The 72,089-nt window shown below is 38.9% G+C and overlaps 1 protein-coding gene across 1 annotated transcript; it reads left to right on the top strand.

The window, feature by feature from the left end:
• Window positions 1-19,748: 19,748 nt before the first annotated feature.
• SUCLA2 (succinate-CoA ligase ADP-forming subunit beta) lies at window positions 19,749-65,165 on the top strand. Its single transcript, XM_024755611.1, has 11 exons — window positions 19,749-19,868; window positions 26,267-26,447; window positions 33,841-33,940; window positions 34,134-34,296; window positions 44,746-44,874; window positions 47,791-47,929; window positions 54,381-54,542; window positions 54,637-54,779; window positions 59,444-59,564; window positions 60,291-60,379; window positions 64,377-65,165. The coding sequence occupies exons 1-11, from the start codon at window positions 19,779-19,781 to the stop codon at window positions 64,449-64,451; spliced, it is 1,392 nt and encodes a 463-aa protein (XP_024611379.1). The 5' UTR covers window positions 19,749-19,778; the 3' UTR covers window positions 64,452-65,165.
• Window positions 65,166-72,089: the final 6,924 nt, after the last annotated feature.

Below are 72,089 nucleotides of genomic sequence, written 5' to 3'. Positions count from 1 at the left end.
GCTAGCCAGCATTGTCCAGCCGTTAGCTTCTTCAGGATCTCCCCCCTTCAGTGTTTGGCTGAGGTCACATTCTTCTCATGGTGTTCCTCAGCCAGTGACTGAGGTCACAGTTAGAGTCAGAGGTACAAGACATTTTTACCTCATGTAGAATTTATCTAACAGGGCATTTTTGCTCCAGAGTGCCCTATTGGGTTAGCAGTCTTGTGGTCAGGTTATTGCTTGATGGTTCTCCTGCCCAATATTTCTCCCTCACTTTTTCTTAAGAAGCATCACTCTCCAGTAAAGCTTTTGCATTCCTAACTCAATCTCTATATTTGCTTCCAGGGGAACCTAACAAGCACAACCTCCTTAGAGGGCCCTTCCCTGCTCGCTGGCAACTCTACATAAACTACAGCCCTTGCCTTAACCCCATCTCTTTCTCCCATCCTACAAATTTCTACTGTTGATACCTAATTACGTTGGTGTTCTTTATATCTCTTATCACAATTAAAAATAAATTCTTTGTGTATTATTTGTTGTTGCTTTCCCTCTAGCCGTGATACTGTAAGCTCTTAATGACAGAGGCTATTTACTTCTTGTTCAATACAGTGAAGGTAAACATAGTCAAGTGCCTGACATAAGCTAGGCTGGTCATTCATCAATATTTGTTACAAGCGTGTTGCGTGAATGAATGGCATGCATGACTTTTCAAGGTCCCTCTTCCACCCTAGAGAAGAAGTATAGCTTAGTAGAAAGAACAGGGGCTTTGGAGACAGACAGACTTGTACCCAAACTCCTTTCCTGTTCTCTCTTCCTGCGTTTTAGTTAGCTTTTGCTTCATAACAAACCACCCCCAAACTCGGTGACTTGAAACAACTATTTATTTAGCTAATGATTCTTAGGCTCGCTGGATGGCCATCTCAGCTGGTCTCTACTGGGCTGTCTCATGCATCTGTTGTCAGGTGGTGGTTTGTCTAGTGGCTAGATGATTTAGGATGGCCTCACTCACTTGTCTGGTCATTAGATTAGCAGGCTGTTAGTTGGGACAAGAGGAGCAATGAACCACATGTCGCTCATCTGGAAAGGTAGCCTGGACTTGTTCTCATGGCACATGATTCAAGAGCAGCAAAAGGACAAGCCCCAGCGTGCAAGCACTTTTCAAGCTTGTCACATGTATTAATGTCTCATTGGCCAAAGCCAGCCACATGGCCAGCCAATCTGATTTAAGAGTGGAGAAATAGTCTCCATTCCTTAATGGGAAGATCTGCCAAGTGACATTGCAAGGTGTTGATGCAGGGAGAAGATTGTGGCCATTTTTACAGTCTACCAGAGAGACCTTGGAAGAGTTAGCCAACTCCAGTTTTCTCTTAAATAAAATGAGAAAAATGAGTACCTATAATTCCTGAAAGTGTTACTGAAAGGCTTAAATGGGACACAGTAAGTAGTGGATCTAGTGTAGTATATGCCGCACAGCAGGCACTCTATGTAGCTCTGCACTGAGCTCCTAAGAATACAAATGATGCTTTTCATCTTCTCTGCATTTTTCCAGTTCTCGCCATCATAGTAATTGCTCAGTAAGGAAATACATTTTGTGAGAGATTGTATTATTATTCCCAGATATCCACTGATTCCTTCCTTGTAAAATGATTGTACACTTCTGCCTACTGCCATGTAGTGCATCCCTTGGAAGGAGTATAAGTCACTGCCTTATCACTAGGCTTAGCCATGTCTCTTTAACAACAACAACAGCAACACAACAAAACCCCACAAAAACCGAAAACAAACAAAAGGGAGATTACAATATGCCAGTTCTTAGCAGAAATGTTAAGAGCCATTGTTGTTTCCCACTAACTCACGTAATATTTTCCTCTGCCATGAGAATGTCAGCTCCAGATAAAGACCATTCCTTCAGCCCAGGTCTTAAAATGAGAAGAAAAATGGAGCAGAGCCACAGCTGACCTGCAGCCCCTCACGTGTAACATGAATGAGAAATAAACTTGTTGTAAGCCATTGAGATTTTGAGGGCTGTTTGTTACTGCAGCATGATCTAGCTAAATCAAATACATATTTCTAGTTCTTAGTTGTGTTGGAATAATGGATGTATCCTTATAGGTACTTCAAGTAAGGAAAAATTCTGTTTTAATTTAAAAATTTCTCATCTAGTTTCAAACTAGTATCACTCTGAGACTATTTATAATAATAGCTGTTTAGTTATTTTCCCTTGGGTAACTTGTCATGCAGATTTCCTAAAACGCGTGTCTTTCTCCCATTAAAAGTAGCAAGGTTTCTTGTGGCCTTGAATCTTCCTTCTTGTACGCTGTAGATCAATATCAATATTAACTCAGCTGGTGTTTTGCATGTTGTTTGCTTTCCTAACAACTTTCATTTTATTAAATTTACTATGTATTGATTCTTCACAATTACTGCACCACTGCTGAAATTACTAGAAATAATTCCTTTTGAAGCCTTATAATCCCTTTAGTTTGCAACTACTTTTGCCCTAAAAAAAGATATTCTGGGCTTGTAGAAATATATTTCTAGTTTTTTCTGAGAAAATCGAAGTCAGATATATACAATATAGAATACGCAGACATGAAGAAATGTACAAAGAGGAAAAACAAGTCTACCAGCCAGAGATAACTACTGTTAACATTTACGCTGTGTCTCTCTCCAGTCCCTCTCCTAAGATACTACTGGAAAATTAATAAGCATCTTATGTATCTACTGCTCCTTCTAACTTCATATAAAACATAGGATAAAATCAATATGGGCTTGAATTTCCATCTTTGAATTTAGATGAGTACTAGTTACACCCTCTTCTAATAGAGACAACTCTCTCTCTTTTTCTCTCTCCCCCATTTTAGTTACTGCTCAGCCTCTACTGTAGTACTTGAGAACTCATCTGGGGAGGAGGCACCCTCGGGTACAGTCCATTTCTGGAACAATGACTTTAGAAGTCAGGGGACAAAGGCACTTTGCAAAGCTTCTCTTGAGGGCATTGACTTTCAATCTCCTTTGTGCTCTATATCCACACCTTATTTCTAACTATGGAGGTTTAAAGAATTGCTGTTTTGCTCACCCATTTCCCTTCCAAACTACAACTTTAGTAATAGGAAGTTCATTCCTACTTCTAACTAATGTTATTTCCGGAACTTGCTCTCGGCTAGAGATAGTGCTGGGCCCTGGGGCGACAATGGTTAACAAGCCGCAGCTTGTCCATCCAGCTTTCAATCTAGAGATAAAACCTTAGAGTTTCCTCTTAAATGACTGAATGACTATTTGTTCTACTGCACCCTTGGCTAATCCATAATCAGCCTTTCTCTGCCATCCCTTCCATCTCCTTGCCTTCACTGAAATCTGACTCTTCCTTAGGTCGGCACTTTCTCAGCCAAGGTCACAGCCAGTCTGGAGGGTGCACTCGGCAAATCTGAAAGACATGCCTTTGGGCTGACACAGTCCACTGGGGCACAGCTTAGGGAATGATTCTTCTAATGTGTCCCTTTCACTAGATTGAATGTTGACTGTTGATGCCCTTATACCCACTGTCCTCAGGAACCAGCATTAGGTTTTGTGTCTGCCTTCTTTCCACTGCTTCTTCCAGACCATTACTCCCTCACTCTCCTGCAAAAAAAAATCTCCTTTCCTATGGGTCATGTGTTGTCCCATCTGTCTTCAGGTCCCTGTCATATGCCCACCTTGGGGTTACACTCTATCATTCAATGAAGACTTTTATGCTTAACTCAGCCTTCTCTACCAAGTGTACCATCACCCTGCATGGATGACCCTCCAAGATGCTGAATTCCTCATTTCCAATGGCCTTTCTCCACTTCAGCCACCCACTCCCACAGCCATACCCCAAATTTTGTAACCATTTGAAACTGTCCAGAATAACCAATTTAAGCATTGATAAATGTGTAATGACCTGTAATTGTGTCCTTCCCTCCTCACCAGCCTAGTCAGGCTCCAACACTGGGGAGACAAAACCTGGGAGTGGGTAGGGTGTGGGCTGAGGTCTGGGGCTTATGCTAATGGTTGATGGTGGAGCAAAAGTGATGCTAAAAAAGCACCACTCTTTTATCACTTTATTGATGGGTCGTGACTCTCACTGCCTTGCTTTCATGCTGCTTCCTCTAATATTTTTTCATCATGTCTTAATATCTGATATTGTTGAAGAGGTTCTATGTTTGGAGGATGTGTTCAGGGATAGCCCCCCCCCTCATCCTGCCGTCTTCCAGCTGTGCTCTTGTCCGTCCTTCCAGCCTACTGTTCAACCACCCTCACTACAGTTGTTCTTCCATCTCCTTGGCAACTCCAGTCCACTGACACCCCTTCCCTTTTTCCAATTAATCAGGCTTCTCCTCTTGAATTCTGTGGTCCTTTATTCTTACCAATTATCCTAAACTCCCTTGACCCACTGGCACTTCCTCATCTCAATTTGGCAAATCCCCAACCCTGAATGAAACCAACTGTATGCTTTCTCTGCGGTTTCTGGGGAAAATTACACAATAGGCAGACTGTTGTTAGTATATAGTCACCATCACCTATCTCAGATGGGTTCTTGTTAACACACCCCAACCATTCTGCTGCATTTCTCAGTTGACTTGCTTTCCTGCAGTCCATGATGAAAGCTTCAAACCCTCTCCAGACTCTTTCAGATGTCTGACTTTCTCCTCTTCTGCCTTATTTCCAGTAGACAACTTTGACTCCTCTCCCTCAGAGAAAATCCAAGCTTTTGGACAGGACCTCATTCAATTTTCTGGTACAAAACCTGCCACCCCCCTACTTCTGTATCCACTCTCTCAATGTTCCCTCTTGTGGCTTTAGAAGACGCCAGTCCCTCCCCGAGGGGTGTAAGATCCTCCTTATGCTCTCCAGAAGCGTGCTCTGTTATTTAATCCTTTTCTCTCCTGTATATTATTTAACCTCTTTCACTCACCTGAATTGTTCCCATCCAGTCTAAATATACTCAGATCTATTCCATCTAAAACCAAACAAACAAATACAAAATAAAAGACATAAATAGTCTAGATCATGGTCATTTTAAAAAAAAATTAATTTATTTATTTTTGGCTGCGTTGGGTCTTCGTTGCCATGTGTGGGCTTTTTCTAGTTGTGACGAGCGGTGTCTACTCTTCGTTGCGGTGCGCGGGCTTCTCATTGCGGTGGCTTCTCTTGTTGTGAAGCATGGACTCCAGGCGTCCGGGCTTCAGTAGTTGTGACGCATGGGCTTAGTTGCTCGCAGCATGTGGGATCTTCCCGGGCCAGGGCTCGAACCCGTGTCCGCAGCATTGGCGGGCAGATTCTTAACCACTGCGCCACCAGGGAAGTCCCAATCATGGTCCTTTTTAACTGCTCTCATTAAACTGTTCTCCTCATTTCAAAGCACACATTTTAAATTTCTTTACTTTTTGGCTGCGCGGTGCAGCATGCGGGATCTTACTTCCCTGACCAGGGATCAAACCCGTGACCCCTGCACTGGAAGCATGGAGTCTTAACCAGTGGACCGCCAGGGAAGTCCTAAAACATACATTTTAGTTTCAGTTATTTATTCGTTACTATGGGTATTTAGCTCATGCCTCCTCCTCCACGTGAGAGGTAATGCTGTGCTGATTTTTTGCTTGCCATTGTTTCCCCAGGTGCCCAGATCCACAGCTTCTAGAACAGACACATTCAATCAATAGATATTTTGTGTTGAACTCCTTCATCCATTCAACATGTACTTTTTGACCAGTTGCCAGGCACTGAATTAAGCACCAAAGATAAAAGTATAGGCCTTGCCTCAGAGAGCTCAAGTCCAGTGAGAAAAAAAGATCAAACACTTCATTGATTTCGATATAATGCTATATGTGCTATGAAAAGACATATACAATACAGGGGCTTCAGCCTCAGCCTGGGTAGGAGTGGGGAGTGAGAAAGGGCAGGCAGAGGCAGTTGGGAAAGTGTTCCAAGAAGCGTTGCCCATTGTAGAGTCCTAAAAGCCAACTAGGAGGCAGTTGCCCAGTGAGAGATGAGTAAGACAAGGAGAAGCATGTACACCGGCCCAGTGCCACGACCTTTAATTGCAATATACTTTTTTTTTTTTTTTTTTTTTGCGATACATGGGCCTCTCACTGTTGTGGCCTCTCCCGTTGCGGAGCACAGGCTCCGGATGCGCAGGCTCAGCGGCCGTGGCTCACGGGCCCAGCCGCTCCGCGGCATGTGGGGTCCTCCTGGACTGGGGCACGAATCCGTGTCCCCTGCATCGGCAGGCGGACTCTCAACCACTGCGCCACAAGGGAAACCCTTTTTTTGTTTATTTTAAATTGATCTTGCCCTTGAAGGGCTTGGTTTTTTGTTGTTATTGTTGTTTTTGTTTTGTGTTTTTGCTTTTTGGTTTTTTGGCTACGGGGCTTGAGGGATCTTAGTTCCCCGACGAGGGACTGAACCCGCACCCTCGGCAGTGAAAGTGCGTGGAGTCCTAACCACTGGACCGCCAGGGAATTCCCAAGTCTAGTTGATCTTTAACTGGTAACATTAGAATAGCTTCTCTCCAGGCCAGACAGTTAAATCTTCAGCTTGCCATCTTTCAACATTTATTAAAACCTCAAATGAGAGATAAATGATGTTCTAGGTCAAGAGATTAAAAGACCTACATTCAGTTCACCTCCTACTCCAGACTCCAAAATACATCCCTGCACTGGCCTGGGTATTTGGATTATCGTTGTATTATTCTCCCCACCTCCCCAACCTCTGTTTATTTTTGTTCTGTTTTTTTATTTTTTGTTTGTTTGTTTTAATATTTATTTATTATTTGGTTGCACCGGATCTTAGTTGCAGCAGGAGGGCTCCTTAGTTGCGGCATGCATGTGGGATCTAGTTCCCTGACCAGGGATCGAACCTGGGCCCCCTGCACTGGGAGTGTGGAGTCCTATCTGCTGTGCCACCAGGGAAGTCCCTACTTTTGTTCTGTTTTGTTTTTGTTTTTTAAGTTGAATTGACCTTTGAATTGAGGACTATAAGAAACAGCTCTGGGGCTTCCCTGGTGGCGCAGTGGTTGGGAGTCCGCCTGCCCGATGCAGGGGACACGGGTTCGTGCCCTGGTCCGGGAAGATCCCACATGCCGCGGAGCGGCTAGGCCCGTGAGCCATGGCCGCTGGGCCTGTGCGTCCGGAGCCTGTGCAGAGGCCACAGCAGTGAGAGGCCCACGTACTGCAAAAAAAAAAGCAATAACCAAAAACCCTCCACCAAATTCATAGAAAAAGAAATCAGATCTGTGATTATCAGAGGTGAGGACTGGGGTAGAATAGGGGTAGGGGGAATTGGAGGAAGGTAGTTGAACAGACTTCCAGTTAAAGATAAATAAATACTAAGGATGTAATATACAACATGATGACTATAGTTAACGCTGCTGTATGATGTATAGGAAAGACATTAAGAGAGTAGATCTTAAGAGTTCTCATCACAAGGAGAATTTTCTTTTTATTGTATCTATATGAGATGATGATGTTAGCTAGACCTATTGTGGTATCATTTCACAATATATATAAATCAAACCATCATGCTGTACACTTAAACTTATACAGTTCCTTCTAGGCAGAAGGAACGACAATTGTCAAAAGCTCAAGGCAGAAACATGCCTGATGTATTCCAAGAAGAGCACAGAGGCCAGTGTGCTTGGGGTGGAAAAAACAAGAGAGAGTAACAGGAGATACAGTCTTATTGGTTATCAGGTCTAGACCCATGGCTTTGCAGGACATTTTGAAGAACTTTGGCTTTTACCCTAAGATTCAGAGAAGTGGCACGATCTAACATGTTTTAAAGGACCATTTTGGCTGCTGGGAGCAAGGGTGTAGCTGGAATGCCAGTTAGGAAGCTGTTGCAATAATGCAAGTGAGAGTTAATAGTGGCTTGGACAGCAGTGTTATTAATGGAAGGATTGAGAAGTGGTTGGGTTCTAGATATATTTCGAAGGTGGAGGCAACAGAATTTGCTGATGGTTTGGATATGCAAGAAAGTATGGGATGTGAGCAACTGGAAAAGTATAATTGATATTAAGTTTCAAGAGGAGCAGGCTTGGGAAGGAAACTCAGGAGTTAAGTTTTGGACACGGTAAGTGTGAAATGTCTGTTGTACACAGAAGTGGAGATGCTGAATGGGTGCTGAATAGGTGCTGAATATATGAGTTTAGACTCTGGGGCAAGAAAGAGCTGGCTTGGAGAGGGAGATGTGGGCATCATGATCATATTGATTATATTTAAAACTAAGAGGCGGAATGAGATCACCAAGGGCATGAAGGCATTTGGAAAAAGGGAATGGTACAAAACCTGAGTTTTGGTAAGAGAGATATGGAGAAACCAACAAAGGAAACTAAGGAGATGCCAGAGAAATGGGAGGGAAACCAGTGGAACGTAGTATTCCAGAGACCTAGGGTACAGTGTTTCAAAGAGATTGATCAAATACTGCTGATAACCTGGTAAAGAGACTGAGAAGTGACCCTTTGATTTAGCGATGTGGAGGTCAGAGGTGATCGTGATAAATGCAGTTTCAATGAAATGTAGAGGTGTGGGGAGGATCACCTTTGTGGGTACTAAAATCATGAAGAATTATCATTGGATGAGAGTGGGGAGGGGAACAGTGAACCAGGAACTAAAATCTTGAAGAAATAAGAGTGCATTAATCAGGGTAAAACACGGCTGTTATAACGGTGAAGGGGCTTAAACAATAAAAAAGTTTGTTATTCTCATTTAATAGTCCCGATGTGAAACATCTAGGCTGGTGGGGTACCTCTGATGTCTGGGGGGTCATCTAGGGATACAGGTTGCTTACAAGCAGTTGCTCTGTCAGGTTCTAGAGCATCGTCATGGTCAAAGAGAAGAGCATTGAGTGGTCTGCTGAGATGTCTTCTGTTTACCATTTACCATCTTCATGGAGGCAATTTCTGTGATGTATCAATATTTTATTCCCTTTGGAGAAAATCTCCCAAACTTCAAGCCCACTCACGGGCCAGTTTCTGCAGTTCCTGATCCTGTCTAATTTGTGAAGATTCCTGTTAAATTCAGTACGAGGCGTGGACTGGGGATGTGGATCAACAGAGGACAGGCTACAGACATAGTAAGGAGGAAAAAGAGAAGCAGATCTTTGTTCCAGGGTAGAGCAGAGAGGAAATGTGGTATTGTGGGAAAAACTCTGCACTTGGAGTCAGAAAGTCTAGATCTGAATGCTAACTCCATCACTTACTAGCTAAGATGACAAGTTGTCATTTCTGTTAACTCAAAGGATGCTTCCCTATGTGTGTGAAAAACAATACCAGCTTCACCTAACACCTCAAGAGGGCCTTGTGAAGGTCAAATGAGGTAAGGCATGAGAAATTATGTTGTAAGTTCCTACATAAACACAAATTCTTATTTTGTCATTATCATTTATGGCTTGACTAGTTTATTTCCTTCTGCAGCCGTTAAGTCTAACAGATCCATGAGGCCAAAACTATTTTCGTAATAATACAAAGATTTGTTTGGTTTGTTTTTACCTTGTGCTGATATCTGCAGTGTTGACCAAAAGCTATGGTGGTTAAAACTTTTAGAACTTAGTAAGAATCAAGGTTTTGGCACAAAACCATAACGATAGTCATTAGTCTTTTAATTCTTCACCATGACACACATGTTATTATTAAAAAAAGAAAGCACAAGCCTTGAGAACATCCTTGATGAAGCAGTAAAAACTATTAATTTCATTAAAACTCAACCCACGAGTACATGTCTTTTTAATATTCTGTGTGATGAAATGGGATGTGTTCATGAAGTGCTTTTTGCTGCAGCGGGAGAATGATGGTTGTCTTGAGGAAAAGCAATTGTGGGAATGGGGCTGTGAGCTGAACTAGCAGCTTTTTTTTGTGGCTCATCAGTTTTACTTCAAGGAAGGAGTGATAGACAAACAGCGATTTTCAGATTTGGGTATTTAGTACATATTGTCTCAAAAATGAATGAAGTGAACCTGTCACTTCAAGGTAAACAACTGATACTCTTTTGTTGTTAAAATCCTACAATTCAAGCTTTCAAATTAGAATTTTGGAAAACTTCTTATCTGCCACCCTGAGCTGGACAGCTTCCCAATATTTAAAAGCTTTTCTGATGAAATAAGTGGTGATATTAACAAATGTCATTGTAAAAATATTTCATAATGAATACGTCAATATTTGCAAATGCTACATAGCTCAGTGAACAAATACTTTTTCAAATGATCAATACATACTGGTACAAAGTCATGCATGGGTAAAGATTCATTCAACATTTACAATAGATCAGTGGATTTCAAAATGACAGGCTGAAAAGTTTGTTGATATAGTTTCAGATTGTACGTTGCAGCACATCTTTGAGAAACTACCACTTGTTGAGTTTCAGTACAGTGTCAAAGACAAGTATCCATAATTATCTGAAAAGGCTAGTAAAATACTCCCCTCTTACCCAACTACATATCTGTACATATTTTCTTCATACACTTCAACCAAAACACATATTGCAGCAGACGGAATGCAGAAACAGATATGAGAATCTTGCTGTTTCATGTCTTCTATTAAGCCAGCCATTAAAGAGATTTGCAAAAAATGTAAATGCCACTCTTCTCACTAATGTTTTTTGTTTTGGAAATAGTTATTTTTCACAAAAAAGTACACTATTTATGTTAACATGCAATAGGTCATTATAGTTATTTTTAAAGTAAATCTAAATTTTCTCAGTTAAATTAAAATTAAGATGGTAAACATTGATAGATATAACCACATCAACAAAGACTCTTTGGGATCCTCAACAACTTTAAGGGTGTAAAAGCATTCTGAGACCAAAAAGTTTGAGAATTGCTGGTTTAGTCTGCTTTGCATAGCTAGCCTAGATTCTTATAATGATTGTAAACTTACCTCCTTTGGAATTCTTGATCCTTATCAGGACCGGAGCCAAGGAGTTATGACTCACACCAGCTGGCACTGTTACTATTCATAGAAGATGGAGTGGACATTGGAGGCTTTCCCTTCACTTCTGTATCCTTCACTTAGGGTGCAATGGGCCGAAGAGTACAACAGCCCTTGACCATGGCCAGTAGCCAAGGGGAAGCCATTCTTCATGTTAATGAGATGGATTTCACATTTTAAAACCAGCTGGAACTGTCTTATGGAGCGATTTTAGATAAGCTTTCCTAAACAAAGAAATAATTTCAAGGCTCATTTAGAATAGGATTTAGGTACAATTTTGATACCCCACACTCCAGTGAGAATTATTTCAAGGCTCATTTAGAATAGGATGTAGGTACAATTTTGATACCCCCACACTCCAGTGAGGATTAAGTAAGCCTCTTCTGTCCGTTTTTCAATGGGGTTGTTTGTCTTCTTTTTCCTTTTAGTGCACTAATTATACAAATGTGTTAGAGTTCTACAGGTCAATCTACAATAATTAAAATTAAATTTAAGGTCTGAATGAATTTATTTTCAAATGCCTGCTCACATCAACTGATGAGTATTATTTCATTTATCAGAGTTAGATACAACCTCAGAAAGGTAACACAGAAGATGCAACAATTAATTCAGGTATATACTAGCTTCTATAGATTTGTCATAGAAATGATACTTCTGTTTCATTTGATGCATAAATTCTATGAACAATTCCTGACCAATAGATAGGATGGCTGCAAACCATTTCTTAACAATTTTTCCCAGTGCTTGGATCACACTTTGAAACACTTTTGTTATAATGCACTTACCCAAGGCCTTGCAATGCCATGATGAAATGTTCTACTATTTATCAGAGTAAGCTTTATAAAATTCTTGCTCAGATAATAAAGAGACAAGAAATTAAAATGACAACTTTCCTTTACCAGTTAATTTCAAGATAAAATTCTTAAGCTCAAAATTGATATTTACATTCAAATCAACAATCTGAAAATTATCCATGTGCCTGGCTAACCTGCTGTCTAATTTTAGATTAATTTCATTAATTAGGTCATTGACTTATTCAGTGAACATTTATTGAGTGTCCAAAATATGTAATTGACTCATAAACATCCTATGGTAATGAAAAAGACAAAACCCTCCTGCTTATGTTCTATATTCTAAGCGTAATCATGTAATTCCTAAGTGGTTTATTTATTTGGAAACTTAGGACCTACAAATAAGAGTAATGATAACAGGGATTTCCCTGGTGGTCCAGTGGTTAAGACTCCGAGCTCCCACTGCAGGGGGCATGGGTTCGATCCCTGGTGAGGGAATTAAGATCCCGCACGCTGCACGGTGTGGCCAAAAATAATAATAATGACAACAATAATAAGTAATATATTTTGAGAGCTGTGTGCCAAGCACTGTTATAAATGCTAAATATTTATGAATTTATTTGGCCCTCATGACAATCCTCTGAAGTAGGTACTCAGCAGTCATCCTCAGCTTGTCAATGGGGACACTGAGGCACAGAGAAGTTAATGTCCAGCATCACATGGATTTTTTTTTTTTAACATCTTAATTGGCATCACATGGATTTTAATGGTAGAGCTGAAATTGTAGCCCAGACTACTGCAATTGTAGTCTGGCTTTGTAGTCCATGCTCTTCACTATGACATTGCTCTGCTTGGATGGGCACTAAATGAATGAATAAATGAATGAATGAGTATCTAGTTTAGCCCTGGTACATAGCCAAGAATTGCATACCTAAACCTGGCCGGCAATCTTGCAAATGCATACCTCAACTAATAAGGACCTCAGGCCTGTCATAGCGACTAGCATCACGGCCAGAGGATGGACAGTATGCTCTACTTTCAGTTGACACTGTCATGTTTGCAACAGGAAAGAGAGCTCATTTTCTATATTCAATACCTATCTCCACCTAGGTGTGCCATTCTCCTTGGACAATGTCAGGAGTGGGGCATTGTTTTCTCTGCCACATCACAGGGCAGGCTGGTCAGGAAAAAGAATGATCATTTGTAACATGTAATACTTTGGTGTAGCTTTTCCGAATTTGTTAAAGAAACAAAGGAGAGCTAGCAGGGGTTTGGAAAGCCTTGGATTTGAGGAAACAACTTTAGTTTGTCCTGTGTTGGTTGTTGGGGGAATAAGGGATAATTTATGGTGGTTTACAGAATGGGAGCACTAGTACCGGAAGGGAACCCAGAGGATACCTAGTCCATTCTCTCATGTTACACATAAGAATCTGAAGCGTGAGGTGGTTACTTGACTGCCCCAAGGTTACATTGCTAGGTAATGGGAAAATTCTGTTACCATTGCCAGATCCTCCCCTCCCCTGCATCTTAAAAAATTACTTTTTGCTCTTTGGAGTCCTAGGACAACTTAACAGAAGACAAAGATCACTATGGCAGATACTCCCTTGGAAGATTTTATTTTCCTACACTCAAAGAACCACAGGAGAAACAGCCATTCTAGTGAGCTAAGCTGGTTTCAAACGTGTACTTTTTTTTTTTTTTTTTTTTTGGTACGCGGGCCTCTCACTGTTGTGGCCTCTCCCGTTGCGGAGCACAGGTTCCGGACGCACAGGCTCAGCGGCCATGGCTCACGGGCCCAGCCGCTCCGCGGCATGTGGGATCTTCCCAGACCGGAGCACGAACCCGTGTCCCCTGCATCGGCAGGCGGACTCTCAACCACTGCGCCACCAGGGAAGCCCTCAAAAGTGTACATTTTTGACAGACATTCAGCTCACAAGGAAATTCTTCTCCCAAAACATCACTGCACACTGTTCTAGTTTCAGCCTCTTCCTAACATCACACCCTCATTGTATCAGGGTGGGGGATGGAGGAAAGACAAATACTCTTCTTGCTGTGACTTCTGCCATTTACCCTGTATGTATATGTGTGTGTGGGGGGGCAGGGGCTGGAGAGGAGGGAGACTGGATTCCGTTTTTATCTTCTTGGGCATTTTCATATTGTATGCCCTTTCCTACTAACTCACATTTCTGGTTTTACTAGTCATCTTGCTCCTTGGGTTTCTCTATTAGGTGAAACCTCAAGTTAACTTGCTCTTAATACTGCCTAGGGGAAGGGCAAAGAGCACTGAAGACAATGGGAGTAGAGTTATTTATAACAGGCGGCTCTACTTAATAACTAAACACAGAGAAACATAGCATTGTTTAATCTTGTAGTACCCTGGTACCACTCTTCTCCTATTTGGGGGGAGAAAATAAAATATAATCCATTTTTCATTAGAGACCATCCTACCAGAAATAGATCTGGATTCCAGAACTATTAACTTTGTATTTTTTTCATGTTCCTTCACAATTTGGGCTAACATTTGTTGAGCACTTACTCCAGCCACTATTTCAAGTACTTTTACCCAGTTTAACTCATTTCATTTACATGATGACTTTAGGGCTGGTATTGATGTACATTTATTTTTTTTCACTATTGTGTATGTGTGTGTGTGTGTGTGTGTGTGTGTGTGTATTTTTGGACACAAGGCATGTGGGATCTTAGTTCCCAGACCAGGGATTGAAACTGCACCCCCTGCATTGGAAATGTGGAGTCTTAACCACTGGACCGCCGGAGTAGTCCCTGTACATCTATTTTAAAGGTAGAGAAACTGAGGCATGAAAATTTGAAGAAACTTTCCCAAAGTCATAAAGTGGTAATGCCAGGATTTGTGTCCAGGCAGTCTAGCTCTATATTCCACACTATTATCCACATGCTAGATGCATGCATAATTGTGTCCTTTTCATTTTATCACATGTGTGTGATTAGTGCACTCACAAAAGGTGCATGTTCTGATGACAAATTGAAATTATCATGGAGTAATCACAGTTCAGGTAGACAAAAATGGAGTCGGGCGGCCATTGAGAATCTGGTCTCAGATACATCTCTGCATCACGGAAAACCTGAACTTTCTTTGAACTGTACCAGACCTAAGGACACCACCAGCTGTATTCAGAATAACACCTGCCAGCTGCAAACTTATGGTCTCGAGGTCTTCCCTTGTAACTATGCCACTATTTTGGACCCCAACCAATTGTTACTTAACAAGCACCCTTACTTCTTGCCATCTCCAATTATAACTGTTGATACACAATTCATGTAACTATCATTTATAGATTAAACTAGGATTTTGAGATGAGGAGATCATTCTGGATTATGGTTGGCCCTAAATGTACATGTATCCTGATAAGAGAAAAGCAGAAGGAGATTTGACACAGAAGAGAAGGAGGCAGAGGTTGAAGTAACGTGGCTACAGGCTAAGAAGTGCCAGTATCCACCAGAAGCTGGAAAAGTCAAGGAACAGATTTTCCCCTAAATCTTCCAGACGGAGCATGTCCCTGCTGACACCTTCAATTTGGCCCAATGATAAGGATTTTGGACTTCTGGTTTCAGAACTGAGGATAAATGTCTGTTGTTTTAAAGCCACCAAGTTTGTGGCAATTTGTTACAGCAGCTATTGGAAATGAATACACCCACGTTTACAAATGTAGAACCTGAAACTCAGAGAGAGTAAAAAACTTGTTTAAGACCATACTGCTAGCAGGTGGCCAAACTGGAATTCAAATCCAGGTCTATTGACTTTCAATCCAATGCTCATCCACGGCTGCCTCCTCCCTTACTGAGCTTCTTCCCTCGGTGAGACAGAGAGGATCATAGAAAGAGCAAGACAGAAGTGGTTGTCACCTTTGGGTGCTTATCAGAAACATTAGGGGAACTTTTACAAAATACCACTCTAGGACCCACCCTGGACAACTGAATTAGACTCTTTGGTGGTGGGGCCCAACTAAAGGTATTTTTAAAAGCTCTCCACGTGATGCTAGGGGCAGCCAAGGTTGAGAACCAGCGGTGCAGTGATTCCAAGTTCATTCCATATATTCATGTTTATGAAAATATTTGTATATTTTTCTACATTTGAATTTGAATTCTATTATTAACTGTTATTGCATCAAGTGCCAGAAACTTACCCTTTGTTAAATTAGGATCTCTCTCTCTCCCTCCTCTTCAGATCCAGGAGATACATGCAGGACAGATCAGCAGGGAACATCTAGTCCTTGGCATGTACTTAACTAAGCTGGCATACACTGATACACCCTCTTCTTGTATGCTCTGGGTCATTTCTCCTTACAGGTCTATCCTTTCTTGTTCTGGCCTGCTGGCTCTCCATGCTTGTCGACATAACTCTCAAGAGTTCAGAAAGCCCTTGTAGACTTTCGCAAATCCTAAGAATATTATTCAGCTCCATCTGCAGGGGTGCACCAGCCTGCCAGAGGTTTCCACCCCTGTGCCATCCCTGTACTCAAGGGATTTTGAATCTCCCTCCAGTGCTCCTTGTTTTAGATTCCTGAATCTCTTTGGGGGTGGAATTGCCTTTTGTCCTGGAGACAATGGCATTGGCAAGTACACAGCAAGGGGACCTTCCTCAAGGAACCACCAGACAGTGTCTTGCTTCCCTTCTACTCTCCTGCCCATTGTCTCGAGGGGCAAGGTAATTCCAATTCTATTTCTGAGGCATAAACCTTCCTTGAGTCCTACTGGACTTTGACTTAAAGTTCAGTCTCTTGTAATGCAAGGCTCTTGAACTTGCAATTCAAAACCTGTCCTCTGCTGGTCTGCACTATCATTTTTTTCTTTAGGTGATGAATACTTTTATCTAAATGGTGTGAAAGGTAAAGGATTAAAGAAGAAGATTTGAATCTCAGTTGTTATCTCAGATTCTCATCCTGCCACCCAGAATTGGGTTCAAATATTGTGCTGCGACAGCCAAGTAAAAGCTGTGACACTGTTTCGGAGCCTCAGTTTTCCTTTATGTAAAATGCAGGATTTGTTGTGAGGATTAATATGCAAATGTATGTTTCTCTCTCTGTTGCCACTGCCATTCAAGGGTGGGCTAGATGAGGTTTCTTCTACCATTTCTGAGGCTTCAAGAGAACTAAGAGAAATCTTGTGTAAACATCCAGCTGTCCCATGTTGTGTTACTGATCTGCCTTCACCCCCAAACTTTAGTTCAAGAGATTGTATATATCTGGTTAGTTTCTTTCTCTTGCAGAGGTTGGATGTGTTAAATGGAGTAAGATGAAAACCAGAGAATTCTGAAAATGTCTCACGGCAAAATAAAGGATGGGGAAAAAAAGAAAAAAGAAAGAAAATGGATGTAAGAATCTGGCACTAAAAACTAAGTGTTCAGTAGATGGCTATTATTCATCTTAGCCCTCAGAAGTTTGGGGTAAGCAGATATGTTGCAAGTTGTTTCTACAGCACTTTGTAATTGTATTAATTCTATAGTTAACAATAGGACGGTTTAGCTAAGGCTTTGCTCTGGGCATTGAAATGTAGAGGGTGTAAACCTTTAATGTTTTTAAAAAACTGTGAAAATTTTAATTTAAAAATTAAAATTAAATTTCCCTCAGGAAATTTCTTTTGCCTTTCTTCCTGCATACCATCCTACCATTAATCACCTAGTAAAAGGAAGAGACAGACAAAGTGGGAGACTGAAGGTTAAGGATAGGAATGCCATTGTACCCGAAGAACAAATCTTCCTCTCCCCTCTTCCTCAAGGATTCTCCCTCCTACCTCTCCCAACTTAAAAAAAAAAAAGCAAACCAAGACCTCAGCGTCTATTTTCCTTAATCACACTCTGCTATCCTTTACTGCTCATTACTGTTTTCTAAGATCCTTGTAGATAAGGACTGCACAAGTTTTTGCTGTGCAAAAAGTAGTTTCTTGATAAAGTGATTTCATTTTTTAAGGCTTGTTGTGTAGTGGTGAAGCACTTAGCAGGTATGACGCCCGTCATCATTTTACCTACCTATCTAGAGGTACAGAGCTCTGAGCACAGCCAAGAAGTTCTGTGGGATGAGTTTGTTCCCACCTCCTTGCCTACGCTTCCAAAGGAGCTGGGGCCCATGGGACCTGCATGTGCTCTCTCTCACTCCTGCTCCTATTCCCTACTTCTGCTGTTGCTGTTCTCGTTTTTGAGCTAGTATTGCAGAGGGCACGGCAGTGGAGATGTTTTCTTTAATGAATCACCTGTGACTGACTTGAAGCTTGTGAAGCCACGTTAACCCAGTCAGGATCCTAGCCGGGCTATAGCATTACATCTTATTTTAGTATGCTGACTTATTCTGGGTTTACCCACGTGCCCTTTAAATAGCTGGCCTTGGACTTGGATGGTTGGTGGTACTTGGTAGCTCAACTACTGTGTCTACTGTCAATTAAAAAGAGCTGGCTTGAAAATAAGTATAAGCTCTATTCGTATCTGATGGGATAGCTGTTCCTAACAGACACTGGTAGGTCTCAATGCTGGGTTTTGGGACATTATCCAGATTTTATTTGATTGGTTAGATTGGGCAGTAGAAAGGTGGAGCAAGAGACATATGAACTGCTAATGTCTGTTTCCCCTCTTCCTGTTTCAAACTGCACAAAATATCAATTAGCGATGAAAGGAGCCTTGAGGTCAGTCCCCGCATGAGTGTCAATGAAACAATAAAGTCTTTAAGAAAGTCCTACCTTTAAGAACTTAAGAGATTTGGGTGGGGGGGGAGGAAGGGGGGATGCAAAAAGCTCCTTTCCATTCCCTAATTCAATAGGCTGCTTGTTTTAGATTCACTTTTTCTTTGCACAGTGCTGTTCTGTAGATCGGGTCACTGTGCATCAGAGGTAGGTGCCAGAGCCTGGCTAATGCCTGTCAGCAACGCCCACTTACTCTTAGGTTAAGATCTTGTCCACAGAAATCGCTTTGACACATTTTAAAGCTCACTGTTCAGAGCAGAATAGGCACCCAGTCATTTGTCCAGTGGTCAACTCTTTGGTGGGGCACATGTCATCTCAGGGTTTTCCACGCACGATGTGTGTATGTGATTCACCTGCAGAACTCTAAGAAATACAGATGCCCTGACTCCATGCCTTAGATGGGTTCTGGTGAAAGTACTTTTTAAAAAAGCTTCCCAGGTGATTCTGATACATCCTCTGGGTTGGTAGTGTGGATAGCGAATGTTGCCCCCCATTCCACTTAAGGATCAAGCCATCCTCAGCCACCGGAGCCCCAGACACACACACCTCCTCTCCTGGGTGTGCCCCGAGGGGAATTCAGGATGGAGAAAAACAGGAAGACTTCTGTGCTCTGGATACTGGTCCTGGTTAGTTAAGATGCATTTCTGAGGAATAATTTCAACGAACCCAGATCCTTGCATCTTCCCATACCTAGAAAGGCACTAAAATCATTAACTTGAGATGTCTGCTCTTTGTGATTAGCAGTGATCCTTTTATGTTCGACTACATGTTTTTTTTTTTCCCCACCAAAAAACTCCTGTACAACCTGGCTCCTCCCTTACATTTTTGGAGCAGTTCCTCAGAGCTGAGAGGTGTCTCCCGGCAACAGTTCTCAGTAACCAGTGGCTGAGCATCTTCTCTTAGAGGGCAGAACCGCTCTGTTTTACTCACTGCTGTATCCCAAAGCTCAACTGCAGTGTTTGGCACAAAACCGACATGCAGTTCTTATTTTCTGAATCTTAAAGAGATGAGGCACCTGAGGCTCAGAGAACTTAAGATCACACAGGTGGTGGCGCTGGTCGTCTCCCTATTACATTTCGCTAGGAAAACTTCAGGTTGCTGAGCAATGGCCGAAGGTCGTTTATTGAGGCTGCGGTGAACAGTTACAAAGGTCAAAGTTTGCTCTACGCCCGCCAAGCCCAGCTCCTCAGGAGCAATACCTGCTTTGCCTGACTGGGGCGAGCCGCCGCAGCAGTCAACCCTAGACTCCGCCCCATGGGCGGGGCCAGGGGCGGTCCGCGTGTCGGGAGCCGCCGCGTCGACAGCCGCCTAGAGCTTCTGCGCCTGCGCGCGGCGCCCAGGAGCCTGGGTCGGACTCAGAAATGGCGGCCTCCATGTTCTACAGCCGGCTCTTGGCTGCCGCCACCCTTAGGAGCCACCGGTCCCGGACGGCGCTGCGGGCCGCTGCCCAGGTATTGCGGCCCAGCCCGCCCTCGCTTTGAGGGTCGGCAGGAGAAAGGGCGAGGTGGGGGACTGGCTCCTGTGGGCGAGGTGTGAGGGGATCCGGGGCCCGGCTCGGGGTCACTCCGCAGTCGGTGACATTGGGTATCAGGGGGTGCCCCGTCGGGCCGGCGGGCGGCTTGCCCGGGAGTGCTGCCCGCCAGGACTGTGAGCGGGCTCTTGTTTGCGCTTTCCTGTTCCAGGCTTAAGTTTGCGAGGAGCTCCAGCATTCTGGTGAGGGCTGCTCACCCAGTTACTGAGGGGGCGGCGGGGAGCCAGGGTGGGCTCCGTGTGGAGAGGTGGCGGCCGGACGCTTTCTCCTGCTGCTCCGGCGTCCGGCGCGGTGGGCCGAGGTTTCCGCGGCCCCTCTTTGGGGAGGGGGAAAATGCCCTTCAGATGTACTTTTGTGTCTCTTGGAAGCTGTCACACGTAGGAGTGGCTTCACGGAACCAGCCGTGCTTGCTGACTGGCCTTTTCTGGGACGAGGCCGGGAAGTTTCCCATCTCCGCCAAGTAGTGGTGTACTGTTCTGTTTAATAGCGGTAATGACATGATGTTTACCAGCTTACCAACTGGGGAAATAAGATAGTCTTTTGGATCACTTCATTTTTGCATGGAATATAGTGTAATAGACGCAGGGTTTGTGCGCGTGTGTGTGTATAATAGACGCAGGATATGTGTGTGTGTGTTTATGATAGACGCAGGGTGTGTGTGTGTGTAAGTGTGTAAGTAACGGAGCAAGGGCTTGTGTGCCCGTGGCACAGAAAACCAAACTGTCAGGGGTTGTTTGCAGCAAAGTAAGCGTTTATTTGCAGCGCGCCAAGCAAGGGAGTGTGAGACAAGACACAAATCCACTACAACTTGGTCTTTGAGTTAGGAGTTGTTTTTAAAGGGGAAGAACAAAGAAGCTGGGATTAATCATTGGCTTGTGTAACTTCTGTGACATTTCTTAATTCTAGTTTCAGAGGGTCAGGTTGTCTCCTGTTTATGGTTCTCTGGCCAAATGGTCCGTGGCTTGGGGGCCTATTAGCTCATCTTGCCCTGGAGAAACAACCTGAGTTTGTACTTTAATGATGGTATCTGCAATAGCAATTTTAGTTTATTAATGATGTTATCAACACAGCAATTTTAGTCATCTGATTCTGGTTGATTAGTGTTCAGTTAGCACAGGATTGAAGTTGGAGGGGACAAGAAAGGGAATAAGCTTTTGGGTAGAGGGATTAATCATAAGTTCAGTAAGGGAACTTGGTTGTAGGAAGGCTCAGTTGGAGCATTTATTGTAGGCCAGGGACTGTGCCAGGCATTTTACATGTAATCTCTCAGTAGGCTTTTCAGCAACACTGTAAGTCAGTCATTAATTTCCACATCATTGATGGAGAAACCTTGGCTAAGAGAACGAGTAATTTGGTCTAGGTCACCAAGCAGGTGAGGTCATAGCTGAGGCTTAATTCCAGAAGTGTCTGGCTCTAAAACCTGTGTGCTTGAATCTGCTCTACGGTTTTTCCTAGAGCATAAGAATTAATTCTTTCCAACATTGACACTGATAAACTTGTGGAAGGGCATGATTAGCTTCCTAAGTCAATTCCAGAATTTTAGGTTGTGTTCTGAAGTAACCTCAGACATGTCATAAATGAATTGATTTAGACTTTTTTTTTTCTTTTTAAAGCTATTCATACTTTCAACCTAGTGAATTCTGTGAGTTTGCTTCCTAATAGGAGAAGTGATACTTTTTTGGCCTTGAACTTCCCTCTTATGGGTCTTAAAGGGGGCTGTCTAGTTTTTAGAAAATGAGACTTTGGTGAACAAATATGTTTCCATTCTTAACATTGTTTTTATACTTTTGGAAATTTACCTTTAAAAGTCTTTATCTCTCCATATAGAGATGCCTAATATATTGCCTTAAACACCTTCTCTTCCACCCTCACATTAAGTAATATGGCTTTAGAGTTTGGAATCACCTTAGTCTAACCCCTTGCTTTTTTTTTTAATTTAATTTTTGTCTTATATTGGAGTATAGTTAATTTACAGTGTTGTGTTAGATTCAGGTGTACAGTTAAGTGATTCAGTTATACATATATCCATTCTTTTTCAAAATCTCTGTTTCTATTTTGTAAATAAGTTCATTTGTATCAATTTTTTCTTTTTAGATTCCGCATGTAAGTGATATGATATGGTATTTGGCTCTCTCTGTCTGACAGACTTCACTTAGTATGATAATCTTTAGGTCCATCCATGTTGCTGAAAATGGCATTATTTCATTCTTTTTTATGGCTGAGTAGTATTTCATTGTATATGTGTACCACATCTTCTTTATCCATTCGTCTTTCGATGGACATTTAGGTTGCTTCCACGTCTTGGCTATTGTAAATGGTGCTGCAGTGAAAATTGGGTCTAACCTCTTGCTTTTGTACATGGGGACATAGAGGTGCAGGGCCTAAGGAATCTTGTTCAAGGTCACCCACTGAGTTTAGCAAATTCTCTTAAACATTTTGTTTAGTTCTCTGACCCTTTTCTAGTTTCTCTGTATCTTTTGTCCAGTGTATATTTGGTAAAAATAGTTCAGGTTAAATAATTTAAGGTATCGTCTTGTTTGTTGTGAATCATACTCCCCAGTAACTACATTTTTCCAATTTTGACTAAGTATTATTTAAACTAGGTATGTGATTGGTTAGGTGGTGGGGTAGGAATTTGGCCAGGAATTTGTGGCCTTTTGGCAGTAGGAGTCTTCTAAGTGATAATATCAGGAAAGAAAAATCTTTGTGATTATGCAGTGATTTGTATTACCAACATAATTCACAGCTGATGATATTTCAAGTTACAACTTCTAGTGGTGCAAGGAAGGGATTATCAAAATATTTCAGATATTTTAAAAAAACTTTAAAGTGGTATAAAAAGCTATCAGCAATACCTTATGAGTACTACTAATTCTTTGTAAATCAAGATATTTGAAAATACATATAGATATCTGAAAGAAACCATAAAAATCCCCTGCATCGGCAGGCGGACTCTCAACCACTGCACCACCTGGGAAGCCCTATACTTAGAGTTTGCATCATGGATTTATCCTCAGCCTTTTTTGGAAAAATTTCAAACTGATAGGTATATTCCAGCCAGTACATTGAACACCCATATTGCCTTCACCTACATTTAACTTTATGCCACATTTGCTTTATCTTTAAAAAAATTATATGATATGCAGTCATATAATTTATATACATACGTATGTATGTATAAATTATATTCATTTATTTTTGCTGAACCGTTTGAAAGTAAGTTGCAGGTATCATGGCACTTCTTCACCCTTAGATGTTTCAGTGTATGTCTCTTAAGAATAAGGACATTCTCCTAAATAACCACAGTATAGTTATTGTACTTAGGAAATTTAAAATTGCTGAAATACTTATATCTAGTGTATAAGTCAGATTCACATTTCCCCAGTTGTCCCCAAAGTGTCCTCTATAAATGTTAGATTTTTTTTTTTTTTTAACTAGGATCGGGCCTCTATGGTATTTTTTTCTGGTCTGTCCAGCTAATTAGGTGCCACTTAGTGACTGTGATTGCTCTTATATGTGTTGCAGCTGTTTATACATCTGTGAACTCTGGTTGGCCTCATTCTTTATGTGTTCCTGGTAGTGTCTGGTACATAGGCATTCAAAAATGTTTCAGTGTATGACTATTTTCGTCAAGCTTATGCTAGGTACTCCCCCTTTCCCCCTTATTTTTATTATTTTGAGGTATAGTTTATGTACAGCAAAGTGCATAATTTATGTACAACTTCAGTGGATAGCTAGATTAATTTTTATGTAGGTGTCCATGTACATAATGGTGTAGCCACCATTCAGATCAAGATATACATACAGTGTTTTTAGCCCTCAGAAGGCACTCTCTTTACCAATACTCACCAACAGAAGGTAACCACTTATTCTGACTTCCATCACTGTATGTTAATTCTGACTGGGTCCGAACTATATAAAAAGAAATCATATAAGTATGTATTCTTGTGTCTGTCTTCTTTCCCTTAAAATTATATTTGTGAGATTAATCCATTGTTTTGTGAGCAGTAGGTTTTTTCTTTTTTGCTCTGTAGTATTCTATTATATTAATATACTACAATTTACCCATTCTTCTATTGATGGGCAATTGAGTCATTTCCATTTTTTTGTCTATATGAATAAGCCTGCTATGAGCATTCTTATATATGCCTTTTGGTAGACTAAACACTCATTTCTGTTGAGTATATACCCAGGAATGAGATTTCACAAGGTAGATGTATACTGAAGTTTGGGAAGTTGTTGGTTTTTAATGTTAAAGTGGAACTAAATCAGGGAATTGAGCTACCCAAGAGAAATGTTATCCAGGATTTTAGCTTACCAGATGAATCAGAAATAGCTTGCTATTCTATGTGATTGATTTGTTAGACTAGTGGTTCTCAAACTGTAGCGTGCTTAAGAATCAACTGAATAACTGTTTACAAGTGCAGATTTCTTGTGGCCCAGTCCAGAGGCTCTGATTTTGTAGATGAAAGGGGGACCCTGGAATCTGCATTTTTAGAGGCATTCCCAGGTAATTTTGATGCAGACTTTTCTCTTTAAGAATCAGACTGTTTTGTATAAGATTTCTTTGAATTCAGTTTTTATGATACTGTTTCGTATGTACAACGTTTCAGTACTCTGTGTGGAGATAATGGGAATGTATGGGTGGATAACACTTAAATGTGTGATTCCAGTGCAGTTTTCCAAGGCTTTCATAGCACTTAATTTGTTCTACATATTGCCATATAAAGTTGATAGGATTGAGGAGTTTGAAAAAAGGGAGGGAGGTGTTTCTGTGTGTTGTTAATGATGGGCTAAGACTAGGCTCTGACTTAGTGGAGCTTTGGGACCATAGATGCTAGAGATCTTCCTGATTGCATCCTTCCTTCAATAGTTCTCATTGTTGTGGCCTTGCCACCGGTGGCTGACAGCTCTCATACTCATTTGTCTTTCATCAGTGACTTATTCAGCTGGTAGAGGGACACCTTATTTGTTTCCTACTTAATTCTTTCTGAAAAAATAATTCTTACTCAGCTCTACTGAGGGATATTTTAGTGGAGAAAACTCCTCCAGCTGTATGAAATAGCACTTCTTATTTTTTTATTTTCTGTCTCCTTACTCTTATTACTACTGTTTGATGTTTGTCTGTGCCTCCTCCTCCCCCCGACACACAAATACACACTAGATTGTAAGCTTTAGGTGCAAGGGTTTTGTTGGGTTCACCTCACTATTTCCAGTGTCTAGGTGCTCAGTAAGTTTTTGAATGAATGAATGTTCTATGTAGATTGGAAAAGGGAAGTTTGTAGGGCATTTCTTTCTTGGAAGCTTTCGCAGTCCAGTTGTGAAGGACATACACCTGAACTGGGTTTGTAAAGGAGACACCAGTTAAAGGAATCATTTAGAAGGAATGCATTAAAGATGATGTTGCAGATTGGTTCTCTGAGCTGTAATTTGCAGACTATTAGATGGAGAGTTTCATGGAGGAAGTTTACTAGAAAGTGATCTCTGGATCAACAACTGCGGGAGAGTGAAGGAAGGAGGACTGAATAGAGGGAGTCATAGAACTGTGGTGCAGTGCATTGGGGACCTCTGCTCTTCCTATGGAAGGTCTGCAGCTAGGATGGTCCTGAATTGTCCCAAATTGGGGTGAGGTGCCAGGTCTTTACATCCTTCCCTTAACCCTCATTGGCCAGTCATTGGCTGCAGACTGACAGTGGGAAAGGAGGTATGACTTAAGGCAGGGAGGCTCCAGTGAGGGGACTCAGCTGAGACCTGTCAGCTGCCAACACTCCCAGCAGCTGGGCTATGAATGCCTTGGTCCCAAGGGAGGATCTGGGCAGCACACCACAATGTGCACTACAGATGAAGTAGGGGTTTGAGCTTTGAATGCACGAAAGCTTAATGCTACCAAATCATTCAGTTATCTCTAGTGTCGGACAATTTGTTAGGTGCCGGAGGAATGGTGGAGAGAAGAAAGATGGGAAGGATTTTTGATTTGGTGGAAATAGGAGATTGGTTTTAGATCTGCGAAATTTGGCATTGAGGTAGAAATGCTCTGTAGATCATTAGAGATACGGTAGTAAAGCTCAAATAAAAGATAAGGACTAGAGGTGATGAGGAAATAGTTAAAACTACAAGGGTAACATTTGATATTAGCTAGTAGATTAGCTCTTAGTTTTGTGTTGTAATTTACTCTGAATATTATATTTTGATGTCTTAATATAACAATTTTGTTATAGTTTTGAAGAACGGAGTACTCTAAAGTATTTTGAGAAGGTGTTTTTAACAAGAACTACTGCTAAATCACTCTCTGTATAAATATGTCCCCAATTTCTCTAGGTTCTGGGAAGTTCTGGATTGTTTAACAACCATGGACTCCAAATACAGCAGCAACAGCAAAGGAATCTCTCACTACATGAATACATGAGTATGGAATTGTTGCAAGAAGCTGGCGTCTCCATTCCCAAAGGACACGTGGCTAAGTCACCAGATGAGGCTTATGCAATTGCCAAAAAATTAGGTACTAAATTAAGAAAAACTTATGCCATCTCGACATGGGATCTTTGATAAGATATGAACTTTACTTTTGGTTTAATAACAACTTTTGGCTTTTATTTTATATTTAAAAAATAAGTTTTATTAACGTAAAAGAGAAGGTGGAACTTATGATTTTTGGCATCCTAAAATTATTATGAGATTATTCTGCGCCCCGTAGTGCTGATAACTTAAGAATCAAAGCTTCAGGAAGCTGAAGTCCTGGGTTTTTTTTTACATCTTTATTGGAGTATAATTGCTTTACAATGGTGTGTTAGTTTCTGCTTTATAACAAAGTGAATCAGTTATACATATACATATGTTCCCATATCTCTTCCCTCTTGTGTCTCCCTCCCTCCCACCCTCCCTATCCCACCCCTCCAGGCGGTCACAAAGCACCGAGCTGATCTCCGCTATGCGGCTGCTTCCCACTAGCTATCTACCTTACGTTTGGTAGTGCATATATGTCCATGCCTCTCTCTCGCTTTGTCACAGCTTACCCTTCCCCCTCCCCATATCCTCAAGTCCATTCTCTAGTAGGTCTGTGTCTTTATTCCTGTCTTACCCCTAGGTTCTTCATGACATTTTTTTTTTCTTAAATTCCATATATGTGTGTTAGCATACAGTATTTGTCTTTCTCTTTCTGACTTATGAAGTCCTGTTTTTAGTTACAACTATGGGGAAGAAAATTCTGGCTGTGATGATTCTTCAGGGAAATGGTGACAGAAAATCTTACCTGTTTATGCGATTGTAAAGAGAGGTCCAGTATTTCTCCCGTCTTTTTTTTTGGACATGAAAAATAGAGAGCCAGAAGGGCGAAAAAAGAAGTTGAGCATTAGAATGTAAGCTCTATAAGAGGAGGGTTTCTTTGTCTTATTTTGTTCACTGATATATCCCAACCTCTTAGAAGAGGGCCTGACACTTAGGTAATCAATAAATGTTAATATCGTTAAATGAATTAAATAGTTGCCTATGTTTATTAGATTATTGATAACAGAAACAATAGGTTTTGTTAATTTGAATTTATATTAATCTTTTAATTATATAAATTTTGAGTTTGGAAAGTATGCTTCACTTTATATTTTTAAGGGTTTAATAAGAGAACATGATAATGAGTAATGTAATAGCTATACACTGCATTTTCTTCGTAGTAGTATTTAAAATCCCACCAATTTTATGTAGATTACCAAAATTAATCTCTTTTGTATGTACATTTGATTAATATGGTTTTAAATGTGCTTTGGTGGAGACTTTTATTAGTTTTTCAAGAAAGATGTGGAACATTTTAAACTGTTTAAAATTGTAAAAGTCTTCATCTCTATTTGTACTTATTTGTTTCTAGAATGGGTTTTTCTTTCAAAAGTGAGAGCATGTAGAAGATCAGAAAGTTGTCATATATTATATGATATGTTTTTGAATGAGGTAGCCTTGATTTCCTTGACTTGGAAGCATGATTTTTTTTTTAAACATCTTTATTGGAGTATAATTGCTTTACAATGTTGTGTTAGTTTCTGCTGTATAACAAAGTGAATCAGCTGCTATATGTATACATATATCCCCATATCCCCTCCCTCTTGCATCTCCCTCCCACCCTCCCTATCCCACCACTCTAGGTGGTCACAAAGCACTGAGCTGTTCTCCCTGTGTGATGCAACTGCTTCACACTAGCTATCTGTTTTACATTTGGTAGTGTAAATATGTCAAGGAAGCATGATTTTTAATTTACAGTTTTGTTTATTGTTAATCAGACAAACAATTTTTTTTTTTAAGGACTGATGGTTTTATTTATTTAGTACAGAATCCCAGGAGTGAAACTGCTGGCTTGAAGGGCATATACATACTTACTTACTTACTTAATTTATTTATTTAACATCTTTATTGGAGTATAATTGCTTTACGATGGTATGTTAGTTTCTGCTTTATAACAAAGTGAATCAGCTATACATATACATATATTCCCATATCTCCTCCCTCTTGTGTCTCCCTCCCATTCTCCCTATCCCACCCCTGTAGGTGGTCACAAAGCACCGAGCTGATCCCCCTGTGCTATATGGCCATATTTCTTTTTCTTCTCTGACTGCTGTGGCTAAAACTTCCAAAGCTATGTTGAACAATAGTTGTGGGAGTGGACAACCTTGTCTTGTTCCTGATCTTAGAGAAAATGGTTTCAGTTTTTCACCATTGAGAATGATGTTGGCTGTGGGTTTGTCATATATGGCCTTTAGTATGTTGAGGTAAGTTCCCTCTATGCCTACTTTCTGGAGGGTTTTTTTCATAAATGGGTGTTGAATTTTGTCGAAAGCTTAGAAAAACAATTCTTTTTATTCAGATTACAAGCAAGCTTCTTTTTATTCAGCAAAAGCCTTATGTAAATTCATACTACTTTTGCTGAAATTTTTGTTAATTAATGGTGTCTTGTAGTTTGAACCTGTCCATGGTAAAAGATGTACCTCATTTTAACCTTTAAAATTCTATGTATGTTAGAGGCTCTTAAGGGTCAAGACTTTAAGAAAACTCATGATTGTATTTCTGTAGTATTTCTTGCAAAGGCACTTTATTAACTACCTTCTTGAGATTCAATCTTATATATATGACCTAAATGTTAATTTCTAAAGAAGACCCAGCTAAATAAGAAGGAAAATTTGGAAATGTATTTGAGAAAGTATAAGGTTTTCTTATCCTACCCTTCTATCCTTAAGGATGAATTTCAGACCCTTGACTTTGTTCTTTTATTTTGTTAGTTTAATCTCTTGAGTGATGCATATTTTGTTTACCAGTTCTTTCCTTCTTAATAATGCTGAAGGCATAAACTGTTTTTCATACCACTGATTAAAGGGCCTGATTTAATGAAGTCAGTGAAAGCTAGTATTTCTTTTTTTATTTCCAAATTATTATAATTGGTTTTCTTAATTAGTTTTCCATGTTTTCTCATTTAGTCAAATTTCACTATTTTGTCAGAAAAAAATAATTTGTGTACAAACTTTTTCATAAAACGAGTAGGATTTATTCAGATGCCAGTTTCTTGATTTCTTTACTCATTGTAAAAATCTTTAATGATTTTTAGCTGTAGAAAAAGGAATAGTTAATATATATAGGATATACTGTAACTGTGAGTATTTCTGGCAAGTCCTCTGGAACCAGGACTTACAAGTAGTAAGGAGCAGGTAGGCAGCTCTGATTTTCAGCTCCTTGGAACAGAATGTATCTTGTTTATCTAGAAAGTGTGTCTTTGTCAAAGAAGGCTGCAAATGATGATTGTAGTATGGGAGTGGGATTAGTGACTAATCAGGACCTTTAAATCTAGAGGGGCAGAAATACTACTTTTTAAAAGATGTATTTCCTAGCTACTTTGAGGATGTTGAGACAGTTGTGTTTTTTTTTTGTGGTGAGTCATTAATATCAGAAGATATTGATTATGGGATATAATTGCACAGGGTGTGATATGAGGTGCCCTAGAAATATACCTGTTTTTTTCCATCTAGCTAGCAATTCCCAGTGCTGACTTTGGCTAATTTTTGCTTCTCAGTTACTGCAAAATTCATAAAATGTTAATTCCCATTTATTTAAAAAGTCTTATCAAGCAATATACTAGGGCATAAATGCATTACAGGTGTGACAAACTATTGCTTGTCATTGTGGGTGGCAAGAGAAGCTGAGTTAACGTGGAGACTGGGGCCACTGAACCCTATAGCTGGTAATTCCTCCCAAAATAGCTCTGACCTCTTTCCCCAGTATTCCCTACAAATTCTGTCATTTTCTGTGTGTGTCATAATGTGACAAAAGTTGGAAAACACTGTCCTGGAGGCAAGTTTTACCTGTTGTGAATAACTGAAGTTAGGGATGGAAGAATGGTTAGAAAGAAATCTAATTCCAATATTTTAAAAGACTATATGAGTCCACAAATGAAGGTTGATGAGCTGGAAGATCATGGAGAAGTTTCTGGAATGGATTATCAAAGGGATGGTTGTTAAGCACAGAGAAATGAAGTAGTTATAATTTGGGGTCAGTTCTAAGAGCAGATTCCCACCTCCTTCTTGTAGTTACAAGAAAATATGATTTCAGTAAGGCATTTGGCAGAGTTCTTATGATTTCCCTATTGACTGTGGAAATATAGTTTGGATTCTAGCACAGTTAACATAGAATTTCTCTCTGGGTGAATAAACATGCAGAGGGTGTCAATTAATGAATGTCAGCCCAGAGGGAGATTTCTAATGGCATACAGTAGGACTTTGCCTTCTTTTTCCTTTTTCCAGTGTTTTATTAGATGACTGTAAATGAGGAATACTTAAAACATTTGTGAATGACTAAAGCTAGGAGGGATGGTGAATATATTTTAAAGACAATCTTGGGATCCATAAATGATCTTGTGTGGCTGGAGCAAAGGGCAAAATCTAGCAAGACTGATTTGCTCATCGTTGTATCTACAACTCCAGTGCAGTGTCTGGTATGTAGATGTAACTGTTGACTGAATTAATGGAATTGAATAAAATCTTTGTTTTAGTCAGTTGTCCTCAGATTTATCTTCTAATTCTTCTCCCTGTCTTGATAGTTGATGAGATTGTATGTCATTACTTTTTTTTGTTTTTCTTTTGTTGTGAAGGTCTTTTTTATTTTATTTTTAAAAAATTTATTTATTTATTTAGGCTGTGTCAGGTCTTAGTTGAAGCACACGGACTTCTTAGTTATGGCATGTGAACTCTTAGTTGCGGCATGCATGCGGGATCTGGTTCCCTGGCCAGGGTGGACCACCAGGGAAGTCCCCGTGAAGGGCTTTTTTAGAAGGAATTTTTGAAGAATCATCTGTGCGCTTACGGAGTTTATTTTCTTAAAAAAAGAAAATTGACGCTTTAGGGAAGAGCCTTCTTCTTATAAAATGTTTTTGAAAAAATAGAGCTTCATTACTCTTACTTAATAGCTCAGTATGTTAAGTTCCTAGCTTAATTAATAGGAATGTTTGAATTTAGCCCAGCAGAGCACCAGTTTAACTGTTGTCCATTTTTACATTACATTTACACTGTTTGGATTATAGGTATCCTTTTTGGAGATAAATGAATATTGCTGAAGTACTAGAAAACTGACTTGACAGGTAACCAGAAACAGGTAGAATGACTAGTGGCTGCTCCTTTTAGTTCGGGCATGAACTCTCTAATTTGCCATAGTCCCTGAGACTACCTGTTGTCTTCTCAGTAAGAAAATTCTTGTTACTTTTAAGGACATTTCTAAACTTTCTCTAATCTTCATCTGATATTAGTTGTGGCACTTGGGAATGGTGGGGACTGTGGCAAATTGAAATGATGTCTTGTGTAAACAAGGCACTTGTGGTCAGTTCCAGTTGCAGGGCCCAGGATTTCCAGTTCTGTGTTTCTCAAGAGCAGTGGAAGATCTAGATTCATAAGAATTCTCTTGATTTCTAAATGTTCTTTTATTTATCATTAAGAAAATATTATGTGCTAGGAACCCTCCCAGGACCTTGCAAACATCAATGAACATAACAAAGATTCTGCCCTCCTGGAGTCTATATTTTAGTGGGGGAGCAAAACAAAAATGATAAACATGGGAAGATTATATGTTATGATTCGAAGGTGATGACTTCTATGGAAAAAAATGAGCGGGCTAAGGGGGATTGGTCATGGGTGGGCAGTTGGTAGTGTTAAGTAGGGTGATCAGGGTAAGTCTCATGGACAATTTAGACTTAAAGAAAAGCTGGAAGGGAATGAGGACCTTTCCCAAACAGATACCTGGATGAAGAGTATTCAGGGAGAGAGGGAGCATCAGTGTCAAGTCCTAAAGGAAGGGAGGGATATGCCCAGGAACAGGAAGATTAGAGTTGCTGGTGTGGGGTGAACAATGAAGAGGTCATGATACAAAGGGCAAGGGTGCTGGGGGATTACACAGGGCCTTGAGGCCATTGTAGGGACTGTGGCTTTAACTCTGAGTGAAGTGGGCATTCAGTGCAAGGTTTTAAGTAGAGGAGTTATATGCGCACTTTGGCTGCTGCTTTGAGAATATACTTTTGGGGACAAGGATAATCTAGGTGAGATGTAATGGTGGCTGGGACCAGGGCCTAAAATGGAGGTGATGAAGAGTGGTCAAGATTCTAGATACATTTTGAAGGTGGAACCACTATGATTTCCTGACTGAATGGATGTGGAGTATGAGAAAGAGGGTTTTTTTTTTAAAAGAAACTGCCTGGAGTGATTCATAGGGCTGTCTTCTGACTTAAGTGTACACTTCCAGTGTGGACACATTTATATCATTAATTTTCTAAACGTTTTGTAGTAATTGTTTGTTAACTTTGGGTCATTTCTTATTTGTTTGATCACAAGCTATTTGTTACCTCCTTGATCAGCTCTCGTTCAGCTTGGTATATGTGCATTAGAGAGTGGCCTTTCCCCAGTAGTAGAATTCCCATCTTTAGCCTATTCAGATACACATTTATGGAGTGGTGGTTATATCCCAGGAACTGCTTTGTGCTAGAGATACAACGAATAAGACAATGTCCTTAACCCTGACCTCAAAGGTTAATTGTTTTTCATAATGTAATGTTGGTGTTACACTGCTAGTATGGGCAAAATACCATGAGAAGCGACATGAGGAGGCTTTGAAATTCTGCCTGTCTCGGGAGACAGAATGCCCCTCTAAGATGTATTGCTCTGGGTCATGAAGAGTAGTACCTAGGCTTAAACAGCTAGTTTGGTAATTTTCTTCAGCATGTTAGAAAGGGGAAGAAAAGAGACAGACCAGTTTACCTGTTAAAGAAGAAAAATTCAGAATATTTCTTAAAAAATGTTTTAAAGACTTAGAAGTGTAACATTCTAGAATCTTTTGATAAACATACCTTAACTCCTGATAGTCCTCTCACAACAGTACAGCTCAAGAATGTATATTAACAGGACTTTCTGTTAGTGGGACAATGTGAATTGGTATCAATAGTGGCACTTTCCCTGAAAGTCGTGGTACATTTCTACTCAAAGCAGCATTTATAACTCAAATTGTCGTAGTGTAGTAAGTTTACATATCAATAGAGGGAAGAAATTGTTAGGAAGACATTTGACCCTCAATTTTGTACTTTTAGTACCTTGCAAAGTACTAGATATTTAAAGTATCAGGGAAAGGTAAAATTATTTTCAGTATGCTTTAAGAAATGGCTTAATATGAGTGGCTCATTCTTTTAAGTTTGTGGGTCTTTAGGTGGTGAATGTTTTAGTGTTGTAATCTAGAAAATATATATACATGGAATGCCTCCTTTTGTGACATTGTGGGTAAATGAGACTTTACTACATTTAATAACACTGCTTAATATGTATTTTTAATAACAAAATATTGTGTTTTGCATGCTGCTCCATGCTTTGTATCTAATAGAAGTGTTTTTCTTCTAGGTTCAAAAGATGTTGTGATAAAGGCACAAGTTTTAGCTGGTGGTAGAGGAAAAGGAACATTTGAAAGTGGCCTCAAAGGGGGAGTGAAGATAGTTTTCTCGTAAGTTATGTTTTACACATACAGACACCATTATTAAAGAAAACAATGTAAATTTGTAAAAGATGCCCCTTATTATTGAATTGATAAAAATACTGAGATTTAAATATTAGATGAGGTAAGATTTTGCCTGTCATGTGCTTTTATTTTTCTCAGTTGGAGGAGAAAAGAGTTTGAGTTCTTTTTCTTATTTTAGTCCAGAAGAAGCAAAAGCTGTTTCCTCACAGATGATTGGGAGAAAGTTGTTTACCAAGCAAACAGGAGAAAAGGGCAGAATATGCAATCAAGTATTGGTTTGTGAGCGAAGATATCCCAGGAGAGAATACTACTTTGCTATTACAATGGAAAGGTCATTTCAAGTGAGTAATTGTAGACATGATACATTTAGGATGATCTTATTACATTCAAGTTCAAAAGTTGATTATTATTTCTATTTGTATAGGAAGGGTTAAAAAGGTATGGTCCATAATCTATTTGTATATGTCATGGGAACAATATTTTTATGTCATTTTTAAAAACCAACATGATTAATGCCATCAGACTTAATACTATAATATTGTGGTAATAAAAACTGTAGGCAAAACCCTGCTGAAATAAAATCCACAGAATTTCCAAATTGTTAATTTGCTAAGAGCAGCTTAAATCATTTCTGATTCACCTTTAGATTCCATAGACTGAGAAAATAATTTCTAGCACAGTAAGATGTTCTAACCAAAGAGAAAGTCTCTGGAACCACTAAGAGAATGTGTATCCCTGGCTTCATCTTTTTCTTTTTCAACCTCTGTATTTTTGATAGTTTGCGGTTTGTTTCACAAGAGGATTTGATACTTGGTAAGTTCAAGGATGACATTCAATAGGAAACAGTATGCTTCTAAGGAGCATAACCTTATTCTGCTCTGCTCTCTTTATGGAACTTAGAATGCTAGCAATGAACTTAAGGCATCACATGAAGAGAAAATTCCTTCATAGACCTAGGGCTTGGAAAGGGCATTGACAGTGATTTTATGGTGTAATTATCTGGCTTTTTGAGTGCATTGGTTAACTTTTATGAGCTGAATCTGTGTAGTAACTAGCTTGTCTTTTGAAGCAGGCTGGGTACATATTTGGTAGCCCTGGTCAGGATTTGATGTAGAACATCACTAATTACGTAATTAGTAATGTAACAAAAATTTTAGGGGGTCATGAAAATGTTTTCTTATATAAAACAGCTCTTTTAAAAATAGCTATTTTCCATATTGTGATTTTTTTTTTTTACAGTTCATTAAGTTTTCTTGTAATGTTTGAGTGATATTATAAAATATCTTTTGTAACTTTGAATTTTTATAAGAAAGTATTTTTTAGGGTATAACACTAGATGATAGTAAAAACCCACTCAGAATATAAGATTAAAGAACATTGTTTTGTTCGTAAGTGATGTCTTTACCTCTGTAGGTTTCTTTATGTGATAGAATTTAGTTTTGTAAGTTACTTTAGAAATCCCATGACAATAACCTTATATATTACAAATATTTGCAAAAATTATGTTTTTACAAATTCATTTATTTTCACTACATTTTCTTTTCCTTTTCATTGATGTTATATATCAACATCTATCATCTTGTTAGTTATTAATGTTTTTACTTTCTGTTGTAGCCAGGAACAAGGTGTATGTGCCTGGACAGTTTGAGATATGAGTCCTGTAATATTGCACAGAGTAGCTCATCTTGATTAGAATAAATGTAGCAAACTGAATATGTGTTATTAAAGATATGAATATAACACAGTGAATATATTGTATTAAAGATATGTTAAAGCATTAGGAAAAATGATCAAATTTGAATTCATTTCAAGAACTTGAATTTTTGGAGAGCTCTGAGTCTTATTATGGAAAAATGTTTTTATTTCATTTGCACAAGTAATATATAGTTGTAATAATTCATGCTAAAAATTCAGTAGTACTAGTTGAACTATCTGGCCAAAGACATTATAATGTGCTTTGATGCTATCATATTAGGCCAATGTGGAGTTGGTTGGTGTTACTTCTGGGGTAAAAAGAACTATTTTGGGATTCCCTCTGGACAGGTTCCTATTAAACGACAAAAAATAAGTCAGCTATTTAAAAAGAAAAGCCCATTTTGATTGAATTAAAGTCATATGCTTAGGACTTAACTGATCTTTTTTTTTTTTAATATGTGGGCTTAAAAAAAAACTTTATTTATTTATTTTTGGCTGCGTTGGGTCTTGGTTGCTGTGTGCAGGCTTTCTCTAGTTGCAGTGAGCGGGGGCTACTCTTTGTTGCCGTGTGTGGGCTTCTCATTGCGGTGGCTTCTCTTGTTGAAGAGCATGTGTGGTACGCGGGCTCAGTAGTTGTGGCGCACGGGCTTAGTTGCTCTGTGGCATGTGGGATCTTCCTGGACCAGGGCTCGAACCCGTGTCCCCTGAATTGGCAGGCGGATTCTTAACAACTGCGCCACCAGGGAAGTCGAGGACTTAACTGATCTTTAAAAATTGCTTTTGTTGCTTATCTGTTTTCAGAAGATGAATCATAAACTCTACTGGTATTCTTCGTATGTATTGCATCAGGAAGCCTGGGCAGATATGTACCATGGGGTTGACATGCCAAAAAAAAAAAATCAATTTAAATTCCTATTCTGTGTTTTGGTACTTTTTAAAAATCAGATTTCTTAACATTTTCCCAGTGCCTGGTGGGAACTTCTGGACTGAGACAAATCTGATTTAACAAATCACATTTGCTGCTTTATTTTCCTAGTAAAACATTGCAATCTGCTGTAAATGAATGGTACGTTTAACTGTGTCAGTTTTTTACTTTGCTTGGATTACATATAAAATGTGCTGTGAGAATTCCAAATTTTACTTTCCATACTTTTCTTAAAAAGAGATACTTATTATTATTATTTTTTTTTTTTTTGCGGTATGCGGGCCTCTCACTGCCGCGGCCTCTCATGCTGCGGAGCACAGGCTCCTGACGCGACGGCTCAGCGGCCATGGCTCACGGGCCCAGCCGCTCCGCGGCACGTGGGATCCTCCCGTACCGGGGCACGAACCCGCGTCCCCTGCATCGGCAGGCGGACTCTCAACCACTGCGCCACCAGGGAAGCCCGAGATACTTATTCTAAGTGGCCTCTTTGTCATATGATTTTAAATTCAAATCCATTTTAAGGCAAAACCTTTTGTAAGACCAACAAGAAAAGAGGAATTTAGGTTAAGAAGGTGAAAATAGCATTATTAATTTATTTGAAATTACAGTTCTTTGCTAGAACTTAAATTGTTCTGAAGGCTTATTACTAAGATTTAAAAGTTAAAACCAAATCATTTAAACAGAAGCACCAGTTCATTCAGCAGTCATGATATGCAAAACTATAGTCATTGTTTTAACTGATCTCTATTTTATTTACCTATGTAAGCTTTCTTCTGACTAATTGGCTATAAATTTTGGGGTTTCTTTCTAGTTGGTCAGGGAATTGGTACAAAGAGAATTTGTTCACTTTCTTTTATATATTTATTATTTCATATGTATTTTTTTTTAGACTTTTCTCTAACTTATAGCGAACTCTTGGAGATCTAATCATTACTTTAGTGAGAAACGTTTTTCCCCCAGTAGTGCTGCCTTTTATGTGGCTCTTCACTTCTCTTATCAGTAGATATGAAAAGAAGAGGACAGTAAAACTAGAATAAAATGTTCAAATACTTTAAAAGTTTGTTGATTCTACCTTTTCAGTTGAATAAAATTGTATTTGGGGGTTATCTGTAGATTAATTTACTTATATTTTACTTCAATAGCATGACAGTAGATTCATTTATCTATATTTTACTTTAATAGCATGATAGTAGTTGATTCTTCTTAAATCTGAGTTTTTTCCTCTCTCTTTAGATCTCTTTAAAAGCTTATAATTTTGAATTGCCGTTCTAGGGGAAAATGATGAATACCTTTTCATTTGAAGTTTATAGAGAAAGTAAAAAATTAGACTTTAATTTCAAACATTTCCCTTGATTTAAGCTTGCCATTGTTCTCTTCTTTAGTCTCAGAAACGCACAATGAATTCTTCTATTAAATATTTTTTGTGTTTGTTGCAGTGAGCTCTGACACCAAGTAACCAGAATTGAGCCAGACTTCACAGGTTAAGGGCACAGTCCTCCACATGACTGCCCTCACTTCAGACATCAGCCTCAAGCTTGGGGGTCCCCAGGTCACCCTCACTTCTGACGAGCTGGCAACAAGTTTGGGAACTCCTAGTACCCCTCAGGTTTCATAATTTGCTAGAATGACTCACAGAACTTAGGAAAATACTACACTTGTGATTACAGTTTTACTATTGCCAAAGGATACAAATCAGAACCAGCAAAATGGACAGATGATGCATAGGGCAAGGTCTGGGAGAGTCCCAAGCATAAAGTTTCCATTTGCTTCAGGGATGTGTCACCCTCCTGACATATTGATATGTGACAATACACAGAATATTGGCAACCACAAAAGCCCACTGAGTTTCTAGTCGAGTTGTTTTTATTTTTTAAATTGTGGTCAAAACATAGAATATGAAATTTACTATCTTTAACAGCTTTTATGTGTACAGTACAATAATGTTAACTTTGTGCATATTGTTGTACAACAGGTCAAGGACATTTTCCATCTTGTGAAACTGAAACTCTGTATCCATTGAAAAACACCTTCCCCTTTATCCCTTCCTTCAACTCCTGGCAACCACCATTCTTTCTGTTTGTAAGATTTTGATTATTTTAGATACCTCATATCAGTGGAATCATGCAGTATTTGTCTTTTTGTGATTGGTTTATTTTGGTTATCATAATGTCCTCAAGGTTCATCTATATTGTAGCATATGTCAAGATTTCTTTACTTTTAAAGAATGAATAATATTCCACTGTATGTATGTACATTATTTTCTTTATCTTTCATCTGTTGGTGGACATCCAGGTTTCTTCTGCCTCTTGGCTATTATGAATAATATTGCAGTTAACATGGGCATGGAAGTATCTATTTGAGGTTCTGTTTTCAGTTTTTTTGGATATATACCCAGAAGTAGGATTGCTGGATCGTGTATTGAAGTTTTTGAGGAACCTCCATACTGTTCTCTACAGTGAGTCCACTATTTTACATTTCTGCCAACAGGGTACAAGAGTTCCATTTTCTCCACTTTCTCACAAACACTATTATTATTATTGACAGAAATTATCCTGTTGGGTATGAGGTTATATTGTTGTTTTGATATGCATTTCCCCAATGATTAATAATATTGAGTACCCTTTCACATGCTTGTTGGCCATTTGTATGTTGTTATGGACTGAATGTTTATGTCTCCCCCAAAATTCATATATTGAAGCCCTAACTGCCAATGTCATGGAACTGTGTAACTGGAAGAGTTTTGAGGTACATGCTAGAAAAAGCTGAGATTGCCATGAAAGGACTTTTGAAGTTGATTCTGGTGAGGACTCAGAAAGAAGAAAGTAGAGATACAGAGAAAGCTTCCATCTTCTTACAGATTATATAAATAATCATGAACAGAATGTTGGTAGAAGTATGGATGGTAAAGACCATTCTGGTGAGGTCTCAGAAATGAAGAACATGTCTTCAGATGATGCAAAAAAGATGATCCTTGTTGTAAAGTGGCAAAGAATTTGACTGAATTGTATTCATGTTCCAGTGTTTTGTGGAAGGTAGAACTTGGGAGTGATGATATTAAATATTTAGCTGAGGAGATTTTTTAAACAAATTTATTAATTTAAAAATTTTTGGCTGCTTTCGGTCTTCGTTGCTGTGCATGGGCTTTCTCTAGTTGCGGCGAGTGGGGGCTACTCTTCATTGCGGTGCACAGGCTTCTCATTGCGGTGGCTCCTCTTGTTGCAGAGCACTGGCTCTAGGGGCGCAGGCTTCAGTAGTTGTGGTGTGCAGGCTCAGTAGTTGTGGCTCGCGGGGTCTGGAGTGTGGGCTTAGTTGCGCCGCGGCACGTGGGATCTTCCCGGACCAGGGCTCGAACCCATATCCCCTGCATTGGCAGGTGGATTCTTAACCACTGTGCCACAAGGGAAGTCCCAGCTGAGGAGATTTCTAAGCAAAGTATTGAAGGGGTGGCTTCATTTCTCCTTACTGCTTATAGTAAAACTTGAGAAGAGAGAAATGAATTGAAGAAGGAATTATTAAGCAAAAAGTAATCAGAATTTAAACGTTTGGAAAATTCTCACCCTGCCTATATTGCAAAAAACTAGGAAGCTATTTGGAAGATAATTATGAAGGGTGTGGCTGAAGAACCATTTGATAAGGAGATTAGTATGGGTGTGAACCATGAATTGTGAGAAATAAATGTCTGTTGTTTAAGCCACCCAGTCTGGTATTTTGTTATAGCATCCTAAGCTAAGATGTGTATTTCCTTTGGAGAAATGTCTATTCAAGTCTTTTGCCGATTTTTAAATTGGGTTGTTTGGTTTTCTGGTTGAGTTGTAGTTCTTTATATATTCTGAATATTAATCTCTCACATACAGTTTGCATATATTTTCTCCCACTCTCTAGGTTGCCTTTTTGTTGATTGTTTCTTCTGCTGTGTAGAAGTTTTTAAGTTTGATATAGTCCCATTTGTATAGTTTGCTTTTGTTGCCTGTGATTTTCTCTTATTCAAGAAATTATTGCCAAATCCCATGTCATGAATCTTTCCCCCTGTGTTTTCCAATTTTACAGTTTCAGGTCTTACATTTAGGTCTTTCATCCATTTTGAGATAATTTTTGTATATGTATAAGGTAAGGGTCTAACTTCATTATTATGCATGTGGTATCTAGTTTCCCTAATACCATTTGTTGAAGAGCCTGTCCTTTCCCCATTATGTAGCCTTAGTACCTTTGGAAGACCATTTGACCATATATATGAGGATTTATTTCTGGGTTCTCTATTCTTTTCCATTGAGGTCTGTCTTTATGTCAGAACCATACTGTTTTGATTACTATAGCTTTGTAATATGTTTTGAAATCAGGACGTAAGAGGCCTCCAGCTTTGTTTTTCTTTCTCAAGATATTTTGGTTATTCAGGGTCCTATGAGATTTCATGTGAATTTTAGGATTTTTTCCCCCTATTTTTGCAAAAAAATGGACAGTGGAAAAAAGATTGTATTGGGGAAAAAATACCATTAGGATTTTAATAGGGATTGCATGGAATCTGTAGATTGCTTTGCATAGTATTGGACATTCTAATAATATTAAGTCTTCCAATCCATGAACACAGGATGTTTACTTATTTGTGTCTTCTTCAGTTTCATTCAGCGTTGTTTTGTAGTTTTTAGTGTACAAGTCTTTTGTCTCCTTGGTTAAGTTTATTCCTAACTATTTTATTCTTTTTGACTCTATTATATCAATAAATTGGATCATTGTCTTAATTTCCTTTTTAGATTGTTCATTGTCAGTGTATAGGGATGCAAGGCATATTTGTGTGTTGATTTTGTGCTGTAACTTTGCTGAACTCATTTATTCTTAGCCAGTTTTTGGGGGGATTCTTGAGAGTTTTGTATATGCATGATCATATCATCTGTGAACAGAGGTAATTTTATTTCTTCCTTTCCTATTTGGGTGCTTTCTGTTTCTTTCTCTTGTCTGGTTGCTCTAGCTAGGACTTCCAATACTATATTGGATAAAATGGTAAGAATGGGCATCCTTGCCTTTTTCCTAATCTTAGAAGGCAAGCTTTTAGTTGTTCACCATTGAATATGATGTTGGTTGTAGGCTTTTCATCTGTGGCCTTTATTATGTTGATGTAGTGTTGTTGAGTGTTTTTATGAAAGGGTGTTGAAGTTTTTCAGATGCTTTCTCTGCAGCAATTGAGATGGTCATGTGGTTTTTTTGACCTTGATTCTATTAATGTGGTGTGGTACACTGATAGATTTTCCTGTGTTGAACCATCCTTGCATTCCAGGAATAAACCCCCTTTGATCATGATATATAATCCTTTTAATGTGTTATTGAATTTGGTAGGCTAGTATTTTGTTAAGAGTTTTTGCATCAATATTCATCAGGGGTATTGGTCAGTAGTTTTCCTGTAGTATCTTTGTCTGATGTTGTAACAGGGTAATGCTAGCCTCATGGAATGAGTTTGGCAGTGTTCCCTCCTCTTCAGTTTTCTTTTTTTTTTTTGGAATAGTTTGAGAAAGATTCGTGGAATTCTTCAGTGAAGCCATCTCGTCCTGGGCTTTTCTTTGTCGGGAGGTTTTCGATTACTCGTTCAGTCTCCTTGTTATAGCTCTGTTCAGATTTTTTATTTCTCCATGGCTCAGTCTTGCTAGATTGTATGTTTCTAGGGATTTATTTCTTCTAGGTTACCCAATTTGTTGGTGTTTGATTGTTCATAGTAGTCTCTTATGGTCCTTTTCACTTCTGTGGCATCAGTTGTAATGTCTCCTCTTTCACTACTGATTTTTGTTATTTGAATCTTTTCTATTTTTCTTAGTCTAGCTAATTGTTAGTCAATTTTGTTGATCTTTTTAACAAACCAACTCTTAGTTTTGCTAATTTTTTTCTGTTTTTTAAAAAAATTTCTATTTCATATGTTTCTGCTTTAATCTTTATTATTTCCTTCCTTTTGCTAACATTGGGTTCAGTTTGTTCTTCTTTTTCTACTTCCTTGAGTTGTTAAAAAGAAAGCCATGAATTGGGTACTTTCCTCCAACTTTGGTGAGCTGTGTTGGCTTCTATCTATAGTATGACAAGTTCTCTGGTGCTGTCACAAGCTGCTGAGCTTTATTTTGTTCTCAGTGCCTCTCCCCCACAAGACATTCAGAGTTTGCAGGTTCTCTGTTAGCCCTCCAAGTCAGGTGAGACAGAAACCAGTTCCTTGGACAGACCCCTGAAAAGAAGAAATGTTAGATGCACATTTCACTCTTCTCTTTCCCTCCCAAGGGGGAAGCCCCACATTGGGCTATTTCTCGGATATTGAGCTGTGTTGGCTTGGGGGAGGGGCTCACTTAGATGAAATAAAATGACTTTTCTTACCCATTTCCTTGCAGTTGAACTTGCTTGGAGTACTGCAACTTCTTAACTGTTTTCTGGTTTTCTCTAATAGGCATTGGCATTATATATTGTTGTTGTTAAGTTAGTGTTTCTGTGGGAGAGCAAAATCTGGGGCTTTCTTTTCCACCATCTTGCTGACCCTGATGTCCAGAGTATTTTTGGGTAGTGGCAGTGTGTTTGTGCAGGGGTTATGAAGTAGGAATGATTGACTGACTCATTGCCCACTAAGTTAAACTTAATCTCCAGGCCTCCTTCCCTCTTGGAAGTGTAGGCTGATATCATGTGGCTCAAAGCTCCAACCTTCTAATCACATCATTAGTCTTTCTGACCTGGTCAGTGCCCACCTGAGTCATCTCCTTTGTATTATCTAGGGGTCCATTGTGAGTCACCTCATTAACATAAACTCTCAGATGTAGGGGACGGTTTAGAAGTTGCCTCCCATGCACTGGGGACAAAGGCCAGCCAAATTCTTTATTACACATGTATATTGAAATCTAGTCAGGCAGTATAAAATTTAAAAGGTACAAAGATGTACAGGGAAATACAAATCTTCCACCCATCCTTGTTCCTCAACCACCCAGTTTTTCTCCTGGAGGGCTGATACTTAAATCTTTTTTTGCCTAAATAACAGTTAACTCTCTTTAAAAAATAATAAATTCCACCACCACCACCACCACCACCACCACCACCCTGCCTTCCCCACCCTGGTCCCTTTGGCTATTGCCATATTTTGAGGATTTGAAAGACTGTATTGTTCTCCAAACAGTAATGAATATAATATTATTCCTTTACATTATACCTTGAAATGAATTTGTTACTGAAACACTTAGGTACTGGGATAGAAAAGTGAAATTAGTCTTTTGAGGTTTTTTTTTCTGGATTAAGAATAATATATTCACTGTAGAAATTTTTTTTAAAATAGTGACACATAAAATAACAAAAGTCTTATCATTTAATGTTTTATTTCTTATCTTTTTTCTGCTTGTGTGAATAGTGGGAGGGTGCATATTTAAGCACACTTTATGTTAAAAAAAACACAGTTGAGAATAGAATCTAAGGTTTTGTATTATTTTTTCCCAGATTACACTGCTGAGATCATTTTCCTTTCCAGATGCATTAAATAATCTTTAGTAGCATGGTTTTACCATTTCCTTGTTTTTGCATGTTAAGAGTATTTCTGGTTTTGTGCATATATTAGCAAATCTATTAGATAATTTTACTTTGTTTTTTCTTGATTGATTTTAGAAGACTTAAAAGTTAACTTAATTGTTTGGTATTTATCATCTTACCTTCTTATATTGCTCATGATAATAGCCAGAGCTATTCTTTCAAGGTAGGTAGCTTTCTTTTTTACTGACTTCTAGTAGGGCTAGAGCTTATAAAATCAGGACCTTTTGTTCATTAGGCTTTCCCTATTAAATATCAGTAAACTGTTTTAAGATTTTTTTAATGTTCTTTAAACAATACTTGAATGTCCCTTCAGTTCTTGTGAAAAATGCATAGGTTATATTTCACATATGTATATGATTATATTAAGTTGTTTGGTATACGTTTGTATCTGTTTTTAATCTTTTTCCCTCACAGATGAGCCATTGTCTTCCTCTTCCTTTTCACTTCTTTTCCATTATTTCAATTGAACACTTAGGGGGGGCATTGTGCAGGTGATGCAAGGATAAATTCTCAAGGGAATTTAAAAATAGTGGGGAGTGATAGATGTATAAGTCTGATAGTGTACACAAATAGATTTTAAGATTTTATTGACGGTTCCAAAATAAAATCTAGATATTTTGTCTGTTTCCCCTCCTGCTAGGGTCCTGTATTGATAGGAAGTTCTCAAGGTGGTGTCAACATTGAAGATGTTGCTGCTGAGACTCCTGAGGCAATAGTTAAAGAACCTATTGATATTGTAGAAGGCATCAAAAAGGAACAAGCTGTTCGGGTATGTTGTACTCCGAAACATTTCTAGCTTTTGATTGGATAATTGCAACCCTTAAAGAGAATTAACTGTGTAAGTGAAGTGATTGACAAAACTTCTTAAAAATTTTTTTTGAGTGTCAAGGCATGTTAATATGTAGTTTGAAATTGCAACTTTTTAGAAGTATCTAAAGCGTTTTTCTTCATATCCTTCATAAATATTTTACTATGTATCTTTAAAAGATAAAGATTCTTTTAAAATAGCCACTATACCATTCCATCCCTAGTAAAACTAACAATAACTTCTTAATATCATCACTTACCCAGCCATTCAAATTCCCTAAGTGTCTCAATTTTTTTTTTTCTTTTACAGTTTGAGTTGGGATCCACATAAGTTCTTTCATTGTGGTTGGTTAATAGGTCTCATGGGTCTTCTTCTAGTTTATAGGTTTCCTTTCCCTCACTTTCTTCATCCATTTTCTTTCATTTTGTTGAAGAACCTGGGTTAATTATACTTTATTGTTTTTCATAGTCTGGATTTTACATCCCCATGGTGGCATTTAACATGTCCTATCCCCCCTTTATTTCCTGTAAGTTGTATGGAATGGTAGGGACACTGTCTCATATATCCCTACAATAGATCAGTGATTTTATTTTTGGGGGGTTTTATGGACGCTTTTAAGAATCTGTTTAAAGCTGTGGACTTTCTCTCAGTGTATGTACATACTCGGTAAATTTTGCCTACAGTTTCACTAGTTTTCTGTACCATCCTTCTTGTGTGCCTCTTCTTCCCATTCGATTCCCACCCCACCCAAAAAAAGCCCCCCAAAAGAAAAACTTAACCATGAAGTTCAGTATTATGGCCTGTGAGAGTTGCTTGTTAATGTTTGTAATACTGCTATTAAATTGTTTAGCTTATATATAAAAAATGAGTGACCCATCTTAAAAAGAAGTTTGAATATTAAAGTTTGAATGAAATTAACATCTCTTATTAGGAAACTGTCAAAAGAAGCTTATGGTATTGAAGTACAGTAGAGCAGGAACTTTGACTGATACAGAGATTTCCCTGCTAAAGCATGAAGAAAGTCATTTAGGCAAGTGAATGGTATAAATGTTTAAAGGGGACAGAGATTTGATTCATTAGGTAGTTATGTGAGAGTGATGACTGGAGACTTAAATTTAAATGAGAAAGAAAACACTTGATTTACAAGAATACTTGAAGGAATAATCTACTAAGATTGTACCTTTTTGAGTGATGGATGAACAGAAATAGTTCCCAGCACAGTGCTAGACAAACTAACTTCATACTGGGCTGATCAGAATTCTTTTGTAATTCTCAGGTGTTTACATTTAAAACAGTAGATTGTAACCTAGTGAAAATCTTTCTAAATGAAATGGTACTTTATTTCTCATTATTCTTTTTTTTGAAATGTTTTAACCCAAAATTACATTTCTTAGTTTGATCATCCACTTTATTTTCATTTGATTATTTGCATTTGTCTTCTTGCAAGAATCACATTCACTTTCAAAGAATTTAATATTTTCTGTTATTGAAAGTCAGATGTATTGTAGCCTTAGATAGCAATTGGAAGAGAGGAAAAAACTACTCCATAGGTTTCCTGATCAGCTGCAACAGTTAGGATAAAAAAAGAGACATGTGGCTTCTATACCAGTGGTTCAGAATTGCTTATACAACTTAAAAATATTATGGAGTTTTGGTCCACTATAGAACTTGTGAACCACAACTTCTGGGTTGAGACCTTGGTGTATGCATTTTAAAAAAAGCTCTTCAGGGCTTCCCTGAAGAGCACAGTGGATGAGAATCTGCCTGCCAATGCAGGGGGTACAGTTTCGATCCCTGGCCCGGGAAGATCCCACGTGCCACAGAACAACTAAGCCCATGCGCCACAACTACTGAAGCCCGCGTGCCTAGAGCCCGTGCTCCGCAACAAGAGAAGCCACCGCAGTGAGAAGCCCGTGCACCACAACGAAGAGTAGCCCCTGCTCGCCACAACTAGAGAAAGCCCATGTGCAGCAACGGAGACCCAATGCAGCCAAAAATAAATAAATAAATAAATAAAAATTGAAAGGAAAAAAAAAGCTCTTCAGGTATATTTAGGGAGGAATCTCTGCTCAAGACTGTAAACTTTTCTACTAGATTAGAAGCTTAAGTACCTGTATGTCTTTTGAATCTAGCATATATTAGGTGTTCAGTAGATTTTTGAATGAATGGGATAATACTTGTTTGACTGGATATGTCTTCATTGCTTGGTAGACACTCTTCATAAATTGCCTAAAGGGTAAAATAGGGTGAGTTAATATTTTGGCCATTGGACCATTTGGATTATCAGTCTGCCTTTTATATGTAGTTTTAATAAAATATAAGTCTCTATTTTCAGTTTAGGTTGGCTATAAGGCTTAGTGGTAGTATGGAGGCTATGGAATAACACAGGAACAGGAATTGAGGCGAATGACAAGTCATTTGACCTCTCTGAATCTCTTTCTTTTTTTTTTTTGCGGTACGCGGGCCTCTCACTGTTGTGGCCCCTCCCATTGTGGAGCAAAGGCTCCTGACGCGCAGGCTCAGCGACCATGGCTCATGGGCCCAGCCGCTCTGCTGCATGTGGGATCTTCCCGGACTGGGGCACGAACCCGTGTCCCCTGCATCGGCAGGCAGACTCTCAGCCACTGCGCCACCAGGGAAGCCCTGAATCTCTTTCTTTGTAAAATGGGCATACTACCTGCTTTGTGAGGATTTTGAATAAAAACTTTTGTTTAACCATTTAGTGATAGTAGATGCTATTTTAGTGATTAATGTTTGACCATAAATGAGTCATGTTTATTATTTAAATGATAAACTACAAGGTTTTTTATTTGTAATAATTTAATGTTGACTGGATGTATACAGCATTCCTATAATAAAGAGACAAATTAATTTCAGCTTGCACAGAAGATGGGATTTCCAGCCAATATTGTGGATTCTGCAGCAGAAAACATGATCAAGCTTTACAACCTTTTTCTGAAATATGATGCAACCATGGTAGAAATAAATCCAATGGTAGAGGATTCAGACGGAGCTGGTTGCTCCGCGGCATGTGGGATCTTCCCGTACCGGAGCACGAACCCGCGTCCCCTGCATCGGCAGGCGGACTCTCAACCACTGCGCCACCAGGGAAGCCCTGGTAAAGTATCTTTTATCAAACATTGATTGTCTGTTTATCCACTTATCATATTCTTCACTGAGGAAGTTGAACTCATAAGGAAGTGAACTCATTTCTATGTAGAAGCTTATTTTATAATGAAAAGAGTGAATGTGAACAAATATTAAAGAGACCCTTTAAAACAAACACCTTAAATATATATTTATGTACACACAGAGGGGTTAAAGCTGCACTGTATGGCAGCTACCAGTCACATGTGGCAGTTAAAATTAATTGAAATGATATAAGATTAAAATATTTCTCAGTTGCACTAGTTACATTTCAAGTGCTCTGTAGCCCCATGTATTGGACAGCTCTGTATTGGACAGCACACATAAAGAACAATTTCATCATTGCAGAAATTTCTGTTGGGCAGTGATGGATTAGAGTATCCACTACAGTAGTGAATAAATAGTTGTAGTTTGGGGGAATTAGCCATTTTAGTCTCCCCAGGTTTCAAACTTTAGAGACACCATGATTGTTATTGTACAAAGTGTGTATTCTGATGCTAGAGTCATTTAATATTAGGGAAGTAAGATTAGCTTGTCACTTTGATAGCTTTTCTTTTACGTATGTTTAAAAGGTAAATCAGGTTTTGAATTATCATGCCTTCCATGTATAGTTTTTCTAAAAATATAAGTTGCTTTATTGTAGCCTAAATTTTTCTTGATATTTTACATTAATTGCTTCTGTTGCTGTAATTTGTTTGATTTTGTTTCAAGTCTCTTTGGACATTTCTAATCTTCTTAAGCATTTGTAGATCTCTTTCACTTTTATACTTCTAATTAGTTATATTCATTATTATAGAAGTCAATTTTTAGCTGGTCATTTATATGGTTGTATAAAGAAAAATGAGTAAATTTTCTTGTGATTGTAGAGGTAGTTTATAAAACTAAAAATAATTAAATTTTTTTAAAGAGTGAGGGCTGATGCACATTTTAAAAATGCAATGTCCAGTGAAGGAGAATTATCTGTATGAAACCGATATTTTTTTTTAAGGGAGGCAGTTCTTACCTGTTTATTCTTTTAGATTGGCATTACTTAATCCTTTGTGGGTCAAGGACAAATTTTAAGAAATGCAGTGAAAATTGCATGAAAGCGAGTAAGCCTCACCAAGGAGTCTGCACCAGTGTTCCCATGTGTGCATGTGCATATGCACTGTTTTTCATGCAGTTTAGGGGTTCTCAAACTCCTTGAAGCCTTTGGTCCTGCATTTGGTACTTGGATATCAAATTACTAACTCCTATTGCTAGGCAACCTTTAGAATCCTTTTGTCAGGTTTCAAAACCGATCATTCTGGAATTTTTTTTTTTTTTTGCTGTACACAGTGCGGGCCTCTCACTGTTGTGGCCTCTCCCGTTACGGAGCACAGGCTCCGGACGCGCAGGCTCAGCGGCCGTGGCTCACAGGCCCAGCCGCTCCGTAGCATGTGGGATCTTCCTGGACCGGGGCATGAACCCGTGTCCCCTGCATCGGCAGGCGGACTCTCAACCACTGCGCCACCAGGGAAGCCCCATACTGAAATTTTATTGGAATTGTATTCATCCTATAAATTGTTGGGGAAAAATTAACATCTTCCTAGTAATCAGGTTTTCCAACTAGAAATACCTATTTTTCCATTTATGTAAGTCTTGATTTATACTTTTTTAAATAAGACTTATTTTCTTTGGGTAGGTATTATATTTCTTTTTAGATTTATTTGTAGAAGTATATTTTTGTTGCTATTATGATTGGGATCTTTTCTGCCATTGTATTTTCTTACTGTTTATTGCGGTATACAGAGACTGTTGATTTTGTTCTTCATTTGAAGATTTTAATTCTATTGTTGTATTTGTTTTCTAAGTATTCTAAGTATACTTTGGTTTCCTATAGTAAAGTTTATTTAAAAAAATATGTTCCCTCTATTTAACGAAAACATAGCAAATACTATATGCTAGGCACTATTGTAAGAACTTTTCAGATATGGACCCCTATAGTTCATTAAATGTTTATAGCAGTTCTGTGAGGTAGATACTATTACTATCCTTATTTTATAGGTTAGGAGACTGAGTTACCAAGAGGTTTAAGTGACTTGCCCAGGGACACATGGCTAGTGGTAGAACTGGGCAGTGAATCTAAACAGTCAACTGCAGAATTGGTGCTCTTACATATGACACAGTTGTATGACAGGGATATTTTGGGTAGAGAGTAGTATATCAGCATTATTGGAGTAGGAAGAGATTAGCAATAAGGTATATCTTTTAGGTTAGGAAGCTGTAGCAGTAGTCCAAGCAGGAGGTAACAAAGGCAGTGGGAATGGAAAAGAGAAGGCTTTATTTTACAGATGAGTTCAAGCTCAGGCTCTGTTAGCAGATCTACATTTCTCACAGTACTTTCTTTATATATTTTGAATGGAGGCGTTAGACCACTGCAGACTATGTAGTTATAAACGTATGCAGATTGACATGTTTTATTTATAAGGTTCATACTGAGTTGCAAAAGTAATATTTTTAAAAATAGAAAATATAGATATTTGTCTCCTTTTGGTACCAAGTTACCATATGACAAGATAGAATATACATTTGGGAAAATTATCATAGTATTCCTTAAAATAGTAGTTTAAGGATATGTTGAATGACTAAATTTGGAGTTATTTCCTTTGTGCACAGTTTTTTTGGAACATATATGCTGCATAGAATGAAGTATACCTCTTAATTTGTACTGGTTTACTTGTTTGAATAATTGTAAGAAGAAAGCTTATAGACTCTAGACTTATTTTCCTAGTAATGCTCTGAAAACATAGGGTAATATAAAAAATATATATATATATATTTGAATACAATTGCTTAAATAGCTTATCATACCACTGCCATCATTGGGGTTTCTGAGAGATCTTCCAGTGATTACTGATCTTCCCTGACAGAGTTCTGACTAAAATGGATCCGACAACTAAATTACACCATTAGACAGACTTAATAAATCTATTCAAATATGAGGCTTTAACAGGGCAGGCCTTTCAGGGATAGACTATGCCTTGGGAATAGCAGTTGGAAATGGTTGCTCGCTGTGGGAAGCTTACTCCCAAGAGGAAGAAGGATTGAGCAGAATTATGCATGCCTAGTTTTATAATATCTAGATTAACTAGACAGATAATTTGCGTCATTTCCTCTGCGAAGAATTAAGTAGAGACAGTGAGAGACAGATCTTATACTAAGTGAATGTGAAAGGAAGCATCAGGAGTGGGGAAGATTTGATCCCGCCGCCTCCCCCCCAAACATTCCTTAGTATTTTCTTTACCCACTGAGCTCAACCATCAAGCCTGTGATCTATCAGGGTGGATGTGGAGCTCTTGAGGGAGGAGAGGTTAGCTGTCTGTTTGGGTAATCTTGTTCTGACTTTGAGGCTGCCTTTCCAATCCCAGCCATTGTTCCTTTGGCTATCATATGGGAGCATCTATAGGTAGTTTGGATTTTTACCCCCAGAAATTTCTAAAATGGGTCAAAATAGTACACCAGTATCAGCTTTAAGAAAGTGTTATGCTCAATTCTGAAAATTTATTCTTTTCTGTTTCTGACACCACATTATGTTCAGTCAGGTTGTCTATCGGAATTTCAAAAGTTCATCAGTGAGATTAGATTATGGCATTAAAATACTCTGAAATACTCTAATAGTAGATTACATAAAGACACAGCTGGATTTAAAGTCCAAATGTGATGAAAGTCCAGAGGACCTAGAGAACTGAAGTCCCAAGTCACATTCTATTATCTGAGTTAGAAGTTCAAAGAAATGAATGTTCTTTCTAATTTTGTAAATATTTTGATTGAATGAGAGGTTATGAATTCTAGATAGTTTTAAAATTCTTTTAGCCATGGCAGTTTGGACTGTCTGTCACAGGAATGGGTAGAGTTTCTTCGTGATCTCAGAAGTTATATTATTTGAATTTCAGATCTCTTATGTGCCTGAATTCTAAAAGTGTACAAAAGGTTAATAATACATATAAGTTTATCACAGCTTTGACCCTCAATTACCAAATTTGGAGAAACCCCTCCCCCCAAACTCAAGCCGTTCCCACTGCCAGGGACAGTGATCTCAGGCACAATAATATTCTCTGAGCCATGTACTTCGTTTTATCAAGGGTCATGGCAGAAACTCAGTGAAAGCTGAATGAAAGAGAATGGACTGATATTAGTCTCCCCAGGATGCCAGTTGTCTTGATTATCTATCTTACCTATGGACCTGAAATCAGTTGAGAGAAATCTCCAAGTAAGGAATTAATTTTGGCCTGGTGCATTTGTGACTTCTAGGGGGGAAGAAACCCAAAATGTACATTTCTTAAAAGTTTTTCCTCTTTTGAACACTATGAATTGAGTATGGGCTCTGTTTACTGATATTACACATACCCTTGCTGTTAGCAGAGTTGTCAGTGGCTGGTTCTACTGACGGTTGCAGAGCTCAGGTCCAGGAAATATGCTTCCTAGGTATTTCACCCCAAGTATGTTTTTATTGGAGAATCACCATCACCTGAGTGAACCTGTCTTTATCTTCTTGAGTCTATATACTTTAGAGGCCTACTAAGGATTAATGCCTTTACTATGTGTTCCTCATTGTTTTTTGAATGGCATGTTAATTTTATTAATTTAATAGATATACGGTTGACTCTTGAACAGCACTAATTTGAACCATGAGGGTCCACTTATAAGCAGATTTTTTTTTTCAATAAGTATGTACTACAGTACTACATAATCTGTGGTTGGTTGACTCTTTGGATGCAAAACTGCAGGTATGGAGGGCCAACTGTAAAGTTATATGCAGATTTTTTTGCTAACATATCTTGAGCACTTTTTGCATTTACTAAAGCATTCTTCTAAAACACTTATTTTAATATTTGTAAAATTTGTCATATATAGATATGCCACAATTTATAACTATAAATTTATAAATGATTATCAAAATACAAGGGATCTGAAGGATCACAATCCAAGAAACATACATATTATCATTCACCAGTGATTTCAGATATTGTACTTTTTAGTTCCAAATTTTCAATATGGTTCCTTTCATAGTTTTATTTTCTGCTGAGATTACTTATGTGGTGCTTTATTATGACCATATTTTCCCTTAAATCATTAAACATGTTTAAAATAGCTATTTCACAGTCCTCTGATACTTTAAAATTTGAGTCATCTTGAGTTTGGTTTCGTTTGACTGCTTTGTCTCTTTACTTTTGGTTACATTTTCCTGTTTCTTCACAGATCTAGTAATTTCTAGTTGTATACTAGACATTTTGGGAGACTGAATTCTGTCAGCTTCCTCTGAAAGAATGTTGGTTTTTGTTGTTAATAGTTAATTTGGCTGACTCTAAACTTTGTCTCTTGTTTTGTGCAACAGCTGAAACTGCTCAGTTCTTTTAGCCTCTATCTGTTCAGGAATAAGGAGAAAGTTGTAGTTACATTGGAGCAAGGAAGGGATAGAATACATATTGAAAGCTAAAGTCAGAGAATTAACCTTCATAAGGGCCATTTTGGTAGAGTGCTGGAGGTAAAAGCCTGATTAGAGTGGATTTAAGAGAGAATGGCAGGAGAAAAACTTGTACTGGTATAGGGAGTTTTTTAAGCAGGGCTTGGCAGATGTAGTCTCAGTTACTGCTATTTCTCTACTTGTTCTTCTCCTTCTTCCTTTACCCTTTCTTTCTTCTTTCTTCTTCATAACATGTTAAAAATATAAAACCCTTTGTAGGCTCACAGGCCATAAAAAACCCAGCACAGGCTGAATCTGGCCCATAGGCCATAGTTTGCTGACCCCAGGTTTAAAGAGACAACTCTTTCCGTGAGTTATGTTGCATAGAAAGAAGAGAGTAAGGGGGTAGGGGGAGGTAGGGAGTAAAGAGTTTTTTCTTTCTTTTTATTGAGGTGGGGGAAAGAACAGCATTTTTACAAGTCAGTTTGATTTAGCCAATAGAAAAGTGGGGTGGGGTGGAATTTATAGTGCAAGAAAGACAGAATTAGCAGAACAATCCCCTTGAGCTGAGACCCTGGGCCCAAGCAAAGGAGTTAGCTAGGAGCATGGACAGTTAATTCTTGGTAATTAAAAAGAAAATTAAATGCTTTTGAGGGTTTTTTTTCCCCTTCTTTATCTGTTGCTTAGGATAGGTGTAGAACCAGTAACTTTGATGGGGCAGTTTTAATTTTCACGTATTCTTTTTCAAGAAACAGTTTGAATTAATTGTGAAGATAAATTGAAATACTTTCAGTAAGTAACAAAGTGTGTTTTTCTTCTGAAGTCAAAAATATTTGATTATAGTTTATTGTGTCTATCTTGAAATTAACATCACTTAATTTTTTTTCCTTCAAAGTGCTATGTATGGATGCAAAGATCAATTTTGATTCTAATTCAGCTTATCGCCAGAAGAAAATCTTTGACCTACAGGACTGGACCCAGGAAGATGAAAGGGACAAAGATGCAGCTAAGGCAGATCTCAACTACATTGGCCTAGATGGAAATATAGGCTGTCTAGGTACCACCTGTTTTTATGTTAAGAGTTGGATTGGCTAAGCTTAATTTATTTTCTTTGTTTGTTGCTTATACAAATCATTTTCCCTTCTTGATAGTAAATGGTGCTGGTTTGGCAATGGCCACAATGGATATAATAAAGCTTCATGGAGGGACTCCAGCCAACTTCCTTGATGTTGGTGGTGGTGCCACAGTCCATCAAGTAACAGAAGCATTTAAACTTATCACTTCAGATAAAAAGGTAGGGGCAGAACTTATGTTTTAGAATTTGAATGGAGAGAAGTAGCTTGATTAATTAGTAAATGTGGTCATTATAGTAGTTGAGTGTTAAAGTTCAAAAGTCCTCAATAGTTTGGAAAAATTTGCTGAAATCAATAAAATAAAAGTTAGCAAGCAAGAAAGATAAACTTTCCCATTGTGATTTAGAAAACAAGGTGAAGAAATACTGGATGGTATTAGATAATACTATAAACGGTAATGATTTGGCATGAGAACCCATTACTATAGAAAAAATTTTGGAGCTGTTAGTTGACTAAAAAAGCCAGAAATCTGGAAAGTCTGTAAAGCTAAAAAGAAAATAAAAATCATCTTTAATTCTATCCAGACATAGCTTTTGTTACTATTAATTTGATTTATTTTCTTTAAGACTTGTTAATGCTTATGTATTTCACACATACACTCATACACATTGCATATGTATCATTCTAGAAACAGCTTTATTAAGACATAATTCATGGGGCTTCCCTGGTGGCGCAGTGGTTAAGAATCTGCCTGCCAATGCAGGGGGCACGGGTTCAAGCCCTTATCCGGGAAGATCCCACGTGCTGCGGAGCAACCAAGCCCATGTGCCACAACTACTGAGCCTGCGCTCTAGAGCCCGCACGCCACAACTACTGAGCCCATGTGCCACAACTACTGAAGCCTGTGCACCTAGAGCCCATGGTCTGCAACAAGAGAAGCCACCGCAAGGAGAAGCCTGTGCACCACAAGGAAGAGTAGCCCCCGCTCATCGCAACTAGAGAAAGCCCACATGCAGCAACGAAGACCCAGTGCAGCCAAAAATAAATGAGTAAAATAAATAAAACCAAAAAAACCCCCAAAAACCTGGCTTCCAAAAAAAAAAAAAGATATAATTCACATGCCATATATTTCACCCATTCATATATATATCTCTCAATACACACATTTTGAGTCTTTTTTTGCTAACATCTCTTGAGCACTTTTTGTGTAAAGTATTATTCTAAAACACTCATTGTAATGTTTGCATAATCTGTCATATTATAGATATGCCATAATTTATAATTACGAATTTATAAATGATTATCAGAATACAAGAGATGTGAAGCATTGTGATCCAAGAAACAGACATATTATCATTCATCAGATATTTTTTTTAAGGAATAGATCTACTGTGTGACCAATGTGGGTTGTTTTTTGTTTTTGTTTTTTTTTTGTGGTACGTGGGCCTCTCACCACTGTGGCCCCTCCCGCCGCGGAGCACAGGCTCCGGACACGCAGGCCCAGCGGCCACGGCCCACAGGCCCAGCCACTCCATGGCATGTGGGATCCTCCCAGACTGGGACACGAACCTGCGTCCCCTGCATCGGCAGGTGGACCCTCAACCACTGCGCCACCAGGGAAGCCCCAATGTGGGTTTTTTAAGGCTTATGGAAATAAGATAATGGCCTTCATGTAACTAGTCTTACTGAATTTAGACTGAGAATTTGTCATTGGTAGGGATCAAGATACCTTGAACTGTGTTGAGAATTGAATGAGTTGGGCAAGGGGAAGGAAATGTGCAGAGGCATGGGGTCCAGAGAGGGCCACTGTGTTCATGGACTGGTAAGATGCTTATGCATAAAGATATAACATTATTGGGATGAATGATAAGAAGTAATGTTGGCAAATTGAGACCCAAGTTGTGAAGATCCCTGTATCTATAGCTAAGGAGTTTTGAATATAATACTTCTACCCCAGCACATTTACAAATACATATATCAACTCCTTACCTTTTTGTTTTTTTATTTTTAAAAAAGAAGGTAATTCTGCTAGTAAAGGGTGAAATGGGGAATAGGGAGACACTGGCAGGAGAGATCAATTTGGTTATTATACCTGCTTGTTGGGAAGGATGAAGAGGTCCATAACAAAGGCAGTGTCGGTAAGAATAAAGCAATGAAACCTACACTGCTGAGATAGAATCCTTAAGTTCATTTTTTTCCTTTTTGGGCGTGGCATGGTGAGGGATTGGTTAGGACTTCTGCAGAGAATCATTGGTTGGTGATATCTTTTGTGCTGTCAGAGGCAAAGTAAAGAAATTTGGTATTTTTGAATGAATGTGTTAAGTTTGCCCTGTGGTAATTATACCTGGTAGATAGTTGTAAAGATATTCTTCCTATAATGGTCAGATGTGTATTTGAGAGTCCTCAGTATATTGAGAAAAGTTGAAGTGTTAGTGATATGACTCATGCAAGTGATTTGAGGAAACCAAGAATGGAACCTGGCTCCTCCCACCCAGTGCTGAAGGATTGAATAAGGAAGGAAGACCCAATAAAAGAGGGAGAGAACAAACTGACAGAGATGGTTGCAGATCAGGAGAGAGCGGTGACATCAAAGGCCAGGGTGAAGAGTTCTGGGAAGTAAGGGAATGGGCAGTAGTGTTAGATGCTGAAAGAGAGGAGAGGGGGACAGAGGCCAGGCTGCAGTGGGTTGAGTTGTGATTGGGAATTGAGGGTGTGGAGTCATACAGGGGAGTTACTCTTTCGGCGGTGGGGTCTGAGGAGGCACAGAAGGACGTAGTGCTCTCAGTTGAGTGGAGGTCGGCTTGAGAAGAGCTGTGCAGTGTGTGCGTGTTTGTGTAGAAGACCAAGAAGATGGGTTGTTTCTAGCTGGAGAAGAGATTTGAAGATAAAGAAGAGAGTGAATATAGCTAAAGGAGTGGAGACCTGGAGGAGACAGTACAGTAATTAGTGATGAGGTTAGTTTTGGAGAGGAGGTTACTCCTTAAGGTATTACTGGAAAAGGAAGATCATATGCTAGAAGTTAGAGAGTTTGAATGGGATAGGAGGCTCATGAAGAAAGTTGAAAGGAATGAGTCAAACTATTGCTGATGAATCATTATTATACTGCTCTTCAGGTTATGCTCATGTTTCACAGGTTTGGTGTTTGGTTTTGTTTTTTCCCACTCTTTTGCTTTTCTTGAAGTTGGAATGGATAAACTAATAGGCTGGAATCATGCATTATTTGAATGGGGACGCAGGTAGACTGGGTATGAGAGAGGAGTGGCTATGAGGAAGCTGAGTGTGCCCACGACAGTGTCATTGATTTGCTCAGCTGTGGCTTCTAGGCTCTATAGTGAAGCACGCCAGATTGGGGGAGAGCTGATAGACTGGTTGATTAGGAAGGGGTTGAGGGACTAGAGACTTTAAAAGATTGGATTTGGTAGAGTTAGAGATGAAAGGCGTTAAGTGGAAGGAGAGGAGGTTGAGCAAGAATGGGATTTAGACATTTGATATTGTAGAGACATTCATTCTGGTCAGGTCAAGGATTTGTCCTTGGTAGTAATCAGTTGATATGGACTGGAGGTAAAAGTGACATGGTAGAGCTCCAGTCACTTTGAGGCTCAAGTGCTAGATGATGCCTGTGGCGCGTACTGTAGCTATCCCAAATGCGGCGGGAGGGGGTGAGATGGGAGGGTGCCAGAGTCCACTGTGAATTCTATTCCATTATGAATTCTAGACCTTTATTTCTTGAAGTATAGAAATAATAGTGGTAAAGATAAGGAATGCTTAGTATAACTCAGTGTGTCTCAACTTTTTTCCTGTCATGGCATTCACAGAAAGTAACATTTCAGTGGGGCATGGGAGGTACATGGGGAAGGTTGCTTGTTGTCAGAGGCCACTGGCTCAAGGTGCTAGCCGTCCCAGAACCTTCCTAATTGCTCTAAGGCAGCGGTCCCCAATCTTTTTGGCACCAGGGACCAGTTTCGTGGAAGACCGTTCTTCCATGGACGGGGTGGGGTGGGGGATGGTTCAGGTGGTAATGCGAGCAATGGGGAGCGGTGGGAAGCGATGGGGAGCGATGGGGAGCGGTGGGGGAGCAATGGGGAGCAGCAGATGAAGCTTCGCTCCCTCACCCGCCGCTCACCTCTTGCTGTGCGGCCCAGTTCCTAAGAGGCCATGGACCGCTACCGGTCCGTGGCCCGGGGGGGCTTGGGGACCCCTGCTCTAAGGGGTGAGGGGAACAATATCTTGGTGTGTCTATAACCCATTTCTATCTCACTGGTTGAGAAGTTCTAGTGTAGCTGAATAAACTAAGCCTCTTTTTAAAAAACAAATAAGGTTTTTTCTAAAGGATAGAAGAACAGCGATTCAGACTATCGGTGTGATGATGAAAGAATGCCAACCCAAATAGGCCCTGAGGTTTGGATGTGATGTGTAGCCAGGAGTGTCCATACAGATGTTGAGTAATTTTGAGGGCCTGGTTTGTGTGAAAAGTTGGTAGAGTTGATGGGGAAAAATGAAGAGATGATAGTTAATGAGGACTAAATTGGAGATCTTGCATATGATGTTGTCTTACAACATGGTCTGGGTTAGTAATGTTGGTAATGACTATGCTTAATAGGAAACAAGTAAATGGAATCAGGAGGTCTTGTTAATATGTGACAGGAGAGAAGAGACTGTGAGCCAGGTGTTGAAATTACCCAAGGAGGGGAAATAAGTTTTGCTGGGTGGTGGACTGCACACACTTCAGTGATGAGAGCTGCATGCAGAGAGTATGGCTGTTTGGTCTGAAAATGTTCCCATGAAATTAACTTTTATCATAAGGCACAGATACTAGTGTTTTCTTGGGAAGGAAGGAAAAGCAGTCATTCCTTTAATATTTTAATCTAAAACATTTTATTGGCAGGTACTGTCTATTCTGGTCAACATCTTCGGAGGAATCATGCGGTGTGATGTTATTGCACAGGGTATAGTCATGGCAGTAAAGGATTTGGAAATTAAAATACCTATTGTGGTACGGTTACAAGGTAAGTGTAAAAGGATCTTGCAGTTGTTCTGTGAACTCTCATTGCTTAAAAGTTCATAATTCCAAGGGGTTTGGTTCATTTAGTTTTAAATTTAGTTTTAAATAGCTGTATTTTTTTTTAACATCTTTATTGGAGTATAACTGCTTTACGATGGTGTGCCAGTTTCTGCTCTATCACGAAGTGAATCAGCTATATGTATACATATATCCCCATATCCCCTCCTTCTTGCATCTCCCTCCCACCCTCCCTATCCCACCCCTCTAGGTGGTCACAGAGCACAGAGCTGATCTCCCTGTGCTATGTGGCTGCTTCCCACTAGCTATCTTTTATACATTTGGTAATGTATATATGTCCATGCCACCCTCTCACTTTGTCCCAATAGCTATATTTTTAAAATGAGAGTATAGTAGGGAATTTTTAAAACGTGGGTTAAAAAATTCTAACGTTGGAGCAAAATTGTTCATAGTTTTGCTTGCTATAAGTTGATACATTATTTATTTGTTGTATGTATCTTGAATTCTGACTTGTCTGAATTACCATTAATGTGATAAGGCAAAGTATTTCACAAGGTAACTCCAGGTTTTTATAGTATTTGGTTTAGAAGCATTTGTATTAAATGACAAAGTTAGTTGAAATTTCATATTTGTAAATGTATATTGTGACAAACATTTTAAATGATTTTGTGTAGGTATTTAAAATGTCTATATTTGCATAAATCTTTTCCAGGTACACGAGTTGATGATGCTAAGGCACTGATAGCGGACAGTGGACTTAAAATTCTTGCTTGTGATGACTTGGATGAAGCTGCTAAAATGGTAAACAGGTTATGTTGATCTGAGGATAAATTTGCAGTGTATGAAAGATTTATAAACATTTAGATTCTAAAATGAACCAGCTAATATTGCTAATAATGAGTGTTTCAGCTAAACACTAGGAGTATTGAACCCCATATACCTATCACCCATCTTAAACAATTACCAGTTCATGCTCAGTCTTGTCTCATCTTATTCTTACCTACTTCCTTCCCTGCCCGTGATTATTTTGAAGCAAATCCCAGACATTATATTATTTCATACTTATCATCATGTATCTGTAAAAGATAAAGGTATTGATGATATAAAGGGATTATTATTGCTTGTTTCAGATGGGATAGTGGTATTATGTTTATGTTTTATAAAAAAAGAATTGAGTCAGTGTTGAAATTTCCCTGATTCTCTTAAATATTTTTTGCCTAGGTTCTTTGTTAGAATTAGGATCAAAATAAGTCTATGCTTGCAGTTGGTTAATATATCACTAAATTTCTTTTTGTAGATTCTCCCTTGACTCTCTTTTTATTCTTACCTTTATTTGTTGAAAAAACCAGGCTGATGGTCTTGTAGTGTTTCCTGTAGTCTGGATTTTAATTATTGTATTCATGGGGTGTCATTTAACATGTTCCTCTACTCCTGTATTTCCTGTAAATTGGTAGTTCAATCTATAGGTTTGATCATATATGTATTTGATTTTGAGGAGTGGGGAGCAAGAATATTTTATGGTTGATTTTGTGTAATTCCATAAGGAGGTATATAAATGTCAGATAACTTCTCTTTTTGTAATACTAGCAGTCATCGACATTCATAACTTAGATCCAATATTTTGTTTATGCAAAGTGGTGATTTTCTAACTCTGTGATTATTTATTATATGGCATACTTATAAAAAGCGAAACTTTCTTGTATCAACTATTTGTTGGCGTGAAGTACATTTTTCATAGAAAAAGCAGGATACTTACTTAATTCTTTGGTTTTATTGATCAGTTTTCAAAATAATGGGTTTGTTCCATTATGGCCTACTAAAGTGACCCAGGCTTTTTTGTTTCTTAGTTTTTGTTTTTAGGCGTGTGTGTTGTGTGCTGCATGCATGCATGTATGCACATGCTATTTTGAACTCATGGATTTAAATATATTTGATGTGGTTCAGTCCATTTTAGTTATTTTTATTGATGCATAGATTGTCTCATCTTTGGTCAGTGGGAACCTCTTCAAGTTGACTCCTGAGTCCTTCCTACATGCCCTGTGATATGCTTTCTGATATGATGAGATTTTTCAGGCTCATCTTTACATTTCTTGCTGCAGACCTGGAATCAGCCAGATGGTGTTTAGACAGCACAATTTAAGCTTTAAGGGTGCTTACAACCATTGGGTTGTTCATTGTTTCTAGATATTTTTAAGTGGCAAATCTAGGAAAATATGTATTTTTTAAAGAGATAAATACATGAGTACATAACTTCCAATATTTCCAATGCAAATCCAAGGTACAGTTTTTTTTTCTTATCTGATATCTGTTTCTCTTTTTTCCCATTCTGTAGTAACATAAATATTCCTTTGCTTTGTCCCTCAATACAGACATGTTAGTTTTAGAATAATAATACCAACAATATGACTACTGAAAGTAGTTCAAGACTTGTATGTGCAGTTCTTTTTGTCCTTTGAAGTATTTCCCATAATTTGCTGGATTTTAAAATTCACATGAAACAGTTCTCTGTTTTATCCCACCTTTGATGCATGGTTAGCTTCATTTATTTATTTTAAAGGAATTGCTTAAAATTTTTTTTGTTATAATATTTCCAAAGTCAAACTGTAAAACAAGGTATTCTTAGAGAATCTAGCCTTTATACCTATTCCTGTTTGTTCCTTCCCCATAGGTAACCAGTTTTTTGGTTTTCTTAGGATTTTTTTGTTCGTCTTTTCACTTTTTTAAAAACACAAGCAAATAATGTATGTGTATACATATAGATGTATGTATACATATATCTCTCCACTGTCCCACGTTATATGATGGTAACATGTATTTTACCTCATTTCTTTTACCTTACACTATATCTTGGTGCACACTCCCTAGTAGATACAGAGATGTTTTTAAATGAGAACTTCTGATTCTTTCCCACCTATGTTTATAGACATTTCACAGAATACTCTTTGGGGCTATATGGTTTAATCAGTAACTAGGCTTTTGAGATTTGCTTTGTTAATGTGATATCTTTTCATAAGCATAATAAAGGTCTTATTTCCTTCTTTAGGACATACTTTGGGAAAAAACTTAGCTAGTAAATAAAATTCAACTGCACTTTAGAGACAGAGGAATTTACACTCAGTCTTGAGTTTAAATTAAGATTTTGAGCAAGGGAATGAGAAAGTGTTTCAGAAAGCCTGTTTTGACTTTGAGATGTGGAGTCAATTGTTGAAGGGAAGAGTGAGGGACAGTAGGAGTCTGGCTAGTGTAATAATTAGATGTGAGGTGAAGGTAATGGATAGGTTAGAACTTTTCTCTGAAAATATGCTTGTTTGCAATGAGAGCCTGAATTAAGAAAAGCTTTGTGGACATGGAGAGAAGGGAGAAGAATCAATAGGAGCGTGATCAAATAGACCATGAAAGATAAAAGTGAACAGTTGATTTTCGTTGTGTCTGTAGTCCTTTTCTAATGAGTAGGAGGTTATGGAAGTCATGACAATATTAATAATATGAATATTAGCAACTGCTACCATTTATAATTTATTGTGCATGCAATGCTAAGCCTTTTTTTTTCTTCACGTATTATCTTATTTAATGCAAGTTTGGTGAAATAATCTCCATTTTTATAGATGAAGAAATAGAGGCTAGAGAAATTAACTTATTCAGGATCATGTATCGTAAACATCAGAGTGGGATCTGAACTCAAGGTGTCTAACTTTAAAACCTTCTCTTAACTACCCTGCTGGGGAGGAGAGAAGCTAAATCTGTCGTTTGGTTTTAGATATGTTTAATTTGTTTATGTTGTATGGTACCAGCTGGATATCCCCAGACAGATTATAGAGAGAGCATTGGAATTCAGCTTGATAATTGTTAACTTACTGACAGAAAGTAAAATACTAACTCCTAAACCCAAGCTCCTATCCCAACATTGTAAGTTAAGATTATTTACATTTCTTAAAAGATTTATTTATTTATTTATGGCCGTACTGTGAGGCTTGCGGGATTTTAGTTCCCCAACTGGAGATTAAACTGGGGCCCGGCAGTGAAAGCGCCGAGTCCTAACCACTGGACCACTAGGGAATCGCTTTTATTTAGATGTGCTTTGCGTTCTGTAGTATCCAGCTAAGACAGTCACTGTTTCTATCTTTAAAGATAAAGGCAGAAGATCTAAATAGACATTTCTCCAAAGAAGACATACAGATGGCCAACAGGCACATGAAAAAATGCTGAACATCACTAATTATTAGAGAAATGCAAATAAAAACTACAGTGAGTTATCACCTCACACTGGTCAGAATGGCCAGTCTGTATTTTAGTCTACAAATAACAAACGCTGGAGAGGGTGTGAAGAGAAGGGAACCCTCCTACACTGTTGGTGGGAATGTAAATTGGTGCAGCCACTATGGAGAACAGTATGGAGGTTCCTCAAAAAACTTAGAATCACTTTGCTGTACACCTGAAACTAACACAACTTGTAAATCAACTATAATTTTAAAAAAAGGAAAAAAATATAGATAAAATTTAGGCAATGATGAAGAGATATATACATATATCAGATATGTATCAATTTAATACCTCTGATATTATATATATGAATAAAATCCAGTGTGGGTTATGGTGTGGGTTGTGAACAGTGTTAGATTTGACTATCCTTCAAGAGTGGCAAATGCTTATAAGACTGTGAAGTGATTTATAACAATGTCAGAATAGCCCAGATATTTTAAATGAAAAAGACTGAACATGCAATTAATTTTACATTGACCAATCATTCTGATTCTGTGTTTTTATGAAAATAGAGACAAAGCTTTTTTTTTCCTTTCAGGTTGTAAAGCTCTCTGAGATAGTGACCTTAGCCAAGCAAGCCCAGGTGGATGTGAAATTTCAGTTGCCAATCTGATTTGAGAACCCAGTGGTTGGCTGAAGATGTTAAATGTGTTATAATTGTTAAAAATACTGAGTTCTGTATTATTATTGTTCCTTTTCTCTTTAGTGTGTGAAGATTGTAATTACCGTCTAGGCACAAAAACTTTTAAAAGCATTTGGTCTGCATTTAATCCTGTACAGAATGGGCTGTTTGTATAAAGTATGTGTAATGCAGTTATCTAGTTTGTTTTGTTGCAGCTTTCTTTCTCAGTTTTACAGAATGTCACTTGCAATATGCCAGTTTATTATTGCTGGGTACAGCATTCTTCATTGATAAGAGTCTTATGAATGAAATAAATATGAAGACAAAGCTTTATTCTTTAGTGTCAGAAATGTATTATATCTAATAACTAGTTTCATTAGTAGAGCAGTGTATTAAAACAATGTTTATATAAGAAGTGTCTATCTTCAACACCAAATACCTAACTAAATATATCAGTCACTATTTATAAACAGACCTTTCAAACACTCCCCACAATATTCTTTTTAAGTATTTCAGGAAAGTAACTTGTGAATTATTTGAGCATTGTTTTAATCATTACAGAACATTGATATCTGCAAGTCCTCATGATCTTGTGGTATTGAGAAGAACCTGTAGGTTTGTATCATGTAAGGATATATTTACTAAGGACTTGGCAGACAAAATTAACAATGTCAATTTAAATTAATAAAAAATCTCCCAATGTGATTTGCATTAATGTTTTTTTTTCTTTCTTAAGTAACACAGTGAAGGTGATGTGTTTATCATTGCACTAAACACCTCTCAGGAACTGATTTGTAGATCATGTACTGGGGCATGGTATTACATATTATAAAGTGATCTACAGATATTTCAGTTGAATTCTACTGTTTACGTGTGTGCCATCTGGTACCTTCTCGAAAAAGTCCACATTGTCTTTTGTGTCCCAATTTGTGTATGTGTGTGTGTGTGTGTGTGTGTGTGTGTGTATGTATATATGTACATGTCCATCTTTTCTTCATTGCATAAAACAGTTGATATTTAACTATTAACAATGTTCAGACCACGTGATAATAACAGTGTAAGTACCATGGAAGGAAATACCAGCCAAGCAGTAGACTATGTATGTAAACATACTGGTGAATTTGAGAACTTATACCTATTTCTTAAAACGTGATCTCTCTCTCTCTCCCGCTCTCTCCCGCGCTCTCTCTCTCTCTCTCTCTCTCAACACACACACACACACACACACACACACACACACAATGAGAGGCCGCATAGCATAATTGATTATGAGCGCAGAATTTGAAAGTGAATCTGGTTTGAATCTTGGCTCCACTACTTACTAACTATATAAGTTGGGCACGTTTCTAAATTTCACTGTACCTCAGTTTCCTCAAGCTCCTTTCTCATCTTCACTAGAATTATTTAGAGGGGAGAGGGAGACAGAGGCAAAGACAGAGAGGGAGGGAAATTATATAGAGAACACGTGAAATATATATATATTGAAACCAACTATATGTATATCATATGATTATATATTTGTCTGTCTTCCCTGCCTATACATTAAAAGACTAAATCAGAGCCATTAAACCATTTAAAATTGTGATAAAGTTATAATTAAAAGTCCAAGTCTTTCCCTTTTACTTAAAAAAAAAATCATTCCAAAGAATGCCAGCCAGTGATTAGCTCAGAAGATATTGGCATTTGTATTGGTTGGGTCTAGTCAGGAATTAAAGACAATGCTTGGTATTTCAGAGAGGATGTAATGCCAGTGTTCTAGTTATCCGTGCATAATACATTATCCCCAAATTTAGTGATTTTCAAACAACAAAATTTTAATCTCATCATTTCTGTGTGTCAGAAAAATGGAAGCAGTTCAGCTGGGTGGTAGTTCTGGTGATGCAGTTATTTGCAGGTTTGAGTACTACTCCCAAGATGGCCCCACACATCGCTGTTAACCTCAGTTTCTCCCTGTGTCTGCCTATCCTCGGGGCTGATTGAGTGTCCTTGTGATAGGGCAGTTGGCTCCCTCCAGAGCAAGTGATCCAAGGGAACAAGAAGGAAGCTACAATTCCTTCTGTGTTCTAATCTCAGATACTTGTGTTCTCCTCTCGTTCTCATTTCTGTCACACTCTATTAGAAATGAATCACTAAGTCCAGGCCCCAAGAAGAGGGGAATTCAGCTCCATTCTTTTTTTTTTTAATATCTTTATTGGAATATAATTGCTTTACAATGGTGTGTTAGTTTCTGCTTTATAACAGGGTGAATCAGCTATACATATACATATACCCCCATATGTCTTCCCTCATGGGTCTCTCTCCCGTCCACCCGCCCTATCCCACCCCTCTACGTGGTCACAAAGCACCGAGTTGATCTCCCTGTGCTATGCGGATGCTTCCCGCTAGCTATCGCTTTTACATTTGGTAGTGTATATATGTCCCTGCCACTCTCTCACTTTGTCCCAGCTTACCCTACTCCCTCCCCTTGTCCTCAAGTCCATTCTATAGTAGATCTGTGTCTTTCTTCCCATCCTGTCTCTAGGTTCTTCATGACCATTTTTCTTTTTTTTTCAGATTCCATATATATGTGTTAGCATACGGTATTTGTTTTTCTGACTTACTTCACTCTGTATGACAGACTCTGCGTCCATCCACCTCACTACAAATAACTCAATTACGTTTCTTTTTATGGCTGTGTAATATTCCATTGTATATAGGGGCCACATCTTCTTTATTCATTCATCTGTCGATGGACACTTAGGTTGCTTCCATGTCCTAGCTATTGTAAATAGAGCTGCAGTGAACATTGCGGTACATGACTCTTTCTGAATTATGGTTTTCTCAGGGTATATGCCCAGTATATATTTTTAAGGAACCTCCATACTGTTCTCCATAGTGGCTGTATCAATTTACATTCCCAGCAACAGTGCAAGAGGGTTCCCTTTTCTTACACCCTCTCCAGCATTTACTATTTGTAGATATTTTGATGATGGCCATTCTGAATAGTGTGAGGTGATATTGTAGATTTGATTTGCATTTCTCTAATGATAGTGATGTTGAGCATCCTTTCATGTGTGTGTTGGCAATCTATATCTTCTTTGGAGAAATGTCTATTTAGGTCTTCTGCCCATTTTTGGATTGGGTTGTTTATTTTATTTGATATTGAGCTACATGAGCTGCTTGTAGCTTTTGGAGATTAATCCTTTGTCAGTTGCTTTTGTATCACCTTTAATTTCTTTCATCAGTGTCTTATAGTTCTCTGCATACAGGTCTTTTGTCTCCTTAGGTAGGTTTATTCCTAGGTATTTTTTATTTTTCTTGCAATGGTAAATGGGAGGGTTTCCTTAATTTCACTTTCACATTATTCATCGTTAGTGTATAGGAATGCAAGAGATTTCTGTGCATTAATGTTGTGTTCTGCTGCTTTACCGAATTCATTGATTAGCTCTAGTAGTTTTCTGGTAGCATCTTTAGGATTCTCTATTTCAATTTTATCTTCTCAAAGAACCAGCTTTTAGTTTTATTGATCTTTGCTATGGTTTCCTTCATTTCTTTTTCGTTTATTTCTGATGTGATCTTTATGATTTCTTTCCTTCTGCTAACTTTGGGGTTTTGTTGTTCTTTCTCTAATTGCTTTAGGTGTAAGGTTAGATTGTTTATTTGAGATGTTTCTTGTTTCTTAAGGTAGGATTTTATTGCTGTAAACTTCCCTCTTAAAACTGCTCTTGCTGCATCCCATAGGTTTTTGGTCATCGTGTTTTCATTGTCATTTGTTTCTAGGTATTTTTTGATTTCCTCTTTGATTTCTTCAGTGATCTCTTGGTTATTAAGTAGTGTATTGTTTAGCTTCCATGTGTTTGTAGTTTTTATAGACGTTTTCCTGTAATTGAAGTATAGTCTCATAGCGCTGTGGTCGGAAAAGATACTTGATACGATTTCAGTTTTCTTAAATGTATCAAGGCTTGATTTGTGACCCAAGGTATGATCTATCCTGGAGAATGTTCCATGAGCTCTTGAGAAGATAGTGTATTCTGCTGTTTTGGGATGGAATGTCCTATAAATATCAATTAAGTCTATCTTGTTTAATGTATTATTTAAAGCTTGTGTTTCCTTATTTATTTTCATTTTGGATGATCTGTCCGTTGGTGAAAGTGGGGTGTTAAAGTCCCCTACTATTATTGTGTTACTGTCGATTTCCCCTTTTATGGCTGTTAGCATTTGCCTTATGTATTGAGGTGCTCTTATGTTGGGTGCATAAATATTTACAATTGTTATATCTTCTTCTTGGATTGATCCCTTGATCATTATGTAGTGTCCTTCTTTGTCTCTTGTAATAGTCTTTTTTTAAAGTCTGTTTTGTCTCTGATATGAGAATTGCTACTCCAGCTTTCTTTTGATTTCCATTTGCATGGAATATCTTTTTCTATCCCCTCACTTTCAGTCTGTATGTGTCCCTATGTCTCAAGTGGATCTCTTGTAGACAGCATATGTAGGGGTCATTTTTTTGTATCCATTCAGCCAGTCTGTGTCTTTTGGTTAAGGTATTTAATACATTTATATTTAAGGTAATTATCGATATGGATGTTCCTGTTACAATTTTCTTAATTGTTTTGGGTTTGTTATTGTAGGTGTTTCCCTTCTCTTGTGTTTCCTGCTAGAGGAGTTACTTTAGCATTTGTTGTAAAGCTGGTTTGGTGGTGCTGAATTCTCTTAGCTTTTGCTTGTCTGTAAAGGTTTTAATTTCTCCGTCGAATCTGAATGAGATCATTGCTGGGTACTCTTTTTTTTTTTTTTTTTTGCGGTACGCGGGCCTCTCACTGTTGTGGCCTTTCCCGTTGTGGAGCACAGGCTCCAGACGCGCAGGCTCAGTGGCCATGTCTCACGGGCCCAGCCGCTCTGCGACATGTGGGATCTTCCCGGACCGGGGCACGAACCCATGTCCCCTGCATCGGCAGGCGGACTCTCAACCACTGTGCCACCAGGGAAGCCCAGGTAGAGTAATCTTGGTTGTAGGTTTTTCCATTTCATCACTTTAAATATGTCCTGCCACTCACTTCTGGCTTGCAGAGTTTCTGTTGAAAGATCAGCTGTTAACCTTATGGGGATTCCCTTGTATGTTATTTGTTGTTTTTTCCTTGATGCTTGTAATATTTTTTCTCTGTATTTAATTTTTGATAGTTTGATTAATATGTGTCTTGGCGTGTTTCTCCTTGGATTTATCCCATATGGGACTCTGCACTTCCTGGAGTTAATTGACTGTTTCCTTTCCCATATTAGGGAAGTTTTCAACTATAATCTCTTCATGTATTTTCTCAGTCCCTTTCTTTGCCTCTTCTTCATCTGGGACCCCTATAATTCGCATGTTGGTGCATTTAATGTTGTCCCAGTGGTCTCTGAGACTGTCACGTCTTTTCATTGTTGTTTCTTTATTCTGCTCTGTGGTAGATACTTCCACTATAACTTCCAGGTCACTTCTCCATGCCTCTGCCTCAGTTATTCTGCTATTGAATCCTCCTACAGAAGTTTTCATTTCATTTATTGTGCTGTTTATCATTGTTTGTTTTCTCTCTAGTTCTTCTAAGTCCTTGTTAAACGTTTCTTGTATTTTCTCTGTTCTATTTCCAAGACTTTGGATCATCTTTACTATCTTATTCTGAATTCTTTTTCAGGTAGACTGCCTATTTCCTCTTCATTTGTTTGATCTTGTGGGTGTTTACCTTGCTCCTTCATCTGCTGTGTGTTTCTCTGTCTTCTCGTTTTGCTTAACTTACTGTGTTTGTGGTCTGCTTTGTGCATGCTGCAGGTTCGTAGTTCCTGTTGTTTTTGGTGTCTGCCCCCAATGGCTAAGATTGGTTCAGTGGGTTGTGTAGGCTTCCTGGTGGAGGGGACTAGTGCCTTTGTTCTGGTGGATGAAGCTGGATCTTGTCTTTCTGGTGGGTAGGACCGCGTCTGGTGGTGTGCTTTGGGGTGTCCGTGACCTTACTATGATTTTAGGCAGCCTCTCTGCCAATGGGTGGGGGTTGTGTTCCTGTCTTGCTAGTTGTTTGGCATAGGGTGTCCAGCACTGTAGCTTGCTGCTTGTTGAGCGGAGCTGGGTCTTGGCGTTGAGATGGAGATCTCTGGGAGAGTTTCGCTGTTTGTTATTACGCGGAGCTGCGAGCTTTCTGGTGGACCACTGTCCTGAACTCGGCTCTCCCACCTCAGAGGCCAGGCCTGATGCCTGGCTGGAGCACCAAGACCCTGTCATCCACACGGCTCAGGATAAAAGGGAGAAAAAATAAAATAAAAAATAAATAATAATTATTAAGGAAAAAAAATTTAAAAAGTAATAAAAAAAGAAGAGAGCAACCACACCTAAAAAGAAATCCACCAATGATAACAAGCGCTAAAAATATACTAAGAGAAAGAAAAAAAATAGAACCCTAGGAAAATGGTAAAAGCAAAGCTATACAGACAAATCCCACACAGAAGCATACACATACACACAAAAAGAGAAAAAGGGAAATATATATGTATATCGTTGCTCCTAAGGTCCACCTCCTCAATTTGGGATGATTTGTTGTCTATTCAGGTATTCCACAGATGCAGGGTACATCCAGTTGATTGTGGAGATTTAATCCGCTGCTCCTGAGGCTTCTGGGAGAGATTTCCCTTTCTCTTCTTTGTTCGCAGAGCTCCCGGGGTTCAGCTTTGGATTTGTCCCCGCCTCTGCGTATACGTTGCCGGGGGGCGTCTGTTTTTTGCTCAGACAGGACAGGGTTAAAGCAGCAGCTGCTTCAGGGGCTCTGGCTCACTCTGGCCGGGGGGAGGGAGGGGTACGGAATGCGGGGCGAGCTTGCGGCGGCAGAGGCGGCGTGACGTTGCACCAGCCTGAGGCGCGCCGTGCGTTCTCCCGGAGGAGTTGACCCTGGATCCCGGGACCCTGGCGGGGGCGGGCTGCACAGGCTTCCCGGAAAGGAGGTGTGGATAGTGACCTGTGCTGGCACACAGGCTTCTTGGTGGCGGCGGCAGCAGCCTTAGCATCTCATGCCGGTCTCTGGGGTCCGCGCTGATAGCCGCGGCTCGCGCCTGTCTCTGGAGCTCCTTCAAGCGGCGCTCTTAATCTGCTCTCCTCGCGCACCAGGAAACAAAGAGGGAAGAAAAAGTCTCTTGCCTCTTCGGCAGCTCGACCTTTTCCTGGACTCCCTCCCGGCTAGCTGTGGCGCATTAGCCCCCTTCAGGCTGTGTTCACGCCGCCAATACCAGTCCTCTCCCTGCGCTCCGACCGAAGCCCTCCGCTCTCAGCCCTGCCCGCCCCGGCGGGTGAGCAGACAAGCCTCTCGGGCTGGTGAGTGCCGGTCGGCCCTGATTCTCTGTGCGGGAATCTCGCCGCTTTGCCCTCCGCAACCCTGTGGCTGTGCTATCCTCTGCGGCTCTGAAGCTTTCCCCCTCCGCCACCCGCAGTCTCCGCCCGCGAAGGGGCTTCCTAGTGTGTGGAAACTTTTCCTCCTTCACAGCTCCCTCCCACTGGTGCCGGTCCCGTCCCTATCCTTTTGTCTCTGTTTATTCTTTTTTCTTTTGCCCTACCCAGGTACGTGGGGGGCGTTTCTTGCCTAATGGGAGGTCTGAGGTCTTCTGCCAGCGTTCAGTAGGTGTTCTGTAGGGGTTGGT

Source organism: Neophocaena asiaeorientalis, unplaced genomic scaffold, assembly GCF_003031525.2.
Source record: "Neophocaena asiaeorientalis asiaeorientalis breed wild unplaced genomic scaffold, Neophocaena_asiaeorientalis_V1.1 scaffold59, whole genome shotgun sequence".
NCBI lineage: Eukaryota > Metazoa > Chordata > Mammalia > Artiodactyla > Phocoenidae > Neophocaena > Neophocaena asiaeorientalis.
Note: the sequence above shows the minus strand (reverse complement) of the source record. Positions and strands in the feature narration are given on the sequence as shown.

What these genes read in the sequence shown, in the direction of transcription:
- SUCLA2 (XM_024755611.1), top strand. Translation starts at nt 19,779, where the DNA reads ATGGCGGCCTCCATGTTCTACAGCCGGCTCTTGGCTGCCGCCACCCTT. An exon ending in CGCTGCGGGCCGCTGCCCAG is followed by an intron (nt 19,869 to 26,266) that starts GTATTGCGGCCC and finishes CAATTTCTCTAG; the next exon opens with GTTCTGGGAAGTTCTGGATT. An exon ending in CAATGGAAAGGTCATTTCAA is followed by an intron (nt 34,297 to 44,745) that starts GTGAGTAATTGT and finishes CCCTCCTGCTAG; the next exon opens with GGTCCTGTATTGATAGGAAG.